At 34.3% G+C, this 72089-nt stretch overlaps 3 protein-coding genes across 3 annotated transcripts; 2 read left to right on the top strand and 1 right to left on the bottom strand.

The window, feature by feature from the left end:
• Positions 1–7726: 7726 nt before the first annotated feature.
• On the bottom strand, positions 7727–31287 carry LOC100371245 (DNA repair endonuclease XPF-like). The gene is made up of 24 exons (XM_006812580.3): positions 31006–31287; positions 29752–29848; positions 28651–28733; positions 27190–27312; positions 23847–24017; positions 23683–23722; positions 22873–22986; positions 21578–21673; positions 21305–21360; positions 20833–20886; positions 19688–19757; positions 18514–18589; positions 18219–18305; positions 16841–16986; positions 15454–15579; positions 15184–15296; positions 14175–14268; positions 12965–13102; positions 12733–12852; positions 10562–10648; positions 9767–9940; positions 9098–9238; positions 8708–8841; positions 7727–8016 (listed from the first exon to the last, which is right to left on the bottom strand). Exons 1-24 carry the CDS (start codon positions 31077–31079, stop codon positions 7812–7814), a joined length of 2619 nt encoding a protein of 872 aa, XP_006812643.2. The 5' UTR covers positions 31080–31287; the 3' UTR covers positions 7727–7811.
• A 4874-nt stretch (positions 31288–36161) lies between these two features.
• Positions 36162–40558, top strand: LOC102801581 (zonadhesin-like). Its single transcript, XM_006812577.2, has 10 exons — positions 36162–36209; positions 37002–37083; positions 37202–37238; positions 37502–37522; positions 37616–37786; positions 38053–38103; positions 38324–38434; positions 38727–38989; positions 39081–39376; positions 40396–40558. Exons 2-10 carry the CDS (start codon positions 37018–37020, stop codon positions 40406–40408), a joined length of 1029 nt encoding a protein of 342 aa, XP_006812640.1. The 5' UTR covers positions 36162–36209; positions 37002–37017; the 3' UTR covers positions 40409–40558.
• A 12765-nt stretch (positions 40559–53323) lies between these two features.
• On the top strand, positions 53324–58209 carry LOC102801692 (kielin/chordin-like protein). The gene is made up of 10 exons (XM_006812578.3): positions 53324–53434; positions 54236–54302; positions 54422–54458; positions 55062–55082; positions 55177–55347; positions 55544–55594; positions 55853–55966; positions 56247–56503; positions 57160–57455; positions 58055–58209. The coding sequence occupies exons 2-10, from the start codon at positions 54237–54239 to the stop codon at positions 58065–58067; spliced, it is 1026 nt and encodes a 341-aa protein (XP_006812641.1). The 5' UTR covers positions 53324–53434; position 54236; the 3' UTR covers positions 58068–58209.
• Positions 58210–72089: the final 13880 nt, after the last annotated feature.

Below are 72089 nucleotides of genomic sequence, written 5' to 3' on the forward strand. Positions count from 1 at the left end.
ATCATATGTACATTTGCCGGTAATCAAGGCCAACTAACGTCAGCCAAATCTCGAATTTTATCCATTGTATCGTAGTAATCAAGCTTACTTGAAGAATGGAAAACACGGCCAAGGGTTCTGATTTGATACAATTATTGAAACATCTATGATATACCCAGTTTGCAATAACGTCAATTCATTCTTATTTATCCACCGCTATGCATACTGGGACGATTGTACGTACGGATGCGTGCAATAATTCTGTCACACGGGCCGGTGTTTTCAAAACACAACCATACGACGATTATCCCACAATTGCACATATGAAATGAGTTTCTCTCGTGATAAACTGAACAAATGGATGGGTGGAGTGGTTGTATATGGTTTTACGTTAATCTTTCGATGTGAACGTCAGAAATGATTTTTTGTTCGATTCAGAGAAGATTCAAACCACGTGATAAGTGCTGACCAATCACCTTTTGCACCCTACAACGTGATGTCTACAGACCAATTATGTCTTATAATATACAATGCGATCAGCCAAACTATAAAACAGCTTCTGGTTTACTACCATGCGTTACACACGTTTACTAATATCGTAAAATATAAACAAGTAACTGCATGTGATTCACACAAATTCACAAGCATTTTGAATACGTATATACCAGTAATAGAATTTCGCATTAACGTAGTTTCTCCGATCGAATTATATTTTATACACTGTACCAAAACTTATAATTTACGTTTAGAACACCGTACATGACAAAATCATACGATATGACTAAAAAAAATATTGCATTTTTAACCACATACAGCTGATCTACAAATGGGAAGATAATTCATGCAACCGATTTAGGATATTTACTATATGGAGCGGGTTATAGTAAATTAAACACTTTTATTATACTATAACTTGTATTAAAGTCGGTTTGTCTGGCATTTCAATCGTCGAATTCACGAATACACTATGGCAATGTTAACACGACACCATTTGGTAAAAGCCGAACTACTACTCCTTTCAGCGAGTAACAGTGGATTATTTCTTGATATGCGTTTATACGGCTGTGGCCGAACGAAAGCCGAAGTTATGCATGCTTCAGTTAGAACCGAGCTTGAATGCGGCCCTTCCGACCATCTAGACGAAAGTCGTATCGGAATTCAGCACTCATATTTTATTGAAGCCGAACTAAGCTCGATCTGAACTCATATTTGCACCATGGCGGTCTTTTTTTGCTGGGTCTGACTGTTGAGCTTCGATAGAATGATGTCGTGTAAAGGAGATATAAAAATAAACATTTTCTGCCCGACAACATTCTAAATAACTGCCGGCAAAATAATATGATTTCAGAGTAATGTATCCAACCTACTACTTGACTAACCAGCTGTACTAGTAATAAATTGACCCAATTAGTCAAACTTTCCACATCCGACCCATGTCAAAACTGTCAAGGCCTGATTCAAAGAATGAAACAGAAAAAGGTTAAATAATAAACCTCACATCATTATTATTAGTTATACATTTGGGCATAGCTCACCAATTTTTGTTTTTTTGTTTGAATATTTTACTACTATTAATCCCATATTTAACAATAATAACACACCCGGACAATAACAAATAATTTCGTTCAATGACTGAAGACGACATCAAAATAGTTCTAATATTATAATGTACATAGATAATAAGAGCTGCGCACACATAACTTGGAATTTGTGAACAGTAAATTATTTGGAAATATTTGCATATTCTGCTCAGAACATTTACGTTTTTTTGGAGACGTAATCACATGATTCAGCACGATGAATAATCATTCACAGCTTATTAAAGTGTGGACTGGTTTACTGTTTTGGTAAGTGTGTGTGGCGCCAACTTCCAAAGCCAGATCTTATTTGAAGTTGAAAATGAAGTATTTTTTGTATACCAAATTGTGATTTAGTATATTCCATTATTATAGACCAATCCATAATCATTTTTACATAGGCTATCTACAGGGGCTTTTCATTCGGAAAATCACAATATTTTCAGAAAATAATTATGATTTGATCGTTTGTCAGACATATTACTCATAATATATACTTATATATACTTATATAACATATAACCAAAATTGCTGAAAAAGAAACTCCAAAGGGCCGCACGTCACCATTGAACTCATTTACATAAAGTACCTCTCCCGCATCATACAACGAGCATATTGAGTGACATTTTTTTTTATATAAATTCAAGTGAAAATTACCAATAAACAAACTACTTTTAAATTTGTTGCAGGTTATGGGAACATAGTACCAAGGTCACCAAGGGGACAGATATTTTGTATATTTTATGCAATTTTTGGAATTCCTCTATTTCTTCTGTTCCTCGGTAACCTTGGCAGCTGCATCGCCTCGTGGGTGAGGAGGCAAGCTCGGAAGATTCTGCGACTGCGTTACAGCGACGAATTGAGGGTAAGAAAAAAGGCACTCGGTATACGGCTAGATGAAGCCGAGGCCTCAACGTCGAAAAATAAAACAGAATGGCGCGAAAATTGGACCATGACAGAAAAAAAGACACAATACAACTCGCTGATATGTGATTGGGTGTTAGATGGAAAGAACCGTCATGTTGGGGTTCAAACAGAGAACAGCGCTAACAAAGCAGTGAAAAATAAGAAGAAAGAACTCTGGGATCAAAACAAAATGGAAGACATCGTTCCATGGATGACTGCAGCCGAGAAACACGAAATGAATGTAGAAGAAATCAGCCAATCAACGGATGCACAGGATAAAAATGAATTGGACACAAAAGCAGGCTGTAATGACAATATTTCTAAAACGAATAATCTACTAATACATAAAGAACGTAACAATTACAACGAGGTGGTTACCACAGAAACCAACTGCACAACTTTAGAGGAAACTACCCACGCCCATCATCATATTGACGTACATGATGAAGAGGAGACTATATCCTTTATCATCCTCATCCTTTTGTTTTTGCTGTACGTCATCATCATCGCATTCATTGTTCAAATTTCACAACCAGACTGGTCTTTGCTAGAATGCATCTACTTCAGTGTTATCACCATGACAACAATAGGATTTGGTGATTACGTTCTGGATAGAGGATCCCGAACGTTCGATGTTTACGTCAAGCCACTGTTTGTAGCGTTTTTCATAATAGTTGGTCTCATGATATTATCAGCTCTGTTTAACACGGCGCAGGATGGGTTGAGGATTCTGGGAGGTTGGATAGAGAAACGGTTCAAGTGCATAACGAGGAAAGTTTGCGGCGATTTCCCAAGATTCTCAAACAGTATCGGGGCATCCCAAGAATTACCAAACATTACAACAGGTCATTAAAATAATTAAAACTCACGATTTTTCACGAGTTTATTTATACAATGTTATTTTTAGTCCATTAATACGTTCACAGATGAGTACTACTACTATGATTACTCTATTACAAGCGCGTCTCCAATAGAATACATCTTTGAGTAACACAGTATCTGTACTAAGTCACTCATGACTGTTATAGCCATATTTGCTCAGTTGGTTGCGCATCACCAGTGTAAGCCCGGAAACGCTCGTGTCACTAAACTAATTTTGTAAACAAATTTGATCGGGTCATATTCACATGCAAGCGCAAGACAAATACGGTAAACACTATAATTACAAAAAAAACAAAAAAAAAAAAACAGATTGCTCTTAATCCACTCACATTGTTTAGCACTGGCTCGCTAGATTTATATTGTAACAAACTTAAATAATTACTTCTGACATAGTCACCAGAATCAGCTTATGTATCATTTTGAGTACATATTTTATGCGCTGGGTTTTATTTTTTACCGATCATGATGACGAAACGTGTTAATGAAAATGCGCAAAGTTGTCATAGTTCATAATCCTTTACAAGTAATTGTACACCAAGCACCACATTCACACGACACATGATTATGGCACTGATAAACCTAATGATAATTCATGCAATGTCAAATCCACGAAAATTGAACCCAGTGAATATAACCCAGTGAATATAACACTCTTCACAGTATACTATCAGGAACCTATATGTTATTAGTGGTGTATATGTCCTATACGGGCTGTTTTAAATAAATATATAATTCTTTATTAATATATATAATCCGGAGAAACAGTGGTCAGTTTTTATTATCAGACAATAGAAACAAATTATAAACTGACATTTTGTTTAAATGTTTTTGTTTGGCTTCAATATTGGATTAGCTTTAACGAATCCAAAACATTCATGGCTTACCAGGTTTCAGCCTGGATCCCCTATATTCAAAACAGTTGGAGCTTCACCAATCACCTGGCTTTGCCATTTAAACCTGTGGCACACTCCCGACAGGTGTATAAAACATGGGATGCGAGTGGAGTATAAATGTTGATTGGCTATACATAAAAAAATGTAGTCATTTTGCTTGTAAATTTACATAATATATTTCATAACGCAAGTTATTGTCATAAAAATATACTTTGTTAAAATATTATTTTTCCAAAATAAATGTTTATCATATAAATTCACTGATTTTACATTTCCGCACTTTGAGATACATGTACTGCATAATAGAAAATATTTCTCAGAATTTATTTTCAGTGTTCATTTTAGACAGTATAGTGTGGATATGTTAATATGCATTATCAGGATCACCAACCGTTTTCCTTTCATCTATTTTTGCCAACTAAAGAAACGTCCACATTGCTGACAAAATATCATTTAAGCATATCAACATTGAGTAGAATAAAAAAAAACGCTACTGTATTGGTGTCAATACATCATGTTATCAGCAATTCCATTTCAACATATACTACATTTATGCTGGTATTTAAGTGGTAACTGATAGAATGCATGGCTTATCATAGAACAGCTATTAAATATAGATACAAATATCGAGTCCCTTGGTTTTAACCTTTTCACCACTAGACTTCTTGCCCAAATTTTCTGCACTTTTTTCTTATATTCTTCAATATTTCTTGAAATGAACACTAATTTTGGAGCCAACAGACCAAATTTACAGTTTTTATTCAAACAAATTGGCTATTTTTGTACCAATCTTCTAAAGGAAAGTGCAAACCAAAAAACGGGACTATTTTGTGATGAAAAGAGGGAACTGGAGGTGAAAAGGATAAGTACTGGTATACAAACTACAATAGTATCAGTATTTCGTTGGTTTCTGCATATTCAACAAGAACGTTTTCCACATAATGCATTGTAAATTTTACTGTACATTAGTGAATGAGAGACACTGAAAATAGCAGTGCATCAAAACGCGTATCAACAACATTCCCAAATCCACTTATTTGGATGAAACTTTTAAGATAGCTGAGTCAACCATTGGTCGATGCAGCCACGGTCTCTGTAGTTATTAATCTCTATTTTCGTATACCAAATTTTTGGATCAAATAGCGAATTCTGCGACGCACATATTGATACAGCCACGATATATATATATATATACTGCGCCATATCATATCAATAATTATATTCAAGCTAATTTGGTACTATGTAACACTTGTATTGTGTGTTTATTTTTACAACGCCTACATGTATACAATATTTTTTTTATACAGACTGAGAGACTGTGACAGGACAATGCAATAAAACATACAGCACAATGAATATTAATATACTGTAAAATACTTTATTTTTGCTTGCATTTAATTTTCGCTATTTTCGCTGAAGGAATGATTCAGTGAAAAAAAAATCCAGCGAATATACTTTTTTTCCTATATTTTACATTCAACTCGTCAAAAAACAGTGAAAATAAATTCCATACTAAACGCCCAAAAAGAGTTTTCAGCTTTCAGAGTTTTCTACAGTATGTCTACATTTGGGACTAAATTGTATCAACTCTATTATTTACTATAAATAATATTGGGGCTTAATAAATATGAAATATAGCTGCATGAATTCTATCTCCATTCTCATATTACAGTATATGCTTTACTCCTAGAATACTCACTAATGTGAGACAGTATGTTAGCAGAACAATAATGGGAACAGTTTCTTTTCATAGATGTGCGAGCTTGAATCATTAGATCTAATTTGTGTCAAACCTGCTTATTTTTGGTTTTAAATTGCTAAGAAAAAAACCTTGAAATAGGTATATTAAGGTAATAGGTAAGGAGAGCTGCATGGTGAAATATTCAGAGTACACCTCTGTTTTTTTTACACTAAATTACAGGATTTTCTTAGTTAACAATATTGATAATTAATTAATTAATTAATTAATCATGCACTTTCATTTCTTTGAGGCTAACAAAATTTGGTCCAATTCTGAGATCATAAACACATTAATAATAAATTACTGGTACATGAAATTTGCACGTTGGTAACATGATTTTTTTAGAACAGTAGAGAGACTATAATTTATCTAAAACAGTGAATAAATTAGAGCACAATTCTCATTGAGTTGATGGAGTACTCAACCAGTTTACACGAGTTGACCCTATTTTGGTGTTCAGCCTCGGGTGTAAGCACTGTACCTACCAATCCTGGGCCCACCACTATGTTACCAGTATTTGTTTGAATGGATTGTATTTTGTAGGCTTCAATGATATCATTTAACATGACAACTTTTTAAACACATTAATTTAACTGTTATCGTATTTGCTCTATTAGTTGCATAAATGCATTTTCATAAATTCCATACTGAGGTGTTCCCCTGGTCAAAAGAATTATATGTTAATAATTCAGTTTACAGAATTTTTGGCTCATAGGCACTGCTTTCATTGGAGATGAGCAGATCCAGTAACAGTATTCTTGTATGAAATTTGTAGTCAACAAAATTATCATCAGAGCTGGGTATTAGACCATACCCTGAAATTGAGATGATTAGGCCATACCATAAGTAGATTTGTGAGTTTGTTTGAATTCAAAGCTTCCCCCGACTTGTATAATACTGTAGAATACTTTATTTTCGCTTGGAATTTATTTTCGCTATTTTCGCTGAAGGGATGATTCCGTGAAAATAAAATCCAGTGAATATACTTTTTTTCCTATATTTCACATTCAATTAATCAAAAATCAATGAAAATAAATTCCATAAAGAACGCCCAAAAAGCCTTTTCAGCGAAAATTAATTCCAGCGAAAATAAAGTATTCCACAGTATGTTCAATTGTTGCTCTGACAGGTGAAATATTACTATGCAGTGTATGTGTAGAAAATCATGTCAGTTGTTGCTAGGCAACCACATCTTTGTATTTAGAATGATCGATCGTTGAATCTATGATTGGTTAACTTGTCTCCTGGGAAATCATGTTTGTTAAAAGCATTAATTATATTGCAAACCTTTCAGGATGTCAAATATTGAAAGTCAATTTTTAGATATAGACACAACATAAATAAAGTTAGCTGCTTTATGGGATAATCATCATGTACAACAGACATACTGTATAATATGATATCATCCCCTTGGAGACCTTCCTGTCTGATTGAAGTCATATTTGTTCACATGGTTTTCTCCAAATATTACATGGCTTTATGCAATGCAACTATGTACTAACTTTTTCACAACAGACTTTCTCGCCAAAATGTTTCTGTACTTTTCTTATATTCACCAATATTAGAAATATTGGAGCGAACAGACAAAATTTGTGTAAATTTTCAGTTTTTATAGTGAAAAAAATTTGGCTATTTTTGTCCCAGTATTCGAAAGAAAAGTGCAGACTATAAACAGGACTATTTTGTGAATTTGTGATGAAAAGATTAAGGTTATTGTTGTAGTCATAAATTGTACATAAAACAAAAGCTTCATTTCTGCAAGATATCAGTATTTATTTATCAAATTGAAATAATGAAAAAATTATTAAACTGTTAATTTAATTTTAGTCATGTTTATTTCTTCATCTTCTGTTTGCCTTTGTTGTAACGCGTATCCTTGGAGACCCCTGCAGCTCCTTCTTTGCTCTCCACTCCATGCTTGTGGTGCAAGAACTCCCACAATGCTTTGCCATTATTTGAATTGTCAAGTAATTTGCATAACTCCTCTTGACTCAAACCAATCAACTCTGTCAGGTTCTTCACTTTATTCAGTATCATCCTGTCAAAAAAATTGGTATGTGAACTATGAGGGCGCTAATCAGCACAACTGCCACAGAGGGGGCTGTTTGATATACCTGTATGGAACTTTATAGAATTAAATGAAGTATATATTCTCTCAACGATACATCTAATGATGTTATCAACAAATTTGATAAGTCCCTTGATTTAGTTTGCAGTTCAGATCAAATGATATTGTTTTTTTCTGTGCTGGAGACATAAATAGGTGTGAGCCATCAGAATAGGCCACTTTCCTGGAAGTCAAAGATATGGCTTTTTGCATGCGCACGCATTCCGTTTTGGGGTGTAACGTAAACTTGTACGCGTGATATTGTGTTTCTGGGTGTACCAATCGATGTAACAAAGATAGAATTCCCTTCTATCAACTATCAGCAATCTGACATGTTTGTATTTTCTGCCGTGACAGATGTATTTTTGCACCCCAGTTTTGCTACTTCTGGGAAAGTGGTCTATGTATAACTGAACTATGAGGGAGCTAATCTACAAGTTGCCACTGAGGGGGCTGTTTGATATACCTGTATGTAACTTGTAATTCACAATACTACATAGTTTGACAATGTATCAAATAAACTGTATTAAAACTCACTAAATTTGACTATTTTACAAGAAAGCTATACTATATTCCTTGTATTATTTTATCAACAAATGATCCATGCTTCTTTTACACTCACCAGTAGTTTTTTGAGTTGATTCCTGGCAACTTTATAACAAAGTCGTATGTAGAATAGTTGTATTTATCAGATATTTCACTCTCATCACCAGTTATTGTCATGGCAACAGCACTGTCTGGTTGTTCCTTGCCAATCTGCAACAAAGTATAACAATATAAAGAGATATTTATATAATAGCTTTATTATATATTGTATTATTATATATCTTGTTACAAGTAATGTACACACATGAAAACAAATCTTCTATACATTACACATCATGTCAATGCATTTCAAAGTTTGATGATACTGTCAGTGTGAACAAAAATACTCGCAAATATGTTAATTGTCTAAATAGAAATTTTTAGGTTTCCTATTGAAAAAACATGACAATAATCTCATCCAACTGACCTTGATTTCTTCAAAGAGTTCGGCTGTGGCATGCGGACTAGGACACCAGAATATCCTCAATTTTGGAAAATGTAACGTCAACAGAGTGAGCTTGGATGAGACATTCTGAATCGAAATCTCGCTTCCCAGGGCTGTTTTCGGCTGAAATAAATTTCAAATATGAAATAAAGTCGATAGTTATGAATTCTAATAGAGCAAATAAAGAACAAAATTGTCTGTGACTGTGCAGGGGACTTGGTAACAATCACAAATTTTATCACCCATATCACTTTTTTGTTTAAAATGTGAATTTCATTTTATGAAATTAAAATTGTTGCAATTATAGTAAGATGTTTTTTTCAAGATCACTATATCAAATGATTTGTGTCAATGTCAGGGAATGAGCATAACTAGTTGCCTCACACCAAATCTGAATGTGTCAATGATGCGTCATATCATTTTACGGCACACTGCCATGCACATTTAACTGAATCCTGAACAGGGCATTACTGTATTGCATTCCATAACAATATTTGAGTGACAATAAAAAGAATGTTTTTCAGAATGTCCAATTCATAGAACTGACAGCCAATAGGACACTGTAGGTTACACGCTATCTCGCATAGAACCGACTCGTGGGTCGTTCATGAATATTTGATAAATCCACCATCACCATAACTACATACTCACCTGCAGTGCAAATGATTTATTTGGATCAAATTCTATGAGTAGTATTGGTTTAGCATAATATCTTGACATGGATGTACATTGGTTGTAGAGACGACCACTATTCAATGAACCAATCAAATCACTCAAACTTTTCCTCTCCACACACATGTCAGGAGTGAGTATATAGTCACCAACCTGTAATAGATAACGAGATTATTGACAATTAAGCTGTTGGTTTTCAAAATTATAGTGTTTAACATAGTCACTAATCTTTCACCAAAAATGACAAAAATATTCACTTAAAGGGGAGCAAAGGTCTGGCTTTTGTCACTCTGTATATGAAATTTGAGATCTATGAATGAATTCTGGCAATAAAAACAACTTGTATGTGCTGCGAAATGCCCTAAATATCGGGTATAAAACGGGTTGTGAAGCAGACGACAAACGTCCGCTTTGACTGGCGCCATTTCGCCTCTAGAGTCAATGATGTCATCAGTGAACACTGATAATTGAACCCATTCATTCTAGTACGTCAATCCCATAGAAATGCTACTATGAAAAGGCCTTGTTAAATTAGAGAATAATGTCATCAGTATTAAATGAACAAAATCTAATAGAGGTCAACTCAGAGTACAAAATATCAACAAAATAAGATATAGTGAAACCCACCTATAGATGGCAGTATTCACACAATCAGTTTTGATTATTGCCACTGAAAACTATATGTAAACACTAAATCTACAAGTGTAATGAGTTATATAACCATAGTGGTTTAATGTTAAAATTAAATTTGTTATGGGTACTGTTGATTCCTACCTCCAATGTGATTGGTTCAATTTCAATTCCTCGTTTGTGGATTAAAGACGGCAGCTCACTGCGAAATTCACGTAAATCTACAAGAATCTGTGAAAAAAGAAAGCATTAGAATTCACAGGATTGTGTCAAATAATACGTTGAATTATGAATACTGTATTTGATCTAAATCAAGTGCAAATAACCAAAAATTTATTATTTGGATGATTCACTAAAAGAACATTTATTTTGACCTTAGGCACTGCACAATTATCCGTGTTACAGTCAAACATTTTTAGTGACTACCTCTATATAACGACCACCTGCCTATAGTGACCACCTCTATATAAAGACCACCTGCCTATGGTGACTACCTCTATATAAAGACCACCTGCCTATAGTGACTACCTCCATAGAAAGACCACCTGCCTACAGTGACTACCTCTATAGAAAGACCACCTGCCTACAGTGACTACTTTTAGGCAGTCCCAAGGCATAATGTATGAGTAACCTCTGTATAAAGACCACCTGCCTATAGTGACTACTTTTAGGCAGTCTCAAGGCATAATGTATGAGTAACCTCTGTATAAAGACCACCTGCCTATAGTGACTACTTTTAGGCAGCCTCAAGGCATAATGTATGAGTAACCTGTGTATAAAGACCACCTGCCTATAGTGACTACTTTTAGGCAGCCCCAAGGCATAATGTATGAGTAACCTCTGTATAAAGACCACCTGCCTATAGTGACTACTTTTAGGCAGCCCCAAGGCATAATGTATGAGTAACCTCTATATAAAGACCACCTGCCTATAGTGACTACTTTTAGGCAGCCCTAAGGCATAATGTATGAGTAACCTCTGTATAAAGACCACCTGCCTATAGTGACTACTTTTAGGCAGCCCCAAGGCATAATGTATGAGTAACCTCTATATAAAGACCACCTGCCTATAGTGACTACTTTTAGGCAGTCCCATAGCATAATGTATGAGTAACCTCTGTATAAAGACCACCTGCCTATAGTGACTACTTTTAGGCAGTCTCAAGGCATAATGTATGAGTAACCTCTATATAAAGACCACCTGCCTATAGTGACTACTTTTAGGCAGCCCCAAGGCATAATGTATGAGTAACCTCTGTATAAAGACCACCTGCCTATAGTGACTACTTTTAGGCAGCCCCAAGGCATAATGTATGAGTAACCTCTGTATAAAGACCACCTGCCTATAGTGACTACTTTTAGGCAGTCTCATAGCATAATGTATGAGTAACCTCTGTATAAAGACCACCTGCCTATAGTGACTACTTTTAGGCAGTCCCATAGCATAATGTATGAGTAACCTCTGTATAAAGACCACCTGCCTATAGTGACTACTTTTAGGCAGCCCCAAGGCATAATGTATGAGTAACCTCTATATAAAGACCACCTGCCTATAGTGACTACTTTTAGGCAGCCCCAAGGCATAATGTATGAGTAACCTCTGTATAAAGACCACCTGCCTATAGTGACTACTTTTAGGCAGCCCCAAGGCATAATGTATGAGTAACCTCTGTATAAAGACCACCTGCCTATAGTGACTACTTTTAGGCAGCCCCAAGGCATAATGTATGAGTAACCTCTATATAAAGACCACCTGCCTATAGTGACTACTTTTAGGCAGCCCCAAGGCATAATGTATGAGTAACCTCTGTATAAAGACCACCTGCCTACAGTGACTACTTTTAGGCAGCCCTAAGGCATAATGTATGAGTAACCTCTGTATAAAGACCACCTGCCTATAGTGACTACTTTTAGGCAGCCCCAAGGCATAATGTATGAGTAACCTCTATATAAAGACCACCTGCCTATAGTGACCACTTTTAGGCAGTCCCAAGACATAATGTATGAGTAACCTCTATATAAAGACCACCTGCCTATAGTGACCACTTTTAGGCAGTCCCAAGACATAATGTATGAGTAACCTCTATATAAAGACCACCTCATGTATGTTTCATACAAAGACCATTTTTATGAGTGGCTGCTATACACAGGTTTGACTGTACCGTAGTAGTGTCCACTACCACCAAATTAAATACATTGAATAATTGCCCCTCACTAAATACAACACCATTACAAATGGCAGTGTATAATATTTGTAAATACTAACTATAATGAATTCATACAATAATCTCACCAATACCTAGTAACCCCTCTCACCTTTTGTTTTGATGGTTCCTTATCTTGGCCACCAGCTTTTATAGAACTTACACCTGATGTAGAACTGACCTCTGACCTTATATCAGCCATATCATTAATGTCCTCGGGAATCACCAAAGTCTAGCGAAAAAAAAAATGAAATAATGTTTGAAATATAAATCTGCTTTATGGCTGGGATTGATTGATGCTGGTGTCTGTCAATTGAAATTTTAGATTGTATTGATGAACTCACAGCTTTTTCTTTTATTAAATGTTCAAATGCATTTGATTCTTTCCGGAGGGATGTCAGATATTGTTGTTCTTCAGTTGATCCCGAGTAAACCAAGAAATAAACACGCAGTGGTTCACCTGGCCTGCAAGCCTTGTACACCTGTAAACAATAGATCAAATGTATACTGAGATTCATTTTTATTTTTAATTTATTCTACTTTTCAAGATCCAAATACTCACTACATACTGTGCCCTGTAAGTCAATATGCTGTGTAATTGATGCACATATACATGTATTTGTTTGTGATACAAAATAATTATGCTCTTTTCCTGGTGCATCATACATTGATAAAACAAACTTGAAAAACATCTTAATGTGGTTGAAGAATTTTTAGGTGAAAACAAATTTAGTAAACAACATGAAGACATGAATGTCACAGTCCCTGTTATTTAATTACACGTATAAAATATTCATGTTAAAATAATACATGGAACATCTGCAAACAATTGAATTAATATGTACTCTATGTGGGTACAACTCATCATAAAGTGATTTCCCTCAATCTGATAACTGAAAACCTTCATTGACCCGGGTCCAAAATCTCAGAGTACACAAGTGCAACCAAACTATGTCTCATACATGCTCAAGAAACTGCATTCATAAATCTGGGTAAACCTTTAATAACAACTTGACTTCTTTGTTAATTCAGGTCTTTGTATATTACCAGGACCTGGGTTTGTTTCAGTATCACCACTATAATTCCCATCAAAATGTAGCCCTGGTACAACCCATCTGTCACTGATTCAGATCAAGATCATGACCAGGTCAAGACATCACTAAAAACCCTAGCATTACAATCTAAGCTAATGATACATTCTGAGCATGCTCAGTTGTTCTATCAGTGCAGTAGAGAGAGGTAATTTTGAATAAAAATCATGAAAAACACCCAAATAGGATTTTCAGATCTGGAAAAAAATGAAGGAAATCAATATTTTCGTAAGTGCCTTCAAAAGTCTCCCACAGCCATATACAATCTAGATGCATTTTCATGAAGGCGAGAAGCCGTCAACAAGCTGAACAACATGATTTTTAGAATTTCTCTACAAAATATATTCTGTTAGAGGGCATGCTGCTTACTAAAAGTTTTCTGTTATTGTGACTTTTTATATGCCACACTCTCTCTCGGACTGAAATACTAATTTAAAGAGTATCAATGGTTTTAGAATCTCACCTCTAACTGACGTACAAGTTGTATATCAGCATCATACAGGATCACGTACCTCGGTTGTAACTCTTTCAAGGTTTTCCTAAAACTGAAAGGATCTCTACAGGAGAGAAAATTGATCACTTGATGTGGACAACATGGTACTTAATTATAGCAGCATTCAGTCATCAGAGTTGTGCACATTCAAATTCAGTGACAGTTATAAAATTGCTGTTTTGTTTTTTGGTTTGGTATTCACTACATTGTGCACACAACACAATATATGCAGTTCATTCAAACATAGCAAACACAATATACCTTGCTCACAATCCTAACTAGTACTTATCATCACAAAAACCTTTAACTATGATAATTACTTGTTTGTAAATCTCTACAAACTGGCCAATAGAATAGAATAGAATAGAATAGAATAGAATAGAATAGAATAGAATAGAATAGAATAGAATAGAATAGAATAGAATAGAATAGAATAGAATAAAATAAAATAAAATAAAATAAAATAAAATAAAATAAAATAAAATAAAATAAAATAAAATAAAATAAAATAAAATAAAATAGAGTAGAATAGAATAGAATAGATAGAATAGAATAGATAGAATAGAGAATAGAATAGAGAATAAAATAGAATAGAGAATAGAATAGAATAGAATAGAATAGAATAGAATAGAATAGAATAGAATAGAATAGAATAGAATAAAATAAAATAAAATAAAATAAAATAAAATAAAATAAAATAAAATAAAATAAAATAAAATAAGAGTAGAATAGAATAGAATAGATAGAATAGGATAGAATAGAATAAAATAGAATAGAGAATAGAATAGAGAATAAAATAGAATAGAGAATAGAATAGAATAGAATAGAATAGAATAGAATAGAATAGAATAGAATAGAATAGAATAGTATCCAATAAGTAAACATATTCTGACCTCAGCGTTGGTTTAAAGTTTGGACAGAATTGATACAAATCAAATTATGTGGTGTACTCCCAGATAAAGTTTGATTATTGACTTACTTGTGTCCCTGTAAGGGGTGTATTACAGTAACGGAGGATGATACAACAGTGAAACATGATTCTGATGATAAAGATGGCTGAGGATCAAACTTTTTATTCTCATCTTCAAAACTCTAAAATGATGTGAAAGATATCATCATTAACATATTTAAAAGAGCAAACTATGCACATAATTATTTCACCTTGAATCAAGAATATATTGTACAATATCATCTGAAATTTCAAGTAACCAGACTAGATCTTAATTTGATTGATTCAGAATAGTCTTACCTTGTCATGTGACTCGTATCGCTTGACAATCTGCGTCAATGTGATGACATCATGGTCATCTTTTTCAGTTTCTTCAATTTTTCTTTTCCTCCTACTCATTGCACCTTTCTCCCATCTTTTGGGTTCCTTTGAAATCAAAACATATTAATAAAATACAACCAAGGACAAAACAGCATGACCATTATACATACTGTTCTTAAAAATGTGTAGTAGTGCTACTTTAAGCCAATATGACATGCCAATGAGCCAAAAAGATTTGCTGTGATGCAATCAGTTGCAGAAATTCACTAGCATGTCATTGATGCAACTTAAAATTGTACACTGCCATAGTAATCTTGAAAAAACATCTATCATGTATCATATGGTAGTTATGGAATTTGTAATTTAGTGAAATGAAATTCACACTTTATAAATAAAATAAGTATAAAAACAAAGAAAACACATTTTTATTTGTGCTCCAAGCTATCTTTAGAGTCACATACATTTTAATTTCTTTCTTGAACACTTCCCTCCCCAGCAGTCAAAAATCTCACTCAACTAGATTTTGAAGATTCCATTTTGATGCAAGGATCCCCACAAATCAGCCTAATGTTATGTTATAGTTTCTTGTAAATGCTATGTGTGGGAATGCCTGTCATGCACACACACACACCACACATTACATGATTGTCTGCATGGTTGATGCCTTTCACAATAATTCTTATGAAGCAGGTCATATTAGAAAAGCATGCAACTCAAATGAGAAATGGCGGTAAATTACAAAACACAAAGACAATACTGTACTGTATTGATAACTAGTATATTAAATTAATCTCAAGACATACAAGATAAAAGCAATGAACATGCTTTTCAGTATCTATTGTAACTGCAATAAAAACATTACTGATGTGAAGTACAACTCATATGAAAATATGAATTCCATGCTATTTTCGACTGTATGAGTTAACATTGTGTGATTCCAACAGTGATCTTTATTTTACCTTGTGTAAGAGACGCTGAATTGTTCAAGTTACGGACATTGAGTTACGAACATCAAATTACTACATCAAGTTACAAAAATCATTCAACAATAAAAAAAAAATGTATATTGCCAATAACTCGATTTTCTGTTACTGGAAATTGAACATCCAGTTATAATTTGGGCGTTGTTTCGCAAAAGTGGGTGTGGTCATTTTGGAACTCAATATTTTTGTAACTCGATGCCCATAACTCAAAGAATTCAACATCTCTGTTATCATACATGCGGAGTTAGAATGTTGATGTAACCCTTATTTCTTTTTCAAACTTCGTTAATGATCACATGTCCCTATATGTCTAGACTAATAAGTTATCACAGTGAAAACTGAGCATATAAATCAGGAATAAGAAATAATGTAAGAGAGTTCACCTTCTGTGCCATGTGCTCTTCACTGTGTAATGCTCTCTGACATAAGTCCATCAATACTGGTTTAGCACCATCTTTGAGGTAATCTCTCAGTTGACAACATGTCCTGTCATCATGCGCCACAATCATTACTCTACCAATACCCAACCCTTGAACAATAAAAAAAACAATATTACAGCTGCAGCTTTTGTTTGGTCTAAGTTTAAAGGCTGACATTAGAATATGATATATGGCACATAATCTTGAACTTGGGTGTCTATAAGTCTGTGTTACTAAGATCTCATTCTAACTACCTTAACAATGAAATGCAGTTCTTGCAGGTTTTTGGAAATACAAACAATACAGGACTTTTGGTTTTGATGAAATCTTAAATGTCTACCAAACCATGTGAGCAATTTGGGCAAGCTTGACAGTTAAACTAAGATTGTGTAATCTTGACTGAAGTAATTATAGATCTAGAGCCGAGCAATAAATCTGGTATGGATTGAAATTGTTGAGATCAGAGCTAAAGCAATAGATATAGGATGAACCAGGATTGTGTAGATCTGGGCAGGAGCAATATATCTGGTCTGGACTGGAATAGTGTAGATATAGACTACAGCAATATATCTGGTCTGGACTGGAATAGTGTAGATATGGACTACAGCAATATATCTAGTCTGGATTGGTCTGGACTCAAGCAATATAACTGGACTGGAATTGTGTTGATTTGGACTAGAGCAATATGTCTGGTCTGGACTATGAGTTTGTTGATCTGGGCTTGGGAAATAGATATGGGGTGAACTAGAATTACGATTATCTGGACTGGAGTAATATATCTCGTCTGGACTGAACTGGACTTGACTGGTATTGAGTAGATTTGGACTTGAGAAATATATCTGGACTGGACTGGACTGAACTGGAACGAACTGGAATTGTGTAGAATTGGACTGGTAAAATATATATGGTCTGGACTGGACTGGCCTGGGATTGTGTTGATCTGTACTGGAGCAATATCTCTGGGAGAACTGGGATCATGTTGATCTGGACTGGAGCAATATTTCTTGTCTGGATTGGAATTGTGTAGATCTACACTGGATCAATACATCTAGTGTAGATCTGAGTTGTTGTCATAAATCTGGGCTAGACTGGGGTTGTCTAGATCTGGGTTGTGGTCATAAATCTGGATTGGACTGGGATTGTCTAGATCTGGGTTGTTGCCATAAATCTGGGCTGGGCTGGGATTGTCTAGATCTGTTGTCATAAATCTGGACTGTGGGAGCAGATACTGATATAGATCTAGGATTTATTTAATATGCTGTACCATAAGATAAGATATTAGCTTATTGACCATATTATGACTTCAATGTATAGAACCTGGTATAGTTGCATGTTAACTGACCTGCAGAATCTTCCTTATTTTCTGTCTCTATTTCTTCAAGAATTTCTGACAATGTCTTCCATTTTGGACTTTCTTCTAAAGATACGTCTGAAGAAAACATCAATGATTATACAGGTACTGGTATGTTGAATTGCCAGTAAATAATTTCCAAAGAAAACTATTCCATTAAATATTATTTTGTGCACCCAAAATTTTATGAATATTTCATTCATTGGCAAAACAATTCAACTTCTAAATTTGAGGTAAAGTAGTACAAATTAATACAATCTACGATGGCAGATGAAAGATATTTTACCTTGAACTTCAGTTGAAGCATCATTTTTTTTATTCTTTGTTTTTTTGGAAGATCCATAAACTCTGTCCTTGGCATGCTGGTTACAGAAACAATAATACACACTGTTTATAAATGATTTCACAATATTATGACTTTTATACAACTTTCTTCAGAGATTTTGAAAATAAACAATTATTAGAAAATTTATTAGATTTCAGTTCTGATCAATAAGTTATTATAGGGTAGAAGCCTGACAAGGTCGTGTGATTTGCGCCCTCTGTGGTGCTCCAAAGCCAACACACGCCTGACAGAACGATGTAGTTTTTCACTTCCCCTTCCCTTACCAATCAAATTGCAGGAACGTCAGATAGTGACAGCCATAAAAGAGCTAGTGACCATTCACGGCAGAGTTTATTTGTTTCTTGACATAATGTGTGATAAGGTGCTGGCAAATTTTCGCCAAATCATCTTGTTAAAAAAAGTCTGATTTTTGCAGAAAATGCAAACATGGCTTTGATTGCCGGTGTTACCATGACCACTGAAAATAAATATTCATTGAAACTCATTGCAGAAAGTGTGAACTTTGCAAATTCGCAGTATTGATTTGCCGACGAGACATACACTATTCTGTCAGGCGTCAGTTGGGTCTGAAACCGTTTGGCCTGAGAGGGCGCCACTGACACCAACATGTCAGGCTAATAGGGTAGTTGTTTCCATGAAAACGGATTTTTTGGGCGCCTAAAGGATAGTGACAAGTTTGTGAAAATATGGGTAAAATATTTTAAAATGTTTGTTTGTCAATGATCACAACACTTGAGATACACAGAAAAAGACCATAAGGAATGTTTACTTCCTACTGTCAAACCTGTGTTAGTGACCACCTGACCACTTTTGAGAGTCCCAATGCAATTCACAAGTAAAGTAACCTTTGTATAAAGACCACCTGTCTAATGTGACCAGAGAGTGGATTCCCAATGCAATTTACATGTAAAGTGACCTGTATAAAAACTACCTGCACATATTGATCACCTTTGTGTAGTCCCAATGCAATTTACATGTAAAGTAACCTGTATATAAAGATCCCCTCCCTATAGTGACCAGAGAGTGCAGTACAACTATATACAGCAATTCCACTGCATGCTATTCTGATTCACATAATTTGGACTGACACAGTACAGAAATAGAACATACTCACTGAAAACATTGAATCCGCTGATTCAAGAAACAACCAACCAGAATTGTGAATCAATCTTGTTTCACTCGACCTAAAAAAAACAACACACATTACAAGACAGTGATTTGAGTTGGTGATAGTTACACTGCTGTGTATTTGCACTATATAAGTGCACATGAAACAAACATTGCATTCATTGTATGCTAGATTAATTAATTATTAATTAAATTATTAATTACTAGATTATTTTAACCATAGACATACATTGGTCATTTAAGCACATACACAAATATAAGTTATGCACAAGGGCAGTACAACATTCACATAAAAGTGTAACGGACGTCAATGCAAACCTGTACTGCCTAAGTGCTTACTTTGCAGTATGCTTATAATAATCTTATTATTACACATCGTTTTCTTGATTGAAGTAATAATTTAATGAGAGATTATAGCCCCAAATAACAAAAAAAATGTTTTGCTTTCAGTGATGGGACGCTTTTTCTGCTGTGCACTTTAAGCGATTCACGTCTAATGTGAAGAAAGAAAAACATTCAAATGTGACGTCAACAACCTTGACCATATCAATGTTGTTGACAAAGTTTATGCAATATAAGAAAAATTTATTATATTAATATTCAAACAGGTGCTGATATGTTTAGTGGCTTTTCATGAAACGGCAAATTTTATTGTTTATGCTGCTATATATTATTATACCTCGTGACCATGACAGCCAATAAGATTCCCACATTACATATTCCTGTGTCTAACTGCTGCTACCTTCATTTGGGTACCTTAATTCCTCTCAAATTTACCTGATTTGCACCATTAACTTGTCAAGGGAACAGGATACACAGCTATATTCATGAAATAATTATAGTTTGCCATGTTTGTTTTAACTATTTCACTATCTTATTACTTATTATTTTTATATAAATTATGATTTTGTAACGATTTTGCATGATATTTAATTATGCTTGCCGTGAGTTACGCCAGCATTCGATCTGCGGTTGTGCAGTTCGTCACTCTAAAGAATCTGCGAGACATGAACTTTGCAGAGGCATGACAATGGCTCTTCGGGTTGCTAAAACTGTATGTCCACCAACGTTTGTATAATGTAGTAAGTATAATAAAGAAGCTTTATTAATGTATTATTAAAGACGTCTCACCTTAAGGTTTGTAGGAACTTATAAAATGTGACACAATCATACTGAGTTAGGTAACTGAAAACAAAACATAATTAGTAAACAATCTTATTATTGTCACTGGTATAAATTGTAATACAAAACAAAACAACAACACAACAAAATTTTTTTTTAATAGTATTGTATCTTATTACACAAAATGCTGAGATTCTAATTGTTCACAATATACAAATTGTACATTAATCACAACAATTTACTCATGACATTGATATAATATATTCAACATCAACTTTCAAGTACAGAATATAGAATGTAACAGTTGGTATCTTCTTGGTATTTGTTTGAAAGGTCAAAATCAGTTGTTGCAAATTTGACTTATTGTGAATGTTTGTTTTGAGTATTTTTTGTATATATATTTATTGTAGCAATAAATGACTCTATATAATACATGCACCACTACAAAACTAAATAAATAATAAAATATTAAAATTCTTACAATAACAATGCTCTCAATAACTTCAGATCTGACACAAGCTGTTTTGTTTTAGAGCCCTGAAAATTTGAACATAAAAACAATGTTTTTAACAGTTTATCTTTGGATAGCTAAACTGAAGCCATTTATTTTAGAAAGACAACAGCTGAGAATAAAAGATGTAAGACTCATCAAAGAGTATTGGGTAAAGATTTATTCAATCACAGTACATGTTATTTGCAAAAGATATATCCAATCAGAATGCAGGTGACTTAAACAGGAAATGATGTCACTTACCAACTGATACCATACAGGGTCTAATTGTAAGCGGATTATTTGCTCCAATGATTGCTTTGCCAGTGAGTTCTCCACAGTTAGATCATCTATATCCATCTACAAAATTAAAAAAACAAAGTTTTGCGTGTAATTCACATACATCATATAATGCTAGAAGTTAATTGAATGTCAAATACAACCAACTTTATTTTTTATTTAATATCATGCTAATTACATTTGTCAGATAATTTTAAACCAAGATATTGTTCATACTGAATCTTCATCTACAAAATTAAAAAAACAAAGTTTTGCGTGAAATTCACAGACATCGTATAATGCTAGAAGTTAATTGAATGTCAAATACAACCAACTTTATTTTTTATTTAATATCATGCTAATTACATTTGTCAGATAATTTTAAACCAAGATATTGTTCATACTGAATCTTCATCTACAAAATTAAAAAAACAAAGTTTTGCGTGAAATTCACAGACATCGTATAATGCTAGAAGTTAATTGAATGTCAAATACAACCAACTTTATTTTTTATTTAATATCATGCTAATTACATTTGTCAGATAATTTTAAACCAAGATATTGTTCATACTGAATCTTCTTTCAGTACTTAATTAGCAGTAAAGTAATATATGTTCTGAAAGCTTAAATATGCAATATATAGTCAAATACAACCAGTCAAGTATTTGTTTTCAAATATGGTTATGTAGACTTACATAAGTCTGTTAACAATAATATAGCATGTCTAATTTTATCCAAAAATATAAAATATTAGTAAAATTTAAAAAATATGTCACTCATATATAGTCAGATTTTCTGATATAAGTACATTGGTCAGAACTAAATTGTAAGGTCAAGTATAAGTGATATCTGAGTGGCATTACAATGGCACTGTGATAAAGAAATTACCATACACCCCTAAAAGTTATAAAATGTGGTTTATGTGATAAAATACTTATGCAAGTAAGTAGTAAGTACAGGTAGTAATATTGTCATTGCATATTTAGAAAAAGAACATTTCTTTTATTGTTATTAGGTAATTAAGTACCACTACAATGACATTTATCTTTGTTAACAATTAAATGCACACCCTGTGACATTGGAAGTACAACTGTAATACTAGTACATGTATTTGCCACCAATCTCTTCCCCAGAATTCACAAAAGCTTTGTTCAAACTCTACTATTGGTTAAAGTCTAAAGTGTGGCATTTACAAAATTCATTTATGTAAAATGTGGTATTTACATATTTTAAATGTGCATTATAAAAATTTATAACATTATTTCAGTATTAATACTTACACTGGGGTTACATTGTTTAATCTCTTTAACGACTGCATTCATAATATCCAAGATGGATGACTGAATTGATTTCATGCTCCCTGTCATCGGAATTCCTAACTCTATCACTTCAGGCTGGAATAGTAAAATAAGAACACTACATAATCTAGTATGCACTCTCTCAAATTATAAAGCAAATATCATTTTTTAATTCAAGCAATTTTCCAAAAATACTTCTCTTTAAAATCTGTTAGTTTCCATAAAAGATGTCGAAAGAAATTACTGATCAAATTTTAACCTTTGACCTCAGTGTCAAATTTTGGCAACATTCACAGTTATGTTCAAAATATGATTGTTACTAAAAAAAGATGTCGTCAGAAGACAAGGTACAATCTTCAATCTCTAAAAGTCAAACATCTCAAAAGCAAACTACGGAAAGGTGTTAAGAACTGGACTACCGGTACTGTAAAATACTTTATATTAGCTGGAAATATTTTTCGCTGAAAATACTTTTCGGGTGTTTTGTATGGAATTTATTTTCACTGATTTTTGATGAGTTGAATGTAAAATATAGGAAAAAAGGTATACTCCCTGGAATATATTTTTACTGAATCATTTCTTCAGCAGAAATAGCGAAAATTAATTTCGAGCGAAAATAAAGTATTTTACAGTATACAAAACCAAAACATTCTTGCTAACAAAGATGTTGAAAATATAATATAATATCATCACAGTGCTTTCTGCTGAGAATACAGACGAGTGAATGCAGATAATGTTTGTGTAATGTAAACACATATTACTTATAATGCAGTGTTCATAAACTATACTCACCTTATGTTTGTCCATACAGGCTTTTACATCCACATGGAATCTATCAAATCAAAAAATATTACAACGTTTCCTCAGAATATAAGTAAAATTTACAAATTCAGTATTGACTCCAAAATATAGTATGATTGATTTATCTGTGTCAAAGACAAGTTTAATTGATTTACCTGGGCCAAAGATAAAGTTTGCGAACAAACAGGTTTTTCATGACACGTTCTAATTTACAGAAACCTGATGCGAAGCACTGTGGCTGGTCGGAGAACGCTTTTATGAACCCGGTCTTGTTCTTCTGACGATAGAGGCGTAGTATGAATGCTTCCTGACAAGACTCAATAATTCTAGAAAGCAAGAAAGTTATTTAATTTCATATATTTACAGAATATTAACAAGACTAGAAAAATACCAGTAAATAATATGTTAATTGGATTTGTGAAGTCAGTGCAAGAAAAAACCCCAAAAAGAAATGTATTTAAATGAAAGCATTTGTAGCAAAATACATGATTTGGGATCATCTATTAAATCGGGGCATGATGTTTTGTCGTTTTACAATTTAATGAGAACAAAGTATAAGTTGTTTTCCAAGTGACTAACATACATTGTTTGAACATTTAAGGTAGCGAGACTATTATTTGTGTTGAAAATTACGATTTTCACATTTATTTATTAATTGATGAAATGCACTATAAACTTTCATGTGATAAAGTCAACATAACATAGAATGTCATGTAAGTTGGTTAAAATGTAGATTTTCTGAAGGGAAGCAAGGCAGCTTCAGTAGTGTTTTCCAAAATCAACAACACAGGTTTAATCTGTGTGCCTATAAGTTTCAAAGATAAACTCAAGACAAAGCAATGTTAGGATGTGTTATCAGTAGCTATCTGACACACAATTAGTGTTTCCAAACATTTGAGTGGTTTGTCTCCGCCCCTATTTGTTTCACAGATTAGTTATTTGCATATGAATGTGTCAGACACAAGGTCACACAGCCACTGAAAAAAATCATTGATTTTGGTGTTTTCATCTGCCGATTTTATCCAATTATATCTATCCCATTCCTTTATTTTTTTGGTTTCCAATAGCCTTACACATTTGGATGTCCCTACACATGTTAAAACAGACCTTGATGGGAAAACTAATTGATTGTGCCGATAAACAAGCTTGAAAATCTTTGCTGTTACTTCATGGACGTTTTCTAGGAGTTTATGTTTTTCAAAATACAAGGTCTTTAACAAAGAATAACGTATACTTATTATCATCGGATTAACACCAAATTTTCACAGCTTTAAGGCGACAGTGAGAGGAACTTGAATGTATCCACACAAACTATTTCATCGATTATTTACCAATGAGTTGTGGTTTGAGTTGGGGGCAATGCGACTAAAACAGTAATTGAAATTCAGCACACTATTTTTTAAAATGCGTTGCTTGAATAAAACTGACCAGACACATTCAATTTACCAGACTATTGAACAACTAGGAAAAGTGAAAAAAATACTTCTTATCGCCAGCATAAATGCGTAATTATTTTACAGAAAAGGTAATTTTTCACTTTTGGTTGAGTAACGCGTCGTAGAATGCAGATACGGGCATGAAAAATACACTTGTGAAAAGCTTGAAGTCTGGCGATTCTAAAAATATATACTTTCCTGGGTCTATTTGTAGTCATTTAGTCACAATTAGAAGATGAAAACAAGTATGCAAATAATAGTCCCGCTACCTTAATACCGGTACAACCTTTGGAAGATATTTCAACAAATAAACATAGGTGAGTATTACGATGTATGTAACAAGAATACGAGACTGTACATGTATCTCAGAAATATAGAAGTATGACCAAAAAGAAAGATTACCAGTATTAGATTATCTTTGATCTGATCATAAAACAAATCATCATACAGATGTATTCCTATAATAAAGTCAGACAGCCATCTTTAATCAGATCACAAAATAAACATCTATTTACATTGTATGACACATGAGCTAAATATCAAAATGGTACATAGGTGTAAAAGATATATATAGTAGTATGACTGAAAAAGAAAAAGGCTGACAGTCAACCATCTTTGTCATCGACATGTATGTCAAAAACATGTCAAGAATACCTTTTCCAAAAAAAATATGGCTGCTATTTTGGATCCCATCATGAAACAAAACAGACATGTAACTGAACATGTACATGTACAATGTATGTAAAAAATTTGATTTCGAACCGACAAAGTAGTCAAAGATTCCACATTTTCAAAAAAACAAAATTGCTGTCGGTCGAACATCTTTGATCCTATTGCGAATGAATCATCATACACACTTATCCTAACATGTACCAAATCTGAACAAAAACTGAGAAAAAATATCCAAGATACCATATTAAAAAAACAACAAAATGGCTGTCGGTCGGACATCTTTGATCTGATTGCGAACGAATCATCATACCGGTACTCATTTATCCTAACATGTACTATATAATGCATGCACCAAAATTGAACAAAAACAGAGAAAAGATGTTCAAGATACCACATTTTAAAACAAGCAGCCTCTCGGCTGAGATAGCTCCGTGTTAGCAATGCACATTTCAATTAAAGAACTGAAGATATCATTAGACAAGCAGCCTATCGGCTGAGATAGCTCCGCTGTTAGCAATGCACATTTCAATTAAAGAACTGAAGACATCATTAGAAAATGAACAATATGTATAGTATCAAAGCAATCGGACTTACAGTTTTTAACAAGAAGTCGAAAATATCACTTTCTACCAAAAATGCCCAAAAAAGTCACCAAAATTAGAGAATTGAAGATATCATCACGAAATGAACAAATCTAAGAGAGTTCTACCCCAGGTACATACACACCAAGTATCAAAGCATTCAGGCTTGTAGTTTTCAAGAAGAAGTCGAACAAGTAAAAAGTTGACACGGACGACAACGGACGACGGACGCAGACGGACAATCACTCATATGATAAGCTCCACTCGACAAAGTCGACACCGGAGCTAAAAACAAAATGGATCGAAGAATTAAACCACTGCATGTGCGCATGTCTTAAATAAAGTATTAGGCACATGCAAAGAATGAAAGCAATTGGCCGATAAGAATCTGAAATGCAATTCTGAACGGACAGCCAGACAGACAGATGGATGGATAGAGACCAAATTATAAGTCCTCGTAGGCCCTATCAAATACACATTGAAACCACGTAACAGTCTTTGCACCACATCATAAAGGTACACATAATACATGTACATCATTATTATTTACTTACATGAAACTTAATTATCCAATGACTGTGTTACATATTATTGTAGTACCATAAAATCTGTATTAGAAGCCGCATCCTTAATAGAAGTCGCAGCCATTCTTTTTAAATAATTGAGAACCAAAAATTCATCATTTCTCATATGTGTAGAAGCTCCATCCTCTCTGTTGCATTGTACCATTTTAATAGAAGCCACTGTTTCTAATACAGATTTTACAGTAAATTTCAGTACATTATTCAACACAGATGACAAAATCTCACCTATGTGCTTTGTATACTAGTATGCCAGTCACTAAATGAGTGGGTAATTTATCAGTTAATAAATCCATGACAAGAATCCGTGATGTCACAAACAGCACTCCACCTTCCAGGTACACAGACGTCCTGAAATTAAAAAAAATTATGTCATAAATGAAATTATTAAAAAAAATATGTCATAAATGAATCCTATATACAATGACAGTGTGAAAAGTGCAGCCAGTGATGATATGACAAAATCTAACAGGTTGGTAAATAATGTTTACCGTAACCCTTTGAGCGTCAAAGTCAACTTTTGTCACCATTCACAAAATAGTTCTATATATTGTCTGTGCATATTAATTAGGTAATTTGCATATCATTAACCTTTTGAGTGCCAAAGTCAAGTTTTGTCACTATTCACCAAATAGTTCTATATATCGTCTGTGCATATTAATTAGGTAATTTGCATATCATTAACCCTTTGAGCACCAAAGTCAACTTTTATTTTGTCACTATTCACGAAATAGTTCTATATACCGTATGTGCATATTAATTAAGTAATTAAGTCATATCATTGACCCTTTGTGCTCCAAAGCAAACTTTTGTCACCATTCACAAAATAGTTCTATATACTGTATGTGCATATTTATTAGGTAATTTGCATATTATTAACCATTTGAGCACCAAAGTCATCTTTGTTCACCATTCACAAAAAAGTTCTATATACCGTCTGTACATATTAATTAGATAATTTGCATATCTATACACAAAAATAGGCAAAATGCTGCACCAAAAATTTGTCAGGAAAAAATGTAGCAATCAAAGAATCAAATGTCTTTGATGAAATACTTGACACTTTAAGCTTGTAAACTACTCATGGTTTTTGAGAAAGCGGTTTATAAATTGTACAACCATGTCCATTGGTTTATTATAAATAATCATAGTGCTATATGTTAAAGTGAAAGTGAAAGAAAATCTGTTGTCAAGGTGTGTTTAATACTGAAAAGTACTGTATTTTGAAAACCAAATAATATTCAAAAATTACTATTTTAGAACAGTTCAATAGAACACAATTGTATGTTAATACAGCAAGCTAGGAATATAGATTTTTCAAACCATAATTTTTGAAATAGTTGACAGTTAAATAAAGTTCATGCTTTTCTCAATACATCCTGTCTGTGATGATAATTATTTATGCATAATTTCAATAAATTACACGTTATGGTACACGTTCTGAGTCGTCACCTGCGCATGCGTCAGATGGCCGGTCATTGTTTACAAATAAGCGTCTACCCATGAGCCTTTGTGTTTTTAGTGTGTGTTGTTATCGGCACTTGGGACCCGATTCCTGTGCGTGCGTAGGTGACGACCCTTTCACTTTAACTGTTTTTGAACTTCAATGACAACAGTTTTGTACCCACAGAAACCACTTGTGACTTTTTAGGGTCATATGGTCTATTTGTGAGAGGAAATTGTGTCTACCTATCATTGGCACTGTATTCATTAGTGATCTGTTTCGGTAAGTTCTGCACATCTAAAGCCGACAACTCCTCAAGAAAATATTCCTAGAAAACAAAGAAATATTTGTTGTTAGAATAAGTGTTTTACGTCAACAATAATTTTTTAAATATTCTTTTAAAAATTTAGCCAATAAGAATTATATTCATTTGGTTCAAAATTAATTAGGAAATTTAAAAAAAAATACATAAAAACTTAGATAGAAAAAATAAAAAGTTTATCTAAATTTTAATTTAAAACTAAAATAATGATTGGAAAAACACTGTTCCCCTGGGTGAAATACATGCACAATAATTATAAAAGAAAGACTGAAAGAAACTCTCTGAAGGTAGATGGTAAAAATATTGTGCAAATTATTTAGTTTTTTCATGTTGAGCTATAAGATTTATTTTCAGGACGATAACGCTGTACCATTTTGTACTTGCTCTGCGTAGGTTTCTCTAAAATTGACCTCTGTACATTTTAAAAATCTATAAATTTATTATTTATATATTAATTAGATATGGTATTACACATTTCAATGTTGAGTTTGTATTCTTCCCAGTGGACCATAAATTAAATATTCACTTTGTGATTTTTTGCTCAAATAAAATATTATATTACTATTATATACTAGTATAAACTATTATATTATGGTATTATACATCTGTCACCGTAACGCCATAAGTTACAGTGTGTCGTAATTTTGCGGTAATTTACGGGATATTTTCATCTTACCATATTAGGAAATGCGAATTCCAAATATGGAATGATTACGCACATAGGCGTCCTCTAATAATAAAAACAAACATGGCTGCCACCAAGGTTTGACCGGATCCCATACAAAGAAGTTCGCTGATTCTCATTTAAACTTTTGGGATTTCGGCATTCCCATGATGTATCCTTGGAAGGAAAAGATGTATAATAATAAGGTTATTATAAATATACCGAAAAGTATGCACTCAGACAGTACACCGTCGCAATGACCTCCGCTGAGCGTTGGTTGATACTCTCACTGTACTGTCTTCGTGCATACTTTTCGATATCCACATAATAACCTCTTTATTATATATCGTATTTGCATACCTCATCAGAAAGAGATGTCTGCAACACCAGTACCAGATTAGCCGGATCACAGTATAGCTTTAGGAAGTTTATAAATACTCTGTCCACACATAGACCCCTAAATAAATAAACATTAAGAGGGTAACTTGGAAGCTTTACATTCAAATCATAATCAGTACAATATCCTAATTTATCTTTCATTAAGTTTTTATGGTACTAAATTAGAACATGACGCAAGAGTTCCGTAAAGTTGTTTGTTGGCAAAACTTAATTGTCAGTAATTTGACCAAAAAACAAATCTGAAATTTACAGTGTTTGCGCGTAACACTGATCAAAGGGAGGAGGATTATGCTGTTTATCGACTAAGTTATTAATGCATTCATTACAATATATCCCATCATGCATTGCTGTTAGAATGCATGATGGGATATGCTAAGAACAACTTACCTAGGAATTATGTAATATTCTAAGTTTGAAATTTACTTGAACACAGTGGTAACATAAAGTAAAATAGTTTTTCTGTAAATTCCAAAGGTATGAATATAATGATTATACAGGAAACACCACAAGAATCCGATGTGCATCTCAGTCTAATTTTAATATAGAATGCTTCACATGAAATATTGCTTTTATATTATAGTCCAAGTTCAATATTCGAACAGAGAATCCCGCATGTGATTCAGCAAATTGGTGACACCCTAAGATGGTGAAAACTTGACATACCAATCGAATCCATGGAACTGCTGTTTGGCTATTGGTAAGTATAAACATATGATGCAGATATTTTGTGAATACAGAAGTTATTGCATTTATTATAGTACACGTTAATGTAAAAATATTTATTTTTACTATTTTGATTTTTTAAACCATTTTACTGGGTTTTATAAAGCTCACATATAACTTGGCTGGGAAACAAGTTGAGTTCTACTTTTATTTTTCAAAAAGGCTCTTGTTTGTGGAGTAAATCAATCCACAGTTACTTGAGGGCTAAAAATCCAAATAAGTTGATCAGTCATTGGCGGATTTAGAGGGGGGCCGACGGGGCCGCGCCCCCTATTTTTAACAACTAACAGGGCAGCGCGCCATCGGCGCTCGCGAACTTTGCCTTCGGTCAACTTATCGCCCCCCCCCCCTTATTCCAGAATCCTAGATCCGCCCCTGTCAGTACTATCACAGGTATATTACTACCACTCCTACGCGCGTTGCAAACCTCAAGTAGTGTACCATTTTTCGTTTCGAAGGGTTTTATACTAAACTTATTACAAATAACCATACCTAGCTGTGATCAATAAACCATCCTCGTGAAAGGCGTCCAAGAATATTTGATTTTCGTACTCTAATAGCGCCATTTTTGAATGTCAATTGTCAGATTAATCCTCATCGACTCTTCTTCTACTAGTTCAGCGGCGATGTGCTGGTGTTATCGGTAAAAACGTCATCCAGCAACGACCTCGGATTTACAAAGTCCATACTAGCGTCATAACTATCGTTGTTTTGAAATAACTGCATATGTATTCAAGTCTTAATAAGCAACTTAATAACGTGATGAAATGACAACAAATCTACTCAATGTTGTCGAATCAGCTGTATTTACGAAAGCGCCACCACGCGTTATAAATCGTGCCGTTGATGGCGGCATTCAACATTATAGATGATTTATTTACATTTATTTTATTTTTATTATTTTAACTCCTTTATTACATTTTATAAACCAAAATAGATATGTAATTCATTTCATGAGGTTGTAATAGAGAATTATATTATCTTATAGATATTTACATTTGGCTGCATTGTTTGGCGACATTTTCTTATACATTCGATCCTAAAGTATAAATAAACCATAAACCACAATTTTAGGTGTTCAAACAGTTATAAATTCGCATCAATGTCAAAAGTCAATAGCAATAAACAGTTCGTTGGATAATTTGTTGAAGTGTCGATTCGTCGTTTCGCACCAATGATGGTTCGTCCCTGGCAGCGACAGTTGTTTCACTTCAATACATACATACATACATATATTTTGTTTGACATATATAGTAACCCAGAGAGATGAAACAACAGGAGAAGTCACACTGCCATACTTCGCTAGTTATCCACTAACTCCTACCGAAAGCCTTATCAATATATTGCTCTAAACGTTTCCATTTATACCTCTGTGGAAAAGATTTTTAAAATCGTCACGGATCAAAAACCGTTAGTATCGCGTATGAAACGATGGCTAATGGACTTGCAAAAGTACAAATTTATAGTTGAATTATAGGCACATCAAAACCAACAGACTATGCTTCTAGACACCCAGTTAATTCTGATTTTACCGATACATCAGGAGAATACGTCTTGTATGTGACAGAGAACGCTGTACCAAAGGCAACCACACTACAAGACGTTGAGACCGCTACTTCCAATGACCCGACACTACAAGCTGTTATGTCTGCAATTGGATCAGGTAAATGGCACAAAGCTCCACCTAAACTATCACTATCGCTATGAACATGTAAAGGAAGCGCTTACCTGTACTGACACCATAGTACTGAAATCAAATCGCAAAGTAACACCCGCTGCACTGCAAGAGCGAACCCAGTAGACATATCTCACGAAGCTCATCTTGGCATGGTGAAAACAAAAGGTCTCATGGATGAGAAAGTACGGTTCCCGTATATGGACAAAATGGTAGACACCAAAATCAATGCTTACCCTGTCAGATACTAACCCCAGTTTACACCAGAGAACCATTACAAATGTCTGTCTTACCAGGCAATTCATTCGACGAATTTGCACATGCAGAAGGTGAAACGCTACTTGTACTGGTTGACGACTATTCACGATTTCCATTTGTAGAGCAAATATCGTCAACTGCTGCACGTTGTGTCATACCAAGCTCAACTACTTATTCACGATGTTTGGCACACCTGGAATTCTCAAATCTGATAATGGCCCACCGTTCAATGGTGAAAAATTTGCTTCGATACTAGGACTGAGACATCGCAAGGTAACTCCATTTTGGCCTAGAGCCAATGGAGAAGTTGAACGATTTGTTAAAACGTTGAACAAGTCGATCAAAACATCAAAAAACAGAAGGAATAAATTGGAGAAAGAATTGCAAATATTTCTACAAATCTACCGCATAACCCCTCATACTACAACCAATGTATCACCCGCAACCTTGTTTCTGAAACGCATCATACGCAACAAGCTTCCTCAAATAAATGATATCAGAAATCGTACATGAATGATTCACTGCAGCAGCACAAAATCAAGATTCGTGCTTACAACAAATCAAATTTGAAACCATGTAATATAGAGACAGGTGATAGGATATTGGTAAAACGACCATACAACAAAACAAAAGGTTCCAGAGTGTATGAGCCTACGCCAATGACATTAGTGCGAAAGAAAGGCTCTATAATCACTGATGAAAATGATGAACATACAGTCACAAGAAACTCATCATTCTATAAGAAGTTAGATAGATCATTACTTCAAACAAACTCATGATCATGACCCCTCGCTCACTGACCATGAATGACATTACACCCGATCAACAATCTTCAAAGTCTAGCTCCATAAATTCACCATCATTGCAAATAAATATGCCAAAAAACTAACAGCGATGATTCTACAAAACCCGCTCCTATACTTTGCAGATCATCAAGAAATCAAGTTCTACGGAAAATATTTGATTTGTAATCTAGTAACATTCGCTCAGTCGGTTCATAACATTTAAAGTATAACTCAGACTTTTGAACTGTTTCAGTGAAACTCATCATGAATCTTATAGTTTGTCATTATTCGTTATTCTATACAGTGTTCGATTTATTCGTTTACAAAATAATAGTTCGTATATCAGATCAAACTTGTATTGTGAGATTGTTAGTATCTACAAGGAAGGAGATGTAATGTCCTATATCATTAATTATGTATGACCTATGACATCATTATATGTTACTATAGTGATGACTGCATAGCATTGTGGGATACTTGAACGGCATGGCCGCCATCAGTTGTTGCCAATAAATATACGTCTATCCAAGCAGAGTTTCTCGAGTTAATTTATCAATACAGACGTTACAGTGTGCACTACCAAAGACAATTTGTATATGTAACTAAAAATGAACTAAACACCGAATCAATCATATTACATTAGAATAGTATAATTTAAAGTATAATTATAAGTCATTTCAAGTTGGCGAATATGAAATAGTTAAACGTTGAACTTTCGTAAAGAGCACTGTTATAGAGTCAATACATAGCTAATTACAAGATTGTGTCTGATTGGCTATCGAGCTCTAAAACTTAACAGTTAGACCAATCAAAAACAGCTTGTTTGCGGGAACGTTTTTGCCTTTTAACTTGTTTGGGTTTCAAAAAACCGCAAAGAAATTATGGGCCGTATACGTATTTGTTAATATTTACTGCGACAAAACGATATCAGACCAAAACAATATTTTGCAAAACAACATTTGGGACGAAACAGCATTGGGACGAAAGCGCATTGGGACGAAACAGCAGTCGGACGAAATACCTTTGGGACAAAACAACCGGAACAAAACAACACTTGGATGAAACAGCTGGAACGACACCATTGCCCATCATAATCTGTTACCACAATATACAAAATGTGCCTGGAATATCTGCCAGGATTATTTATTTGCCTTGTTATTGCAAACTAATTGGTGAGGTAACTAATTCGAATTTTGCGAATCCTCTTGTTATTGTCGATTTCCTTGTGATCAAATCATGGACAACATTTATGTTGATAAAACGAGTTTCAACTATTTTACAAGATTTAAATGTCATTGGTGTCGCCATGGTAACATAAATGTACAACAAACAAAATTCGATTCGATAGTATGTTTTACATCGGTTAGCAATAAACAGGCTACCTGCTCCTGCCATTTCTTATGATGTTTTTCATACGTTATTAAACTATATCATGGGTGCCGTTCACCTCCATTTTACGTTACCATGAACACAAGTTTGAACGCAGTATTTTTGATAAATTGTTGCATCTAACTTCAAGGCAGCACATATGCCAATAATTGTGGGATTTTACCAAAATATGGTATCTAAAAATAGCGGTACATGTATCAACATAGAATAGAAAAAAAACATGCAATAGCTGATTCACTTTTGGATCATTTTATTATGTCAATCTCCTGAATAATGGTGTGTGTCAACCTGAACTGTATCTCATATTTAAGGTTTGGTAAATGCGTCATAGAAAGTTCCATAATACGACATATTTCGTTGCATTGGTGTGTGACGTTTATTATCTTATGGTGGTATTATGCGTTCTGGTATTTAATGTATGGCATGAATTCAATGTGTATATTTAACGAACTCTGTTTATTCTTAGTAATTTGTTTTTCCACCACCATGCCAGACCATATGCAAGCCATCTTGGTCTGCCATTAATGTACAAAAATCTGATCCACATTTTTGTCAATAATGTGAGGTATTACACAAATGGTATAGTATGGTTTCGCGCTTTCTTTCCAGCACAAAACAGAGTTATCAGTGATGATAAGCCATGCAGCAAGTACATTCAGCTGGGAGTTTTCATACAGTCTGAAACGAGAGTTTATACACATACACTATGTTTATTCGATTGTTTCATTTTTTAACACGCACTGTGTCATTTTATTGTGAATAATAAATCATTTCCTATCCAATTTCACTATGTGCTATGTGCTATGTTTGTATGTTTCGATTTCATGTACACATGATATAATACCACTTTCGTTCATACTATTTTCATAATATGTGATTTAAATTTAGCTGTATTTTAAATTGTGGTTTATTTTCTTATTCATGTGTTAATTGTGATTATTTTTTTATCTTTACTCTTCCATGTTTTACGTTCTGCATGAGAAGAAAGCGTCCTACTCTGGGAATATCTTCGCAATAGTGGTAGGGCATCCCGGCTGGGCTTACATATACAAGCTTAAACAGGGAATACTATTTTAAAGAATAACACTATGGCACATCCTTGTCAATTGATTCACCTTCAATATGAACTGGATTCAAAACTTAAACATCGAAACATGACATGTCATCAAAGGTGCATATGAGATAATTAACCAGTGAAATCAAGACAACATGTCGTGCTGTACGTATTAACATGCGCTGTGCCATTATATTGTGATTAATCAATGTATATCGTTATCAAAATACACCCATGATACACAAATGCCCATTCTTTTTTCATGTGTCATGTTTCATGTGTCTTTCCATAAAGTAACCAAAATTCCCCTGGGGTATTTGGCCCATTTAATCCACACAGCAGGTGGTGTTTTATGCAATATCACGCGTTGTGTCATTCTGCTGTGATTATTCATGATAAACAGATGTTCACCCTCTTCCGGATTATGTCACCACCTACCAATAAACTGCCCCAGGAACATATATATTTTCATAATTTGTACACTGTGCAATTGTGCAAAGGAAGCTTGGCCACTGTATGCATTCACATATTTAAGGTATGTAATTTCACTTGCAATTTAAGTACAGTGCATTGTAGCGTAACCGGGAAGAGGTCCACATTTGTCGTGTGTTCGAACCTTGCAAATTTATATGTCCTAATGTGCTTGTAATTAATATTTGTTGAATGCATTTTTCTCTGTTGTGACACATGGATAGTCGTATAGAACTCGTACTTTTACAGTTAACAGTTATTGGTTTATATGGTAGAGCCACTTTAAACAATTTGACAACTCTTTACCAAACACGCATTTTTGTAAAACCAGACAAAATATGTGCATACGTAGTTAAACAATTTGATTGTTTACATTTATCTATGCATAACTTCCCAACCAGGCCACAATCTGATAGAAAACAACTATATATATTAAATTGGTTCCTTGTGTCAAATATTTCTGTATTTCACTATCTATCTATTCAACTCAGTAAGACATATTTACTGTATTTCATTTCGTCAAATTTCGTACATTTCTTTATGTACGACTTATACAAACATACTGTATACAATGCACTCTTATCTCCTTTTACATATCGTTTGAAGCACATTTAATTTGTAGTCAATGACATCATGAAAGATTTTGTGATAGCTTATGTCTACACCTGCACTGATTGTCTATAATTTGGAATACTGACAAGTTAATTATTTTAGCTTGCCTTGTTGATTTCACTCACTACACTTGGCTAGAATTCATAATAGTTTTAAAAATATGAGTCAAAATACCACATTATGTAATTAATTTGACATTCTTTAAACATTAAATAATCCACATTTCGATTCCATTTTTTCACAGATCTTTGATTTTCAGGATGTCGTTTTTTGTATTACGATGCTTGGTAGTTGTCTCCTCATTGACGCTGACAACATGCAGTGAGGTAATTTTATTATTTCTATTCATACTCATTCAATTTATTCATATCGTCATGGAAATACAGAAGACTATGAATATTTTAAATATATATTTTGATGTTATCCATATTTTCATTTGTACAGGATGGGCTTTCTAAATGGGTTTTCCCCAAACAAACTCGTAAGTTACACCTTTTGTTCATCTGATGTTAGTGCATGTGATATGAATACAAATTATGTACAACTTATGTTGTATTACAGTTCAAGTTAGGAGACTATTTTCATGATATATTTGCAGGAATATGTGCCCAGAATTTATCCATTTTTCGCCACAGTAATCGATACGGTTCTCTCTAAAACACATTCTTGCATGCCATATTTGTATGGCTATATACTAGTATACTGCTAATGTCATCTTTACGTAGTCTTCTGTTATGTTCTCAGGTGCTGAACAAGCATGCCCTGGTAAGTATGGCAAATATGTTTTTAGTCTCAACGTGATTGTTTAATTTGTCTGTGTTCTGTATGTATTTACACGTACTTTGTTTGCATTGTCAGCAATTGAATATACTGCCCAGGTCATGACTGAAGCCGACACACTTGTTGCTTCGATGTGCCGAGCCTCGTGTCAAGCTGGCGAAACGGAAATATGTGACTACGATGTTGGTGTCTTACCATGTGGTACGTCGGACGACAAATTGGGATGCAAGTCGTGTGCTAATAATGACGGTAGGCTATTGTCACTTAATAAACTTGATTCTTATAGCGGTTATCAGATAAAACGTTTTAGTTGCATTGATTATGATTTTGCAAAACTTAATAGAAAACAAAAATAATTTCGATTAGATAAACTTATTGTTTAACATTAACTTTATAATGTCATCAAACATGAAAATAACTGGAACACTGAAAACTGCTTGTATTCACTCGCTTCGGCATTATTTATGTTTTTTGTGAAAATTCATCCTTTCAACTGGTGAATTTATTTGTTTTAGATCTGATAAGCAAGTACCAACTGGGTTTTAATATATGCGAATGGTTTTGTCGTAAGTATTGATTATATAACTTCAAAAAATCTAGTTTTAATGTATTTAGTAAATGATGCAAAATCCCGAATATGTGGCCCTTCGCGCACATGTACCAGCATACCCACACAATCGGGTGTAGCACACGTAAAACGATTCGCTGACGTAATATAATAGAGCGCACATGTAATTTACAAAATTTGTATTTGACCAACTAACGAAGTTATTTTTTTAATTATAGACACTGAATGTAAACATTATGGAGGAACATGTAGATTTCTCAGGTGTGGCAAAAACGAGCGCTTAGGAAAAAACGCCTGTCCACTGCCATGGATATGCAAATGTTGCAAACGTAAGAATGTTTAAGACAACACAAATATAAAGATTTATCTCGAATTACTACATTATTATTTTATTTTAACAGAGCTCTGTTTAAATTATTGTGCTTATAATAACAAAATATTTGTAACAAGCACACATTAATTTACTAACAGTAATGAATTGTATCGTATTAATCTCAGATGAAAACTTCTATAACGCACCATTTTTCACCTGGAAGATTATCTTGCGGGTAGATCGAATTATTACGTGGTTCTTTCTAAATATTACTTAAATCGGTTAATAAAAACAACGCTTTATTACAGCATCATCGTCGTACATGGGGCCACCAAAATTACCCCCCAGTGCACAGGCTGATCCTCAATTCCGTACATTCGACGGCTTTCATTTCATGTATAATGGTCACAGTGATTGCGAGTACGTATTTTTTCAAGAGTGTGTGCCTCGTCCATCATTCACTGTTTTGATCAGACATCATTATCTGAAAGAAGCTATGAAAATGGTGGTTACTGAAGTTTCGATTGTTCTTAATGGGAACCGTGTAACCTTGATTGAAGACAGGCTTTATGTGAGTAGATTTCATCTCTCTTCATTGTTGTGTACACTTGTAAGATATTCATTTATATTGACTAATATATTTTTTTAAATGTACATTCTAGATAAATGGCAAAATCCATAACCTATTGGCTCCACTGATACTCGGAAATCTGACAGTGACACGAGACAATGCAGGATACCTGAGAGCAAAACTGGATTCAATATTTACATTGACATGGAACGGCAAAGGACGCGTTGCTCCTGTTCTAAACCAATCTATGTTCGGAAAAGTGTGTGGCTTGATGGGAAATGCTGACGGGGATCCGTCTAATGATATGCAGATACCGATGCCTGATGGAAAACTGAAATTAGTTACTGAGTCTGATGAATTTGGGGACAAGTGGATTGTACCAGGAAGGTAAACACACATTTACTACAGTAACTTGTAAAGTATAGATGCGTGTTCGTGAGCGATCAGAGTCTAACAATTCTGCTTTCTGTATAAATATATATTGTGTAGGCTCACACCGTGTAGGTTGCAAATCCATGCCACACTTAACACATAATATAAGCACAATTAGAAAAAATAATATTAAAAAACTAAGGTGTATTTGATTGTTTTTGTTTTTTAAATAATATTTGTGTCTGTGTTAGTTCCTTAGTTGGTAAGAGAGTTTCAGTCTTGAACAAGTTTTTTTACATTTTATTTTAAAAGTTTATGATAGAGGTAGTGTGTCTCTCAAGCGCAAACCGGTCGTTTTGATTTGTTTTCATTAATGATGCCAGAAGTGTTAAATACTCGAACAGACTTATCTATTTGGCTTACAACCTTTTTAACACATTGTTACACAATGAACTATACATACAACCAATAACCCCCTTTTTTGTGGATAAACAAGAAATCACCGTAGTGTGAAAGTTTTACAAGGAACAAAACAAAACAACGTCCTTGGAGCTATTCGAGTTTGTACTGCCCTGACCATTTGTAATTTTGTATAATAATTCGCCCGATGTACTTAGAATAGTGACTGTAATTTGTAACGCATAATAAGTTCGATTAATAATTTGTAAAGTGTTAATTATGGTAAATCATAGTGAAATATTGGCGTCGTCTTTCATAACTAAATTTTATAACTAAATTATTCAATTGAAATGCACTTTTCTGATTGTTTGAGTGTTTTGTGCATGTTCTGATTGCGGCGAGTGCCGATACTTAACAGTATCGAGCAAAGACAATTCACATAGAAACATGCAAACACCATATTTCAGTAGTGCGAGTGTCAACTAACCTGCATAGATAAATAATCTATTACTACTATTCTTAATTATTAATACTATAATTTGGGATATCAACAAATATCCAGACGAAGAGATTTGACGAACTCAGACATATCTCAATGTTAAACAATGACAATTTACTTTGTGTTCACTCCATAGTTGCAGTATATAATCCGCAAAGAGAACACCAATGTTGAGAAAATCTACAATGACATATTCGACGGTGGTGACGGGTCTTTGGTTTAAATTATTCGCATGTAAAACACGTGAAATAAGTGTATACATTATGTTTTAGTTGTAATAAAATGCCGTTACCGCAAAACTCACTATTTAATTATTAGACCTGTGTCTGTGTGTTAACATGAAACTACATTGAATTCAACCACTAAAAGTGAGCTATATCGAAATAGAACAATCATTTTAAATATGATGTTGATATTGTAAATTGAATATTAAATCACAAGCCTTAGCATAAAGTTTTTGTTAATATACAGTGCATTCTTCACCCTATACCTAATTCTAATTAATACGCAATCTACGATTCAGGGATATTTGTACAATTTCACAGCAAATTTGGTATTGAATGAAAACCAGTAGATCAACTGTCCCCGCTCCGAATGTCGTTGATAAGGAAAGAATGGGATGAAAGCAAAATTTTAATTGTAATCTTTTAAGCTGGACAAATTTGGGACTTAATGTGTAGCTATTGCTGCTTCCCAGCCATATTATACATATTTACAAAGACTTTTGTTCGTTTCTTTATTTGTTCGTTTGTTCATTTGTTCATTTGTTTATTTATTTATTTATTTATTTATTTATTTATTTATTTATTTATTTATTTATTTATTTATTTATTTATTTATTTATTTATTTATTTATTTATTTATTTATTAACTTCCTATTGTAACTTTTTTCACCTTGTATAATATGGGAAATAAAACAACAACAACAATGTAACTGTGAACTGAGGCTCTCATAGAGATTGACGGATTTTAAATAAAAACGTGACCATCAATACACCGGACTGAAATGTCTGGTGACCTAGTCAGAAGAGACCTTCCTTGAGTGAAGTTTGGGTATTTTACCGAATGGCCGATATACTCTGTGTGTTTCCAGTTCCATAAAATACAATCATGTTTCGTGTCGCTCATGTTTTAATGTGTTTGTAAATAATACCTGCATCTTCCCATGATTTGCGAGACATATTAAGTTATTAAGTCATGTCAACTCGTGCTTCTTATTCTCTTTGAGTACTTAGATAAATGCGTTGGTTATTTAACAAATTGTAAATGTCTGAAAATAACTAGTCTACGACCAGACTTGCCTCGATATATTGGCCTGTGAGGAGAGTGTTTGCATTTTTGTTTAGAATTTGAACTATTTGTGGCTCAGTTCCAAGAGCTACACCAGTATATACACATTAGCCTGTGATTATGAAGAGTAAAAATAATTTGTACGAAACAAATAATCTCTGATGAGCTCCCTGTTGTCTTGCATCAGAGGTGACAGTTTATTCAGCAGGTGTATTAGCTTTGCTACTGTTATGAACGGGAATACGAGAATACGTCTCCCGCGAACCTGACTACCAATATCTTGCACGCCAGAACGCAACAATGAAGTTCAATTAATAGCACGCAACTGTAATGTCACGCTACTTCAGCGTTCATATAGAGAAAGGTCAAGATCAGCAAACCTAGCTTTCTTGCGAAACACAGGTCTTTAAATAATGTTAGTTTCTATCTGTCCCATGTCACATATTGGACAGGCATTATCATGACACATGTGCGAGCTGCCCAGTCGACATTTGCACTGGACTGCACTGGAGCTGATCTGCAACGCACGGCACTGGTCTGGAGCTGCGTGTCAATTGACTAACTCATGTTCACGATCATCTTGCACTAGCAAGAACAAAATTATACAGCTGGGCAAGCCTCACTATCTTACTGGGCATTATCACAATACATTATTATTACAGCAAAAAATAGAATATCACAAACTACTGACAGTGACAAGCGTAGTGGAAATGTCAGTCTTGCTTACGGGGCTTCAATTGCTATCGTTCAATTTTCTAAGTTAAGTATAGTATAGAGACTCTCCAGGAAAACCTAGGTACAAAGGTGGTACCGAATCATTTGGTTCCAGAGTACCTCCAGTTTCAGGTTCATCGCCGACAATCTGGTAACACGCATCCCAATTATACTTTATCTCTAAAGGTGACATTGTCTTAGTTTGATCCTGATGTAGTAAGTAGTAACCATCCATTGCTTTGTGGAATTTATCTAACACCTCCCATAACTCTCTCTGCACTCTATAGCAAATGCCTTGAAACTACGTCGGTTTCTCGGCGGGGTTCACTACTCACTGCCCAATAAATGCACCAGAAGTTGGTGGTTGCAGCATCACTACATTGTTACAGACTAAGCACATCAAAAAACATACGTGCCAACATAGTTGCTTTTGAAATGTGTTTATCCGAGGCCTGCTTAATATTCATGGTATTAGTGTATGCCAATGTCACTGCATGCAAACATTTGTAAGTAATTGCCAACATAGCAGTATTCTGTAATGTTGCAGTGACTGAACCTAGTCCTTATTTATAATACCCAGAATAATTATTTATCTTGATTGTACTCATTAATAGAGCCAATATTCTCTGCACGATTCTGTCTGCACTCCTCATGTTGACATGCCAACCTTGCTGCAGCACGGAGAAGTATAGTTTATTTGTACCATACTTTGATAGTCATTTCATATATATGATCCATTATTTAGCATGGTAGTGCCATCGCATCCGGATCTTACCAACCCTACCAACGCGACTCTTGGGTACAGTCTGCTAGCAGGCTCCACATATGTCACTTAGTCATGATCATGCATAGCCAGCAAGTGGGATTGGGATTTTAGTGGGATTTTATCTCACAAGACCTAGTCATGGAAGTGCAGAAGAAACTGTCACCTGTCTGATCTATGTTTTATCAGCAGCACACATATATGGCCATTCCAAACTTAGGTCCTTTTGTAGTAATTCGTGCAAATATTCAGGGGTCACCACAAGGTCGTGAGTCTTTAATTCTAGTATGGTAACATTTGCTTCCTCTTGGCCTTAGACTGAGCTCCTATCCAAACGTATTTCAAGCCCGCTAGACTGATTATTTCCACTATCTTGGACGGCAGTTTGGAAATCTGGTAGCTTAGTGCAACGTTTAATGATGGTATAGTTTGTTTTAGTTTATTACTCGTCTGTTTTGAAGTCCATAATAATAATTATTGGGTATGTTTGAATTTCAGTAAATACACTTATTCAGCTGCACACAAGTTATTATTCTATACACAATTATAGATGCCTGTCCTTTCTTGAACTTGAAACTTACCTTAATACTCACGTGTTGGGTCAAATCACGGCCGTCACAGCTGATTTGATCTCAAGCAAGATGGTGTTTAACAATGCACACTACTTTTTTTTACCTTCTTAGCAATGAACACCACGCAATGATAGAAACATCTTCTGGTAGTGACATCGAGGCATCAGAAACTTTGAAGACCTGTGAGAAACTGAACACATTATGATGTGAAATGTAACAAAGCCTAGGTTGCCGACTCAAACCCAAGGTTAATACCAAACTTGGGACTAATTCGATAAATGGTCTCTGATTTCGGATTGACATTGTGTAGAAAGGCTTGGGGTAAACTAAGTGTTGACATTTAACATATGGCTCGCGAGTGTGACTGTTTATTTACACATACTTTATGTTTTACTCTTTAAGCTTGTTTTCTTATCACTCAAATGTAATTTCGTTGAGTATTATATGTGAATCGTTATCTGGTGAGATCATACCTTCTTTTGTCTGTGTTTCAGGTTCCATTGCCCACGTGTTAGTAGGGCAAAGTTTTGAAACAACCTTATCTTTGCAAATAGGCCCCACTCATTTTTTTAATTTCTTTAAAATGTAGTTCCAGACGCTGTTTCATTACCTCAAATTTAAAAAATCGCACGGGTCGTGTTTCACTTATTTTTCCATAGAGTCCAATGTATTGACTCAGTAATCCACATACAGTAACATCACGTTTATTTAGAAAAAAAAAACAATTTGTTCACATATGACTTAATAAAGTAATAGGCAATATATTCGTAAAATATAAACAAATTCCAAGGAGTCGCCTTAATACGAACCAACAACGGACAGTCCTGGACCCAATAAATATATTGTTTCTTGTACAAATTCTTGTAAGCAAAATGGCCAAATAACGAAAGAATAAAAAAACATATTTGCATTGTAAATATTTACAAAACTGGAAAGAGTACTACTTTGACCCTTTATAGTAATATACCTTCTTACGCAAAACACTGGTTGCGGTGAAATATTTAAATAGACGACTCGGAATCGGAAAATACGGCCAGACTACACTTCAAACGGATATCAGGCAATTTTAAGAGCATAACTGGGCCACCAACAAATGTACAGAATGCCAGCAAATGCATTTACACCATGCCAACTTAATTGTGTCAATGACCAACGTTGGCGGCGCCACAGTATTCCAAGAGGCACAGAGGCCGTCTTACATGAGGCCATACACAACATGCGAGGTAACGTACATTTCCTCACGTGTATGGTATAATTGCGTCGTCAAGGCAACGTCGTCTGAAAACCCGTCAAATCGGGTTTCAGGCAACTAGTTACTCGTCGCTACAGTCAGATGCCTCGATGCGTTGCGGGTTGAAAACTTTGAACCTCACAGTAAAACTATTCTAAAATTTAATATCATTTTTGATAATTGCTCGAACCTGTAAAATAAAATGACCTCTTTCACAGCTTCGGAAATTCCTTATTATGGGAAGGAATACCACTGAATTTCAAACTATATTTAGGTCTTTAAGTTAGTATTCATTTAAAGATAGATGGAACGCTCATTATATTCGACATTTACCTATAATATGCGCAATGCGCAAGACGGATTATTCGAGCGATGAGTCGTTGTTCGGGGCGTTGTCCTATGAATTGTTTCACGTAACACACAATAAACAGACGATGTAAAGCACGGGCAACAAACACCAAATAAAACGTTATGTGCATATGTGCATACGTATAGTACTTTTTGCCAGTAACAATCAAACTGAATGCATTATTGCTGTCTACTTCGTCCTTTCTTTCTCAAGCACCCTGCTCTCTTTACATCATCTTTTATGTAGTACACACTGAATGGCTGTCAGCATGACTTCAGTATATTACTATGGGAACTCCCATGCGCAGACTGATCCGTACGTAAGGCAAGCTCACATCCCTCCAGACTTATTCACACATCTATTATTCTACAACTTATCCTGTGGGTAGAGATGGTGCGCTGAGCATCGCAATTCACATAACGCTATAAACATTTCGATGCTATTTATATTTGGTAAACATTCCTAGCGTAATGTTCCTTAAATAGAAAGTAAATGATGGCTTAGGCATGCTGTCCCAATGAAATTGGCACTCAAAACTTCGCTAAGCGAATAAAAAAGTGTTGTTCAAAATTATGGGGTCAGTGCAAGTGGCATTTGTTAAAAAGGCAGGATTAAAATGAACTTATTGATGAAGTTTGTCAGTTTACTTGTTTGTCAATTCTTATGCGGCGTGTTCACAGTCACTTGGGGGCTGAAAATCAATAAATACTAATTTTCAAAAAAAAATCATCCGCTATACATGTTTATTTATATACGTATAGCGGATGATTTTTTTTGAAAATTAGTATTTATTGATTTTCAGCCCCCAAGTGACTGTGGGCGTGTTGCATATTTGTGGGACAAGCGCTGTAGCTTGTTTCACACGTGCTCGTATAACACAACAGACGGCGCTTTCCGTGCGTGACGACTGACCGTGTCAATGGTGCTGGCATTCTGGTTGGAGAGGTACACTACTCCCACAAAATTGTCAGCTCATTAAACTTTCTGTGAATTACCAACATTTTGATGACAACATTTGCACGATGTAAATGTCTTCATCTGTTGACATGAACTTATTATCCTATTTTTTGTTTGTAATCATAATCCATTAGCTGTTCTTTGATGAGCCAATAGCAGTCACGTAGGTAGTGCAGTTGTAGTACTACCCAATGAGCTATTTGAGCGATCATTCAACCGAAGTGATAATATGATAAATGCGATTATTTCACCGATATTATATGGGGATAGCCATCTTGAACACTGCATGAAACTACAAAATGTAAATAGTCAAGTTGAGAAACATTTTCCTACAAATCAGGGAGAAAATAACAAACTTTCACATACAAAAGATCCGTTGGGGGTAAAATTAAGCCGACCGCTAAAAAAGTCATTCGTCATTTTTACGTGGATACGAAAGAAATAGAACACTTTCCCTAGTATATTTGAAAGCGAAATCGCCACCCAACTGTAAAACCGTCGCTGATTAGCTCCTCAAGTATGACGATCGTCCCCTACTGTTATATAGATTGGCCGTAAGTTGGCGTGATCACAAGACGGCGCCAGCGAGATTCGAAAGCCAACCGTTTAGCCAAAACCTAAGCAGTTAGCCAATTTGCTAGCGAGTTTGCAAATTGGCTGACCGAATACTTCTGAGACTTGCTGTAAAAAGGTCATCCTTCTGTGTTGTCTTGAAAGAGCGTATTCGTCATTATAAATCTCTTGGTAGTGATGTTATTGTTTGTTTTCTTGACGCATCATACGCTTTTGACAGAGCCAACCACTGGACACTGTTTAGAAAACTAGTAGACCGTAAGGTTCCACCATACATCGTTAGATTTCTTGTGAACTGGTATTCCTTGCAATACTACTCTATTAGATGGGGGAAATTTTGTCTCGCGACTATTTTCTGTATCGAATGGGGTGCGACAAGGGGGTGTTATGTCGCCAGTCTTATTCAATGTGTAAAGGGAGTAAATTGAATATCAAACTTAACAATACCATGTGCGGGTGCCTAGCTCGCAAAACCTTGGTTATGTTGATGATATGTGCGTAATTGCGCCCTCTATCGAGGGTTTGAGAAAACTGTTTTTTGAAATGCTATCAATCAAGATATTGAATATAATCTCACCAAAACGAAATATATGCACTTTTCAGGACGTCTTAAACTTAACATTTTATCTGCAATTACTATATATGGTCATGACATTAGCTTTACTTACCTTGGTCACATTTTGACTATGGATTTAAATGATAATATGGACATTGACAGCCAGAGACGGTCGTTCTGCATAATTGCTAATGCATATATCATGTGAAATGTATTTTATTCAAAACGTTTTGTTTGTTTATTGCTGGTAATTGTGGTGCACGTACACTCTTAAAGTATGTTACAATAATAAATTCCGCAGACTGTTTGGTTATCCCAGTGACTGTACTGCGCTAGTAATATGTTTGTTAATTAATTCGTTTCCGTGTATTTACCATGATTTCATTTTCAAGTTTAATGAACGTGGGCAGAGGTCGTCAAAACGTCTGCATTGGAGCCTGTATAACTCTGATATACAATAGAAGTCAACACTTATTTTCTTCTGTTCTGCTATAGATCTTATGATCTGAAATAAAGCAATAATAATAATAATTACAATAAAATCCTATTTCTATATTTACATCGATGATGTCAGTATAAAAGCCAACAATGATTTACTTACATTAAACTTTCTGTATCATTCTGTATTCCCATATAAAACTAAATCAATCATTCACCTTGTTGAACTTTCCAAGTCCAGATGTTAATAGAGCGTGTCAAACGACAACGATGAATAGTGATTGACTAGTGTTTGACAAGATTTTCAAATCTGAGAATGATTGACAATTTCATTTTGACAAATGAACAACACATCATACCACAATTGAATTTGGGCAACATTTTATAGTCTCTAATATGATATGCAAGTTTAAAAACGATCCGATGAAAATTGCATGAGCTATTTTAACCACAAGATGTAGGAGGCAATTTTAAGTGAAATTTAACAGATATGTTGAAAAATACACGAGCTAATCATACCACAATTGAACTTGGGCAAGATTTTATAATCATTAAATATGACATGTATGTTAAAAAACGATCAGATGAAAATTGCATTAGTTATTGTAACCACAATAGCTAGGAGGCAATTTTAGGTGAAATTTCACTAATATTTTGAAAATTATACAAGCTAATCATACAACAATTGAACTTGGCCAAGATTTTACAGTCACTAATATGATACCCAAGTTTAAAAACGATCGGATGAAAATTTCATGAGTTAGTTCAACCACGATAAACAGTGCTAACGACGGGGACAACGACAATACGCCGATGACGACAACAACGACGAGACAGACATTTGCCTCTCATACACGTGTTTCTCTTCATTAACAGTACGAGTAAAATTCATTTATAGTAAAACCATGATCTTCCTAATTTTTCATTGTCTCAACGGCGTCTTAAAAGGTTAGATTTGGGCACAATATTTGAACAATCGTGATTGTCACTGTTGATCTCACGACAGTAAGCATCATAAAGAAAACAAAAAAACTGGTTAAGCATAGGGTGACAGGATGTGGAGTGATTTGTTGAGGGCGTCGTTTATGTCATCCAGCCATACTTGACATAGATTAGTTATTGTTGTAACTCTCATAATAGCGAGGTTATTCTGATGAGTTTTCATCTCAATTTCATATTATTGCGAGGATTTATCACCCCTCGGCTATGACTGCTAGGTGTTATTCCCTCACACTTAGAATAAAGTAAACTCATTTAACCTCTCTACAGTCTGCATGGTTATAGAAAAAATAAAAACAGTCCCTCGATTTGCACGAAGATGCAATCTCATATCGTGATAACCTCGTAAAAGTTCACCATAATGGAGAGTGCATGCCGAGTGGGCTTAAATAGAATAAACTAAGATTAATAGTATACACGAAACATTTCATACTGAATCTTAAAAACGACGACACCATACCATATCCATGTCTATTGACCTCATTTCAATATAAATTGAATTCAAAAACACTCTAACAAATAACATGTCATCGGACGTTCATCTCAGGTAACTGACCAGTTCAATTAACGCAACAGGTCGGTTTTATTTATTAACACGCGCTGCGTAATTTTATTGTGAATAATAAATTCATATCGACATCTCTCACTACATCTGTGATACACAAATGTTCCCTTCCCTTCCGATTTCACCATATGTTTGTAATCATAACATGGAGTTTTTTTGGCATTTTTAATTTCCACTATATTCATATTTAAATCTGTACACATGACATAATATTACTTTCGTTCAAACTTCATACTATTTTCAGAATTTGTGATTTAAATTTAGTTGTATTTGTGTTCATTAAAATATCGCCAAATAAATTGTGGTTATCTGGAATATATGGTTTATTTTCTCATTCACATGTTAATTGTGATTAATTTCAATTGTTTACCCTGTTGTCTGTTTCATCTTTTGCAGCAACTATGTGATTAAATTGAAATATGCATGCTACTCTAATTTTATTAAAGTTTGTGTTTGATCAATTTATGAATTTCCACAAATTATAAACGCAAGCACGGGTATTCTGAGATCTCTGCAGTGAAAAGATAAAGAGGTTTTGCTATAGTAAGTGGAAAATTACAGTATCTATAGATTTTATAATCTGGCTATCACATTACTTGCATGATTGTAATATGAATTCATTTTAACCTCGCCTGACCTGCAAGGATAAGATGAAAACAATCAATCGCATTTCACAAGACCTATTCTCCTAACATCTTTGTAATAAGTTCCAATAGCTGTGGTACATCCCGGTTGAGATTAAATATAATAATATAATATAATAACTTAAATAGAGAACAATATTTTAAAGAATAATATCCCATGTCATACTAGCTCCAATTAAATGGCCATGGTGACACATTGCTATATCCATGATAATTGACTTTACCTTCAATATGCATTTGATTCAAACATAAACATTAACATGACACGTCATCAAGAAACATCTGAGGGAACTGACCATTTAACACGCACAGCGCTATCCTATTGTGATTAATTAATTCATATCGTCATCAAAACACACACATGATACACGCAGTGCTTTCTCGATTTCATCATGCGGTATGTGTGGTAATCGGTGTACAACTATAAGTCTTTCCATATAGTCATCAACAGTTCGCCCTAGGTAACTGACCAATTTAATCCACACAACAAGTCAATAGCACGCGTTGTGCCATTCTGCTTTAATTATTCAATTTTATGATACACAGATGTTCATACTCTATTCCGGATTACGTCAAGCACCCACATATCTATAAACTGTCCCAGGGCCAAATGTATTTTCGTAATTTGTACACCGTGCAATTGTGCATGAGATGCTTGGCATATTAAACGTATTTCAAATGTTTGCAATGAACAAAATAAAGAAATTGTAGACAAAATTACATATCGCTCTAGAACATTTAATTTTAGTCAATGACATCACTACCATGAAAGATGTAGTGATAGCTTATGTCTACGCCTGCACCGATTGTCTATAATTCAGAATGTTGAAACGTTAATTATTTTAGCTTGCCTTGCTGAATTTTCTCACTACACTTGGCGAGAATTCATAATATTTCTATTTAAATTTGAGACAAACTACCACATTTTGTAATCATTTGGCATCCGATATATATTAAATAAACAAAATTTTGATTCCATTTTTTTCATAGATTTTTATTTTCAGGATGTCGTTTGTTGTATTACAGTTCTTGTTACAGTCACTCGCATTTCACATGAATGCTATTCTCGTAATATCTGTGCAAAAGTTCCAATATTTGTAGTCCATTCCGGTTGGGATTGTGTATAAAAAACTTAAAATGGGATTAATATTTTAAACAATATCATCCAATGTCATATCGGATCCAGTTAAATGGCGACGGTCACACCATGACATTTCCATGTCAATTGAATTCACCTTCAATATAATTTGGATTCAAAACATAAACACTGTTACATGAAACGTCATCAAAGGTACACCTGAGGTAACTGACCAGTTAACACGCACAGCCCTATCCTTTTGTAATTAATTAATTCATATCGTCATCAAAACACATACATGATACACGCATTGCTTTCTCGATTTCATCATGTGTCTATGTATGGTAATCGGTATACAACTATAAGTCTTTTCATATAGTCATCAGCAGTTCACCCGAGGTAACTGACGAATTTAATCCATACAACAAGTCGTGTTTTATGCAATAGCACGCGTTGTTCCATTCTGCTTTGATTGTTTAATTTCATGATACACAGATGTTCATACCCTATTCCGGATTACGTAAAGCAATCACATATCTTTAAACTGTCCCAGGGCCAAATTTATTTTCGTAATATGTACACCATGCAATTGTGCAAGGGAAGCTTGACATATTAAACGCATTTCAAATATTTGCAATGTCTTGCTTATCTCTCTTTATGAACAAAATACCGTTTTGATTCGAATTCAGCTTTAAGAAATTGTAGACAAAATTACATATCGTTCTAGAACATTTAATTTTAGTCAATGACATCACTACCATGAAATTATGTAGTGATAGCTTATTTCTACGCCTGCATCGATTGTCTATAATTCAGAATGCTGAAACGTTAATTATTTTAGTTTGCCTTGCTGAATTTACTCACTACACTTGGCTAGAATTCATAATATTTTTTTTTAAATTTGAGACAAACTACCACATTTTGTGATCATTTGACATCCCATATATATTAAATAAACACAATTTTGAACATCTAAGGTAACTGACCAGTTAACACATACATCGCTATCCTATTGTGATTAAATAATTCATATCGACATCAAAACACAAATATGATACACGCATTGCTTTCTCGATTTCATCATGTGTCTATGTATGGTAATCGGTATACAACTATAAGTCTTTTCATATAGTCATCAGCAGTTCGCCAGAGGTAACTGACGAATTTAATCCATACAACAAGTCGTGTTTTATGCAATAGCACGCGTTGTGCCATTCTGCGTTGAGTATTCAATTTTATGATACACAGATGTTCACCCTCTTCGAATTACGTCACGCACCCACATATCTGTAAATTGAACCAGGGCCAAATGAATTTCCGTATTTTTTACACCGTGCAATTGTGCATAGGATGCTTGACATATTAAATGTATTTCACTTCGTCAAATGTTTGCCGTTTCAAATGTACTAATTATACAGAATACTGTATACAATGCATTCTTATTCCCGTTTATGAACACAATACTGTGTAGATTCGAATTCAGCTTTTAAACAATTGTAGACACAATTACATATCGTTTCTAGAACATTTAATTTTAGTCAATGACATCCTTACCATGAAAGATGTTGTGATAACTTATTTTTGCGTCTGCACCGAATGTCTATAATTCGGAAAGCTGAAACGTTAATAATTTTAGTTTGCCTTGTTGATTTCACTCACTACACTTGGTGAGAATTCATAATATATTTTTGGCATTCCATAAACATTAAATAAACAACATTTCGATTCCATTTTTCACAGATTTTGTTTATTTTCAGGGTGTCGTTTGTTGTATTACGATTCTTGTTACAGTTACTCGCATTTCACACAAATGGTATTCTAGTAATATATTTGCAAAAGTTCCAATAGTTGTAGTCCATTCCGGTTAGGCTTGTGCATAAAAAGCTTAAACATTGATTTCTATTTTAAACAGTGTCATACCGGATCTAATTAAATGATGACGGTGACACCATGACATATCCATGTCAATTGACTTCACCTTCAATATGAACTGGATTCAAAACATATACACTGTAACATGACACGTCATCAAAGGTACATCTGAGGTAACTGACCAGCTAACACGCACATCGCTATCCTATTGTGATTAATTAGTTCATACCGACATCAAAATACAAATATGATACACGCATTCCTTTTTGATTTCATCATGCGTCTATGTATGGTAATCGGAATACAACTATAAGTCTTTCCATAAAGTCATCAAAAGTTCGCCCGGAGATAACTGACGAATTTAATCCACACAACAAGTCGTGTTTTATGCAATAGCACGCGTTGTTCCATTCTGCTTTGATTATTCAATTTAATGATACACAGACGTTCACTCTATTCCGGATTACGTCAAGCACCCACATATCTATAAAATGTACTAGAACCATACATATTTTCATAATTTGTACACCGTGCAATTGTGCAAAGGAAGCTTGACCACTGTATTCATTCACAGGTATGTAATTTCACTTGCAATTTAAGTACAGTGTTTATATGTCTGTTTTTAAAATATAATATATGCAGTTTTCCCTGTCGTGAGAAATGAATTGTTGTTGACAATTATTGGTTGATATGGTAGAGCCACTTTGAAAAATTCGACAGTTCATTACTAACCCCATATTGTTGTAAACGAGACAAAATATGCGTCTACACATGATCGATTTGATTGCATTCAGTCATCCACGCATAACTTCTCAACACTCTGACAGCAAATCATCAATAATCTTTCTGTAATGCCTTTATGTATTTCACTGTCTAGTAAATCAATAACTCAATAAGACATATAAAATGTATTTCATTTCGTCATATGTTTGCTATGTCTTTATGTACTAAGACATATTAAATGTATTTCTTTTCGTCATATGTTTGCTATGTCTTTATGTACTACTTATACAGACATACTGTGTACAATGCATTTTTATTTCCCTTTATGAACAAAATACTGTTTTGATATGAACTCAGTTTTAAAAAAAATATAGACAAAATTACATATCGTTCGAGGAACATTTAATTTGTTGCCAATGACATCACTACCATGAATGCCAAAGATGTAGTGAAAGACCATTTCTACGCCTGTGCCGATTGTCTACAATTCGGAATGCTGAAACGGAATACCTCATTATTGCGGAATTCACTACCCTCGGCGAGTATTCATGATATTTTAAATTTTAGTGAAACTACCACATTTTGCAATTGATTTGGCATGCCATATACAATAAATAAACTACATTTTGATTCTATTTGATTCCATTTTCAGGATGTCAATTTTTGTAGTACGATGCCTGTTAGTCGCCACTTCATTGACGCTGACAACGTGCAGTGAGGTAATTTCATTATTTCCATTCGAACTCATTCATTGGAATAATGTCGTCATAGAAATACAGCAAACTATGAATACTTTCAATATATCATTATAATTTCATCCATATTTTTGTTTGTACAGAATGGGCTTTCTAAATGGGTTTTCCCCAAACAAACTCGTGAGTTACACATTTTGTTCATCTGCATGTGATATGAATACTAATTATGTACATAGTATGTTATGTGTAACAGTTTAAGGTAGAAGAAACTTCAAAATTATTATTTACGTCAATGTAAATAACATAACATAAAATAGCAGAATACTCACACGATATGTGTATGGGTGCATTAGTTCATAATTTACGAGATTGTGAAATTCTTTTCTGAAAGGAATAGTGTTATACAGATGTATACATGTAATCAAGGTTTCCTAACAAAAAGGTAGTGTTTTTTCTGCGACATCCTTGGCACAGAGTACAACATATACGGTCTATCATGGGCCAAAAAAGTCATTTTTTTAATCAAGTGTTATAGCTCTATCGTGAATGATTCTATATGTTATCTTACTAGTAACCGACGACCGTTTTCCTGATATATTTGCATGAATATGTGTATAGAATTTATATATTTGTCGCCCACATGATCACGAGGCCGCGCCAGCATTCACCCATACATTCGTTTTTTAAACGATTAAAATGAGCACATTCCTGTATGCAATATTTGTATGGATATATATGTATTTTTCAATGTAATTTTTACGTACTCTTCTATTATGTTTTCAGGTGCTGAGTCAGCTTGTCCTGGTAAGTATGGCAAATATGTTTTCTGTCTTAACGTGATTGTTTAATTTGTCTATCTTCTGTATGTATTTATACGTGTACATGTTTCACATTGTAGCAAATGAATATGCTGCCAAAGTCATGACTGAAGCCGACACTCCTGTTGCTTCGATGTGCCGAGCCTCGTGTCAAGCTGGCGAAACAGAAATATGTGACTACGATATTGGTGTCTTACCATGTGGTACCTCAACCGACAGATTGGGCTGCAAGTCGTGTGCTGTTAATGACGGTAAGCTAATGTCACTTATTTCATACAGTGGTTATCAGATTAAACCTTTTAGTGGCATTGATTAGGACTGTGCAAAACGTAAAAAAAATCACCCATAACATTAACTTATAATGACACCAAATATGAAAATAAAACCTGAAACTGTCGTTTTTTTGTGACAATTCATCCTTTCAGCTGGTGAATTTATTTGTTTCAGATTTGGAAATCAAGCAAAAATTGGGTTTTAATATATGTAAATGGTTTTGTCGTAAGTATTGATTATATCATTTTAACAAACCTAGTTATCATGTTTTTGCTAAATATAACCCAATAATCTCCACGTATGATATGTTGTTGATATGCCGTACACGTTCTGCAAAATCCCGAATGTGTAGTCCTTGTCGTAATGCCCACACGATCCGGCTAAGCACACGTCACACAATTCGCTGACGTAATAGAAGAGAGTGCACATAAAATCTAGAAAAGATGTTATTGCCCAACTAACAATGTTATTTATAAATTACAGACACCGAATGTGAAAAATATGGAGGGACATGTAGATTGTTGAAATGTGGCGAAAAGGAGCGCTTAGGAAATTGGGCAACCTGTCCACTACCATGGCTATGCAAATGTTGCAAACGTAATAGTATTTAAGATAATACAAATCTAAAGATTTATCTAGAATTACAGAGCTCTGTGTTAAAAATATTGTCATTATGACAACAAAATTACGTTGAACAATGTTTGTAACAAGTACAAATCAGTTTGTCAACAGTATTTAATTTATCTTTTTGATCTCAGATGAAAATTTCTATGACGCGCCTATTCCACCTCGAAGATTGTTTGCTAGAATCTCGAATTATTACTTAATTATTAAAATATTACTTAAACCAGGCAATAAAAACAATTCTCTATTACAGCAATAAAACCACCCCCAGCAACACCAATTCCTAATGGACACGGCGACCCACAATTCCGTACATTCGACGGCTTTCATTTCATGTATAATGGTCACAGTGATTGCGAGTACGTATTCTTTCAAGAGTGTGTGCCTCGTCCATCATTCACTGTTTTGACCCGACATCATTATTTGAAGGAAGCAATGAAAATGGTGGTCACTGAAGTTTCGATTGTTCTTAATGGGAACCGTGTTACCTTGATTGAAGACAGGCTTTACGTGAGTAGATTTCAGTCCTCTCCATTGTTGTGTTCACTTGTTAGACATATAGTTTAGTTACTTCTATCATGGCTGAGCCGTGTCCACCAATTAGATAACATCATGATTGCTTAATTAATTGCAACTCTAAGCAGTGGCAAACAATATTTCAATAGCGCTGTTACAATCTTATGTAATTTTACCACCAGCTCACTAAGCTAGCCCAAATCATTGCAGTTTTATTCTTAATGATAATATTGTCAATAAATATAAATTAATTTGCAAAAGTGTTTTTGCTGTCACATTGGCAGTGCGATCGATAGTAACTTTGTCATTTCCTTACAATGACATTTTTTTTCGAATTCTATTTGTTTCCACTCTCAAACAATGCTTTTTAGAAACAGCAGAGGAACCTTATTCATTACTAGAAACTGTTATTAATGTTACATATTGCTGTCAATTATAAAATATCATACGTCATTATGAAGAACGTTTTTCTTCCGACAGATACATATACGGATACGTCGCAATAATTCAACGTATACCCGAATTTCTATAGTTTATTATTTAATAAATAGTTTGTGGATTGCACATAGCCTAGTCTAGTTTTGTGATACATTACAATTCAGCGTCAACCAGTAACATATATTCATTTATATTTTTAATATACTTTCTAGATAAATGGCAAAATCCATAATCTACTGACTCCACTGATACTCGGAAATCTTACAGTGACACGAGATAATGCAGGATACGTAAGAGCAAAACTGGATTCAACATTTACATTGACATGGAACGGCAAAGGACGCGTTGCTCCTGTTCTAAACCAAGCCATGTTCGGAAAAGTGTGTGGCTTGATGGGAAACGCTGACGGGAACCCATCTAATGATATGCAGATACCGATGCCTGATGGGAAACTGAAATTAGTCACTGAGTCTGATGAATTTGGGAACAAGTGGATTGTTCCAGGAAGGTAAACATTACTATATTTACTTGTTGAAATATAGATGCAGATTCGTGAGGAATCGGGCCCAACAATTATTTTTGTATTGCTTTCTTTATAATTATACATTAGTGGCTTACACTGTTTAAAATGTAGATCTATGCAATTGAAAATGAATTGAAAATAATATGAAAAAAACAGTTATACTTGGCTTACACCTTTTCTGACATACTGCTACACAACGAACAATAAATGCAACCAACAATACCATACGCCTTTTGTGTATATGCTCAAGACACTAACATAGTGTAAACGTTTCACAAGAAACAAAACAAAACAACGTCTTAGAGGAGCTACATTGCATTACTCAAATGAAATGCAATTTCCCGATAATTTGAGTGTTTTGTGTATGTACTAATTGCACTAGAGTTCCGATATTTAACAGTTACTGTACCAAGTACTTTTCACAAATTACTATTCACAATTATGATTGATATAATCGGCATATCAATAAATATCAAGAAGAAGAGGTTTGACGACTTCCAGTACGTAACACAAGACTGTGTGTTCCTTTTTTGGCAATCTCATGTCTACAAACAATGACAATTTACTTTGTGTTCATTCCTTAGTTGCAGTATATAATCCGAGGACGTTGATGTTGATGTTGAGAAAATCTACAATGACATATTCAACAATGGTGACGGGTATTTTGTTTAAATTAGGTGTAATACACGTCATATATACAGTGTACATTTAGTGCTAATAAAATGCGGTTACAGGGAAATGCATTATGTAATTATTGGATATGTGAGTGTGTGTTTAATATGAGACATTACACTGAAGGGAAGTATTATCGTAATAGTACAACCAATTTAAATAGCTTCGCGATGTTGACATTGTAAATTAATATTGATTTACGTGCCTTAATATACAGTGTATCCTTGGGAAATATGAGGAGTCACCAAGTTTGGGGATCTACCCCTCTGAAAACTTGTCTACCAGTACTTCAAAAAACTTGAGATCGTGCATTGTCACTAGATGCAGAGCAACCTCAATGACTGTATGTATCTACATCTATTGTTCCCCTGATTTTCTCGCCATCCCCAGGTTTATAATGGTTATCCTGACCTCGCATTGAAGAACGAACTCGTAATGCAGCTACACATCAAGCATGTATGACAGCGCCCTCAAATAAATTCGAAATTAAGTTGCAGTTATGTCGGACAGAGTGGTTGTGGCAGTTCAGCAAATGTTGTCTCTTTTGGCGAGGCTTGCATTGTTGGGTATGTATTCTACCCAATGGTCAATGTCATGGTAGTTGCATCTGTGGGTTGTTTCCTGTTTCATAAATGACAACCGTTTGTTTCATGCGTTTCAAAATAATACCTGCACCTGCTTTAACTTAACGAACTATGAATTACTCCTAGTTTTCACTACACGTGATTCGCAGGAGTTAGGGGATAAACATAGGAGTTGTTTCAAATCCTGCTTCTGGCTCTCTTTGTATCCCCAGAGAAACGCCTTATATAGTCCACAAGGTATAATTGTCAGAAAATGAGTGGGCTGCTATCTCACTTAGCCTATAGCACAAGAGCAGGATAACCAAGAAAACTGTCATATGCATCAAATATTCAAGAGTCATAAGCGTAGAGGAGATCCCAGTCTTACTTACCAATTTGCACCCAACTAGTGAACTTCTCCCTGTACAAGATGAATCTCGAAAATGCTGGAAATGCACACACATTAAGATTAACTTGTGAGATTAAGATACTACGTTGTTTTCTCAGCGGGGTTTACTACTCACTACCCAATAAAAACAGTTTTCGGTGGCAGTATCACTACATTGATATGTACTTTTGAATGAGCATATAGTCAAAATAGCCGTGCAAAACCATGCATTGAGAAGTGTTATGGCAATGTTTGTTTCGAATGTCGGCCGGGAACAGACATAAATCTTTCCGTTGACTCAAACTCAAACAGGGAAATTCCATCATGAAACGACACATAGTCAGGTTGTTATCAAAATTAAATATTGTATTCGCATGAATACCACATGAAAATATTTGAATGAACAATGAATTTATCATAAATGTATTACAATATGTCGGGGTACATACAATTAGAAACAATACACGGAAAAATAAATTTATCGTCGCTGAGAGTCGTAAACGAATAGACACTAAATTACCTAATTTCAAACGTCATAGTCAGTGCTATTTCGCCAACCTTTTTGACTGCACGCAACACAAGGCCCAATCTTCAGCTTGTTGATGGACGACAATACAAGGCTTGAATATGATGCAGAGAACAAACTATGTAATCGGTGAATGGTCGAGAGTTCTTGCAATCCTTGTATAGAACAGAACTAAACCTCTTGCAAACGTCTTTAGAATGAATACACGGTTCTTGAAACCCCCATAGAACAGCAATACAACCGTTCAATTTCACTTGACGTGGAACAATGTCTGCCTTAAACAACTCAAAACGACCGAGCAAATAATCTGACATGCCACCACGTGGCGATTAGTTAGTGACTAGTACATGTTTCAGTATAATGACTCAATGAAAATCAATGACTGATTGACAATGACCTGTATCCCGTATATAAGTTCTGGCAAATTATTAATTATCGTCCTCTGGTGAGCATATATGTAAATATGATATTGAATGAATGTGTATTGACAGATGAGAACGTGCATTGTTTTTAAATAAAGCAGTGACCAGCCCAGTGCTAAAACCAAAGCAGAGAAAGGCAGTTAGATGGATAATAAAAAAAAGTTTACTTACAGTACAACTACACTAACAAATTAACTTTATTTATTATATGTGCAATCCACACACTATTTATTAAATAATAATTATCAAAAATGATCAAACCTTGTTTACATTTACTTAATGATCCCAGTATCAAGAGAGAGTAGGCAATAATTTTGTAATAGATTCTTGTTTTTATTGTATATTTTAACAAAAAATACCATTTTTACACTGTGTTCTGCCAGTTAGATGAAAAGATGAACTAGTGAATGACGATAGGTATAGTTTCAGGATATAATAAAAACCCTGATGTATGATTGATTAAATGTCTTACGTGTATTTTTACAGCTTCATCAAAGACCTTTGTGATTTGTATACACTTGCGTGGAGAATAATAACACTTTTTCAATAACAATTCTTTTCAAACATTACTCAGGCTCACTTTACTGTCAATTGTTTTCGGATAAATGATTCACCTGAAGAGGGATAACACATTCACACTGACAAATTACTTGAATTGTTTATCATGCTAGACATATTGTAGAAAAAACAGAAAAAAAGTTTATGTAAACACAACCAGCAAAACGATACAAATCTAATAGTTCATAGTGTTCTACATATTCATGTGTGTCACTCAATGGTAGGTTAAGTTTCATATACCTCAGAAGTGTGACCATGGCAAATTAGACATAAACAAATGTCACTGTTCGTAATTGTATCAATACATTACTAGCTCCAAGTAGTTCCTATGTGATGTGCATATGTGTATAGGGAATACATATTATCTTACCATAGATAGACATTAACGTTTATCCGCACGTAAGGTCGATTTAAAATATATTATATCTAATATTATTCGATTTCATAGTGTTGATATAGTTATATAATTATATTGTCAATGAAAGCTTTTTTTATTCCAGTATATGAGACATAATATATTATCAATTATATATTAGAAGATGCATACACATTTCAGACGAGTTGGTAAATTAGTTATATTATTTTGAATTTTTCTAATTAGTTGAGGTCAGAAAAGTCAGAAAAATGCTAATCTACATAACTAATCTGCGCATGTTATATATTATATAGTGTACTCAAAAGGCAATAAGATTAATTAATGGAACAATGTTCTGTAAAAAGATTAAATGTACAGAGTAAATAACATCGTTATTTTTGCAAATGTATGAATTAACTCAAAACTATATTCAAGTACAATACAATGCATTAATATAGTTCTCCATTTGAAATAAGAGCGTCAATTATTTTACTTTAATCTGGAAAAACAAGTGCATATAATGTTTGCAAAGAAGCCTAGCCTAGCGTAAGCAGTGGACATATCCTGGGGTTGGAATGATACGCTCTTTGCACAATCTTGTCATAGTATGTACTTGCTCAGATAAAAAAGTTATTTACCAACTTACATGTAATCAATAACAGTGTTGTGTCAGAATTTCCAAGTTTAGATTTTAAGTGTATTGTCATAAAACGGAAACGCTAATATTAACACTTGTCTGTTATTGGTTGGGTTATCAGTCATGCGGGTAGGGTAGTTTTATTTTGTACTGGCCAAGTTATTATTTATCAAGTGATGATTCAATACAATTGCATCATTACTTTTTAATTATAAAGTCCATTTAAAGTGCCTGCGAAATGGCTGCTATTTTCACGCATAAAATTATCCAATGATACATAAATATTATTAATTTTTATGTTTATAAGCATAAATTATTTTTTTAAGTGAAAAAATGTGTTTTAAACTGAGTCTACGGCAACTTTATTTTTGTGAATTTTAAACGAGGCTCCTCATTAGCTTTCATGTGCATACAGAAATTCCCCTTGTGACGTCAGAAGGGGAAGTCGCTGGGAAGCTTGCATTGCCGATACATATAAATAAAAATATTTCTTGTGCAGTTTTCTCATTTTTGACTAAAATGTCACTTATGTACTTGTTCATTGAGGAAGAATGGACCATAATGAACATACGTTCGTTCTGGTGTAGCTGGTCACCGTGATCGTCACCGGTACCTCCAGTTGAGGGAATGTGATTAAAATAAAAATAGAACATATTTTGACATTCTAAACATTATACTATAGTGATTAATAAATAAAATAAAATAATTTTAAAAAACGACAAATCAGTTACTAAATAAATGACAGCCGCGTGAAAATAAATTTACATTTTGTTGAAATAGGTGAACGCGTTGGGTCACGACGAGGGCAAGTTCGTTAAAGGCGGCGTTTAATTGGATAACAAAAATAATTGAGATCGACACACATACAGATAAATTCAGAGTGGATACGAGTTAGCGTGATCCATGGCGTGATTGTCATAATTATGATATCATTTTAAAACTGTATTTAGTCGAAACACATTGAAAGCCCAAGCCCGGATTCTTATTCCATAAATTATTACGCAGATCAAGCTGCAAGTAAAGGTAATAGAGGTGTGAATTCGACATTCAACACCAATCACCAAACAATTCAGAAACTTTTAGCCTTCGAAAATGAAAACAATTAGCAGTGTGTAAGGGCTGTGTAATTTCCTGTTTGTTCGACGCTTCGTTTTCATGTCACTATCAAAACTATTGCTATCTTTTACTTAACACGGACTAAATAGTCTCTATAAAACGATAATCAGGATCGCAAAAAAGTCAAATCATTTGAAATACTTGCACGACGTCTCTCTCTCTTCTGAAATCCGCCACGGTGATCATGGGCTGGTCCAGAATCTATTTCTTTCAAAAGTGTTGCGCCAGGTTTAAGTTGTCGGCGTTTCCCTTTAAACCTATTTTTTTATGGACGAGGACAGTTTTATCAAAAAAAAGATTCTGAGGTTAAGTGGAAACTATATTTGACGCAACAAGGATAAGTTACACCCCAACTGTTTCTCGTTGCTTTCACGGCTTTCGTCTACTGATGTCGCACCTTCGGATCGATTAGAAACGTGTAAATATTTACACTATGACTATACGTATCACTGCAACTGTAAACAACACGACATCTAAAAACTCTCTCTCAAAAAAATAAACAAAACAGAAAAAAGGCCGACCTAAAAATGTATATCGTTTAAAAGTATATTGAATGACCAGTGATATTACGACTCAGGGGTATGACTTCTTCTCATATTTTGGCATTTGGTGGCGCACTTTCGGCGAGTGTCGGAAATCCGGAAACAGTCGACCGTTTCAGGAAAGGTGGGCGTGGCTACAACACGAGAAATATTTCATTAATCAGTAATCATTTTCAGCAGAAAATCAATAACTGCTCATTTCAGTAGGGCACAGATCTAAAATGGCAAACGTGTGGGTGGGCATTGCACAGGCACTTTAAAGTTGAACCATGATATTCCTAATTCTTCATTGTCTGAACCTATTATCTGGTTACAACTGCTACCTCTGTCATCACATTCAGCATTACAGTGAGAAATAAAAGCTGGAAAGATGTCTTGTTCGACTGGCTGAGGGCGCTAGTAATACCATCCCGTTGGACTAGGCTTATTTATTGGTGTAGCTCTGATGATAAGTGAGGATACTGCGAGATATTACCATTTCGCCGATCTGACTTTAGGGAGTTGTGACGTGGCTGCTAGGACGTGGCTGTGGAATGAAGTCGTTTTAACCTAATGGCGTGCAAGAATATTGTAAAAATGAAAACATTTCACGAGAAAACGATGTCCCGTAATACCCCATTAGAAAGAAGCATTCATATGAATTGTATTATTTAAACGACACCAGGCATAAAAAGACAAGATAAAGATAACATATAGTCTAAACTATTTTCACGTAAACTGAACTGTACTATCTTCAATAGCTCAGACTACAATTTTGGAAGCATGACCCTGTTTATTGTACTTTTACCTTGATAAAGGTACTTAATAAATGTATTAATATCAACCAACGATTTGTTTTTTATAACCTATAATCTACAATGTTAAGTATAGATGTACTTAAATATTCTCCGTCGAAGTGTAGTGATGAGGCGATGAAGGAATAAGCTAATCTTGGCTGGCAAAGATGATTGAAGTGAAAATGTCATTTGTCGGTATAGTTGAAAACACACAAACCGCCGCTGCAGAATCACAACGAACAACACCAATTTAGACGCGGCTTTTTATTACGCTAATTGTCGAGGTCGACTTTTAGGTTCTTCGTTTGGTATGGGGATGGGCTGGAGAATTTGGTCGGAGATCACCGAGTTCATACAGTGGAGAAAGTTTACGAAGTTTGCGTACGCTTGACCCAAACCACCCCTGCGTACATCACATTACATTACCGGCCTCGTTCTTATTTTATCAGCTTCAAAATCATTATGTTCGTTTGCGAAAATATTCAAAACGAACAATGGGTTGGACAATTCAGCCCTTGATAAAAGAAAATGACCACTTTCACGTTTCTAGTGTTATTTCACCGGGATTAATTAAAGGAATGTCATGCGAGACCAAATTGTACGTTCTATTCACTACGCCCTTCTCGAATTTATCTGTCACGGATTTGCTATCAGAAGTACTACGCGAAATCTTCGTGATGTCATATTTACAAATGATCGTGATAATTTTAGGAATCGCGAAGCAACTCGGGAAAATACCAAGATAAAACAACAAATTTCATGGGAACTAGATGCCCGCGTATGCGTACATTCGTACATGCGTACTGTGATTGGCACTACACGTACAGTCTACGTCGATGTGGAACCATTAATGGTTGATGGGGTAATTGCGATCTTGCATATGCATGCAATATTCGTTGATATGTTGCAGCTCATGGCGTTTAGTTAATTATACTCGTAACGATTTTAGTTACGTGCTAAACAGTCTGAAATAAAATAACTACAAAAATCTGCTTCAAGCATTCAGATTGATCACAATCATAAATTGACAAATTAACTGCAGTGTTTATTTTGTTCAATTACGTGTGTTGTTTTTGTTTGAAAAGTCACACGTGCCTTCCACTTCAAAGATGCATTTCTCTCTCCAAATATCACATGACTAGGTCACGTAGTTCTACGTCTATGAGCTGGGGTCGTATAATATCATAAATATGCGTAAGTGTAATATCTGAAGCGCCGTTGCAGGTAGAGAGATGCAAACTGTGCTATTATGAAGGCATTGAATGAGATATGTGACTGAAATGACAGATGACCATATATGGGCATGTGAACACATAACGCGCATGACTGTCATATCTGAAACACTGTTGCAAATCGGGACATGCTTCCAACGCCATATTGAAGACATCGAACAAGTGACATGACTAACTAATTGATGGTTATATATTACATCATTCATAATCAGATGGTTCATTATATATACAGAAACAGGAAGACGAAATCAATCAATTTCATCTTCAGCTATACCGATGAGGTCATTTGATACCCGATCTTTGATTCATTATTTATCATTCTACAATATATTCACCGTCTGTTCTACAATATATTTACTTCCAAAATATGCAAAGCAGAATGTTTGCTGTAATTTCAGTTCATCAGACAAGTAGTATTCAGTGATCGGTGATATAACATTTAAATAATATCTGTTTAGCGAATTCCACGATTACTATTACTGGCACAAGGTCTACAAAAAACGTTTGTATAACGATGAACGGTTTGGACATTCACCTTTACATACTTTTGTATTGCAAAAGGTTTTCATGTCAATAATCTTGAGCAAAAGTTCAAAATGTACATGACTGACCGAACTAACATTTTTACAAAATATCAAGGCATCAACTTATTCATATAATTTATCGAATAGCAAAGATTTTATGTTTTTCTTTCATAATTTATATAATATATATATAGTTAATAACACTTTTTTTATCATAAAGGTATATCTGCAAAGTTTCAGTTGTATAGTTATTATTATTTTACAAAATACTTCAGATTTCGAAATTCTATAGTCCAATGACATGAATCAGAATGTAGTCCATATTAATAAGGTTATCATGGTGACAGACCACTTCCATTAGAAATTCACTTATTTACTGTACCGATGCACAGCAAGTTTGGTTGTTTTAACAATGTTGTTATGGGAAATCACGGGTGATTCAACAATTGTGAATGATATTTACTTACTGTTGTTGCACGCAGCTTCGTCTTCGTCCACTTCATTTGGACAACGGTGATAACAATCACACACTTCAAATTCTCCAAGGCACATGTGGTTACTACTGACAAAAATAATTTGATTGCAAATAATTTCTACTTGACTTATTACTGTATTTACAAATATTTACCCATAAAAAAGTGTTCTCATTATTCATTACTATTGTCAACAATATTAGTTCAGGTATTAAACATGTTTTGTTGTTGTTTTGTTATTGTTAAAATATTGAATTTGAATACATGTGGTGTATGCAAATGATAATTTAATATTTGAAATTTACTACATCGATAGTAAATAAGTAAGTAGGTTTGTACCCTCATACGTAGGACATACTGGAAGTTTGCTGTAATGATGTTGAAAATTGGTGAAGTTGAAAATTTTTGATGCAGTGTCACGTCGCCCACCTCCATTTCTTCAATGTTAATGTTATGTGAACAATGAAAATCAAATGACAAATTTGTATCATCTCCTCGACGTCTGCATATCATGTTTAATGATTCAAGATCGGTGTGGTATTTTCCCACTATACAAACTTGAAAGGATACTGCACATTTATTTACTCCCGAATTTCGCACACCGCGGGAAGTTCGTCTTCTCCCCATGGACACGTGTTATGTACATTGCAAACCTTTGTTTTCTCAATGTACTTATGGTTTTAACACGTGAAGTCGGGACATGTATCTGCCAAATAGAGTATATTGTAATGTTAAATTCGATTGATGTGAAAATATATTAGCATAACTATGTACTGTGTTTAGTGTTTATACGTGGGACACAATGTCTGGGCAATCAAACAAATGGTGGAATATATCTGTATACATTTCGAAGTATATGTTGGTCAACAAATCAGTCAACGATTTAAAATAGTTATTCGGTAGAATTGCATCTGCTTGTTGTATTTAGTTGATAGAAACCGGGTTCTATCAGTGGTCCTCATGCACTTCAACAGTAAATGGTAGGCAGTATTGGAGTTCACTGCAAAATCTAATCGAGTTAGATTTTAGGGGAAATACTGTCTAAACTTCAAATTGTCCTACCAATCATATTCTAACAAACGGTAGACCTGGCTTATTCCTGTGTCATCTATTTTTTACATATGTCTCCCTTCCACATCTCCCAATTTGATATGATGAAAATACTATAATAATGTCAATAACAACCAAGTAAATAGTTTGAAATCACCATATTAATGTTTACAGCTATATTTATAGAATTTTTACACAGAGCTGCTTGTGTTTTATTGATTACCATTTTATGGGAGGAGGATTTACAAGTTATTATTGTATGTCATCGATAAAACACAACCAGTATTCAAATGTTAGTGATAAATTAATTAAACTGCTTTTCTATTAATTTCCCCAGTAACAAATCAGACAAACTCATTAGGTGTCATGCGATATGCATTGTAAGAACAGAGCACATTACACATTTAGTTTCAATGAATTCAGACTTATTATTTCTTTCTCAATTGACTAATTTTAGATTTTTCACTCAGAGTTGATTGTACTATATTGTAACTATGGTAACATGCGTGGAAACAAGCGAAGCCAAAATGAGTCATCAGAATGATGTACGTCCTAATAAAAAAAATATTTTTTTCTTGTTTAATTCGACCTTATCATATAGGCTTTACATGATGGAGAACTACTGGTGAAGATTTAGTTGCTTCCAAGGAATCCGCGATAACTAAATTGTGATGAGATTTATATGGGAAATAACAACACTTGCTTGGCCAGTTGCTTGACATAATGCTACTTCTTTAAAGCGGGTTAGATTATAGGGGCATCTTCAGTCCCAATAATTAGTGATTAGGTTTAAGATTCAAAAAATCTAAAAATAAATTCGTTGAATTGTTATGAAATGCAAATACAATGCAACTAAGTTTCATGTAAGCAAATGATTCCGTTCTCAAATAAACATTTGATTCTGTCGGTATCCGCCATGTTCTTTATCTTGCACTAGTAGACCTAATAGGCCAAATCGCTAATTAACCAATCAAAATGCTGGATGATGCCAATGTGTTCACATTACCAAAGCTCATTTAAATATATTAATGTTATTGAATGCAACGCGGAAGATATTTGCCGATGTTGTAGTACGATCTTTTTGCTTGGATTTTGATGAGAAAACGGCATGATTTTCTTTTCAAACAAAAAAATAGTTGTTTTTAAAAGATAAACTGAGCATTGGAAGAATAATTTAACATTGTTTACAGTGATCACAGGTCATTGTCGAAACGAAGCTTACCCACTAGTACCCAGTTTGTGTATACTGTACAAACACAAATCAAACGGCCCTTTTCAGGGCCACCACATCCTTCAGAAATTTGATATGATGAAAATACTATAATACTGCCAATAACAACGAAGTTATATAGTTTGAAATCGCCACATTAGTGTTTGCAGCTATATTTATAAAATATTTTACCCGGAGCTGCATGATAGAGTTTAGCTGTGCTACAGTGTCGTGGGTTCAGATTTAGAATAGTTTTTGTTGGAGATTGTAAAAAGAATATTCTCTACAATTATAATGCCCAACATTTTCAGAGCTTCCAACGATATCTGGTGATGGATGGAGACAATTTTCCCGTTTCCCTTTTCGGCGCTACTTCTTCACCCAGCTGTTCCAACTATACTCTCAAAAAAGGACCACAAAAAGTGAATCAACTGATACCATTGACATATACTGAACAGACCGAGTCATAAGGGGCACATATACCGAGAACGCAAACTCATTAGACATGCTATCATCCATTATGGCATCTCACGGAAACCCACCCTATGGTCCACATTTTAAAAAATCAGATCAGAATTATAAGACATTTGGTACATGCCACACTTGATGAACATTAACCAAATAACCTAATAGCAATTACAACACAATCAATTGTAGGACCACAACACATCCATCTGGTGATGTACATGATGAAGTGAATAACAATGTTCCCAAACAGCAGAAACTAATCACTAAAAACGATTCGGAGCAAATCAATGACGTATCAGAAAGTAATTTGATCTACCCTCGGAAAACAACCTACGAGTGGTATGGAGTCCGGTGATTAGTTATCCGGTGGTCATTGGGAAGAACCCAACCATATGCATGAAACACGAGAAAGGCATACTCTTTATTAGCAAGTTTAGTGTAGTATGTTTTATTTGCACTGGACGTTAAAATTACCACAGCAATCAGAGCATTCATTGAAATGATGGAGTGTCAGTAATGGTAGAAGAAAAAATAACGTAGCAACATGGCTTAATCACGAAGTGAGTTATTTTTCTCATTTAGTTTTTCTTTTTTTCTGGATCCAAATTGTGAGCATGAATAATTGATTGTATTTTATTATCAATTTTATAATATAGATTTTCAGTTTTATGATTTTGAATCGCTGCATGGTCCTTAAATTGTGTCTAGTTGTTGGACAATCTGCCAATTTTATCCCGAACATTAATGGTTTTGTTCGAACATTAACATATATATTCCCCTATCCGCTCAAGTGGATTAAAATAAATACCAGTAAGACATTTTTTATTATTTCTATCTCTGAAAGGGATTTAGGTACTTAGCCTTCTACGCTTGTGGAATTAGCTGCTTACATTGCTAAATATTATGCGGAAAAAAATCTGGATGAGCATATATATAGTAAAAATTGTTGTGAAAAACATGCATTGAGTAGTATGCAGTAACAAAACGAGATGTAATGTATGATTATTTTTTTATTTTTATCACGGAAAACAATGACCAACCCAGTAATAAGCAAAAACAGGCAAAGACAGTCAGATTGCTCTTTAATTTGAGACTCTGCAAAAATAGATTCCAGCATTTTCATCATCAAGCTAATTAGAGGAATTATCCTGCTGTGTTAAGCCTGGTTTTAAGTTTGCATATGATGTGTGACATTCTGCCACATATTGCTAAACTGACAATTCAAGGTAAGATTTGTTATTCACGATAAGGTCAATGATGAGTATTATTTAATTTAAACTACTTGTATTTAATATAATATAATATAATATAATATAATATAATATAATATAATATAATATAATATAATATAATATAATATAATATAATATAATATAATATAATATAATATAATATAATATAATATAATATAATATAATATAATATAATTTATTATTTGAATAAATAACTTATAGCAATTCACATGCTCCCATCACCACAGTAATACTATACTACGGCTGCGTTATGAATGTATAATATAATATAAGACCAATGAGAGCCAGTCAATCTACTGTAAGGCGCAATGATCATGTGATATGCAGTGGCCAATCACCAGATTACTGAATAAGATTTCCAGCACGTTGATCGCGTGACATGCTAGTCTGCTCACATCCTGTTCTCCCTATCTGCCGTCTCACACAAAGCTAAGGTAAGTAGCGACAATTTTAACGCACGTCATATTGATTAACTTATATTTTTTGGTTTCACGCAAAAGTACTACCCATGACGTCAGCAAAAGACCCAAACATATTCTTCTTTTGAAAACAATGATATGAATGTAAGTGATTTCAATCGAGACGTTGTGTGACAGCAAGCTTAGTAAAAAATAAGTTTGCAATGTTATATGTTATTTACGTAGCACATTCATTTGAACTCAGTGTGAAGGTTTCCAACAGAAAACATTTTATTACGACTCAGAAAGAAATAACGGATGCCACATGTGAAGCAGATTATGCTCACAGGAACAACATAATTTTATGTATACCAGTGAGTCCATCTGTCTTTCACTCACTAATTTGACTATGTAGTGTAGTCTACTTGTCAGTTGTTTATTTGTTTGTTTATTAATTATCTTGTCAATTGTTGCCACAACTACAGTTGAGTATGTTATTGCTACCCTTCACCAATGTCTAGTTTTGATTTTTGCCCACTTGTAAAATATGATTTATTTTGAATTGACTTACAAATTGGTAATTATATTACCAATGCATCTCCGAAACCGTAAATCTAGTGATGATTCCGAAAATAACTATGCTTCTTAATCGCAATAGGGTTAACTAACGGTAACTGGTGTTTACGAAAGACAATACGTTATGCAAATGATCCAGAACGTTCTACGATGCCTCAAATAAACACTCACAAATTAGGATATCGATATCAGACTTTAGCCTTGAGAAGCTTCGAAATTGGTATATGATATAAACAGGTTACCACATTCGTAACCCTACAATGCGACGTTCATTAAACCTGTGTAGTAATATTAACTAGTAGCTCAATGCACCAGAGTTAATACTTGATGACGAGCCTACCTCGTTAGTGTGTCGATTTGATTGTTTTATGATCAAAGTGAATATTGAAATGTGCATCATATTATCATATTTCTGTTTATCTCTTCTCTGTTTTTATAAACGTGTTCATGGTAACCAATAAAACACAATGATTCTGAGCTAAATATTCTATAATTAGTCAATGGAATCATGAAATAGTAAAGAATTTAAATTCACTAATTAATAATCTAACCCGTTTATCTAACAATAAGGCACGCTACTAACCATACTCATGATTGTAAAGTAATAACATTATGATTGCTTTGTCGATAAGAGCTACACGGAATTTACAATACTGTAACAATGTTCTGTTTATATGACAAACTAGTGTTATTGGCGACAGTAATTTTGTACAGAAATTCATCTAGAACTCAATCAAGGAAATGCGCTTGAATCAGCTTAAAATCACTGCACTGCGTGATGTTTACATTTGTTCACACAATGTTTAATTGTCACCATATGTCAGACAGACACTCACTTGGCATTTTTGTCTAATGTTCGATATACACTTACAGTACGTGA

The sequence above is a fragment of the Saccoglossus kowalevskii genome, chromosome 9 (genome assembly GCF_978046115.1).
Source record: "Saccoglossus kowalevskii chromosome 9, keSacKowa6.1, whole genome shotgun sequence".
NCBI lineage: Eukaryota > Metazoa > Hemichordata > Enteropneusta > Harrimaniidae > Saccoglossus > Saccoglossus kowalevskii.

Coding starts and splice junctions, on each gene's coding strand:
- LOC102801581 (XM_006812577.2), top strand. CDS start 37,018: ATGTCGTTTTTTGTATTACGATGCTTGGTAGTTGTCTCCTCATTGACG. Junction 37,239..37,501: donor GGTTTTCCCCAAACAAACTC/GTAAGTTACACC, acceptor TTATGTTCTCAG/GTGCTGAACAAGCATGCCCT. Junction 38,990..39,080: donor TGATTGAAGACAGGCTTTAT/GTGAGTAGATTT, acceptor TGTACATTCTAG/ATAAATGGCAAAATCCATAA.
- LOC100371245 (XM_006812580.3), bottom strand. CDS start 31,079: ATGGCGCTATTAGAGTACGAAAATCAAATATTCTTGGACGCCTTTCAC. Junction 27,313..28,650: donor GAATACAGTGCCAATGATAG/GTAGACACAATT, acceptor TTTTAATTTCAG/GACGTCTGTGTACCTGGAAG. Junction 20,887..21,304: donor TTATTGAGAGCATTGTTATT/GTAAGAATTTTA, acceptor TTTTGTTTTCAG/TTACCTAACTCAGTATGATT.
- LOC102801692 (XM_006812578.3), top strand. CDS start 54,237: ATGTCAATTTTTGTAGTACGATGCCTGTTAGTCGCCACTTCATTGACG. Junction 55,595..55,852: donor TATATGTAAATGGTTTTGTC/GTAAGTATTGAT, acceptor TATAAATTACAG/ACACCGAATGTGAAAAATAT. Junction 55,967..56,246: donor GCTATGCAAATGTTGCAAAC/GTAATAGTATTT, acceptor TCTCTATTACAG/CAATAAAACCACCCCCAGCA.